This window comes from Triticum aestivum, chromosome 3A, assembly GCF_018294505.1.
Source record: "Triticum aestivum cultivar Chinese Spring chromosome 3A, IWGSC CS RefSeq v2.1, whole genome shotgun sequence".
In the NCBI taxonomy this organism is placed as follows: Eukaryota; Viridiplantae; Streptophyta; class Magnoliopsida; order Poales; family Poaceae; genus Triticum; species Triticum aestivum.
The window spans coordinates 456,722,775-456,794,863 of record NC_057800.1 but is presented as its reverse complement, the minus strand read 5'-3'; the positions used below and the strand labels follow the sequence as shown (position 1 = coordinate 456,794,863).

The 72,089-nt window shown below is 46.8% G+C and overlaps 3 protein-coding genes across 3 annotated transcripts; 1 reads left to right on the top strand and 2 right to left on the bottom strand.

The window, feature by feature from the left end:
- The first annotated feature begins 14,859 nt into the window (after window positions 1-14,859).
- On the top strand, window positions 14,860-16,562 carry LOC123058420 (pathogenesis-related genes transcriptional activator PTI6-like). The gene has a single exon (XM_044481150.1). It carries the CDS (start codon window positions 15,509-15,511, stop codon window positions 16,394-16,396), a length of 888 nt encoding a protein of 295 aa, XP_044337085.1. The 5' UTR covers window positions 14,860-15,508; the 3' UTR covers window positions 16,397-16,562.
- Window positions 16,563-27,049: 10,487 nt separating this feature from the next.
- Window positions 27,050-27,844, bottom strand: LOC123058419 (arabinogalactan protein 16). Its single transcript, XM_044481148.1, has 2 exons — window positions 27,472-27,844; window positions 27,050-27,379 (listed from the first exon to the last, which is right to left on the bottom strand). The coding sequence occupies exons 1-2, from the start codon at window positions 27,578-27,580 to the stop codon at window positions 27,273-27,275; spliced, it is 216 nt and encodes a 71-aa protein (XP_044337083.1). The 5' UTR covers window positions 27,581-27,844; the 3' UTR covers window positions 27,050-27,272.
- Window positions 27,845-29,525: 1,681 nt separating this feature from the next.
- Window positions 29,526-34,456, bottom strand: LOC123061636 (uncharacterized). The gene is made up of 2 exons (XM_044484815.1): window positions 33,029-34,456; window positions 29,526-30,071 (listed from the first exon to the last, which is right to left on the bottom strand). The coding sequence occupies exons 1-2, from the start codon at window positions 34,336-34,338 to the stop codon at window positions 29,891-29,893; spliced, it is 1,491 nt and encodes a 496-aa protein (XP_044340750.1). The 5' UTR covers window positions 34,339-34,456; the 3' UTR covers window positions 29,526-29,890.
- Window positions 34,457-72,089: the final 37,633 nt, after the last annotated feature.

The following is a 72,089-nucleotide window of genomic DNA, read 5'->3' as shown; positions in this document are numbered from 1 at the left end:
GGAAGAAGTAGGTCGGTGGATCAACGAGGGGCCCACGAGGGTGGAGGGCGCGCCCAGGAGGGTAGGCACGCCCCTGCCTCATGGCCTCCTTGATTGTTTCTTGACATCCACTCCAAGTCCTCTGGATCACGTTTGTTCCAAAAATCACGCTCCCGAAGGTTTCATTGCGTTTGGACTCCGTTTGATAGTCCTTTTCTGCGAAACACTAAAATAGGCAAAAAATAACAATTTGGGCTGGACCTCCGGTTAATAGGTTAGTCCCAAAAATAATATAAAAGTGTAAAATAAAGCCCATTAACATTCAAAACAGATAATATAATAGCATGGAGCAATCAAAAATTATAGATACGTTGGAGACGTATCACTCTTCATCGGCCGTGAAGGTCATTGCCATGTCGTTCCAAGGATTTACTGCTGCTACCCAGTTGACTTCGGCAAGGTCGTGCAGCGCCCTCTTTCGCCGGTTGTTGGAACAAAAGGTCTTGAAGACCGTAAAAAGTTGAGATCGGCGTTTTCCGAAGAGTGCCTCTCTTGAGGAATGCTGGTGAGGATGGCCTCACTGCTTGTAGCCATCTGCTGGAGTACCCAACATGCCCGAAGGCTATGTGTTGGTTCAGTATTCGGGGTTGTGTGTATCTGGCAAGGTTTATCGAGAAGGTCATCGACGACAGTTTTGTTCCCCATAAAGGGATTTGCTTTTTTGTCCATGGGATGATGATCGGGTACCCCATAGGGGTGCATCCTTTTTGTCCGTCCGGTGGGCTACTTGAAGGCCAGAGGATCCCACCGAGCTTTTTGTGCCCTCCAGGTGCTTTCCATTGCACTAAACTTCTGGACGATGTGTGCCAGATCTGAAAAGTGTGGTATGCGGTGGCGGTTGAGGGCGTTAAGGATTCCCTCGTCCGTGCAATTGCAGTGAAATATTGAAATCATGTCACCGTCAAGGCAGTCCTTGATCTTGTCTTTAACAAGGAGGAACCTGAACCAAAAGTGGTGGACTGTTTCCCCAGGTTGCTGCCGCACGTACATTAGGTCGCATACATCTGGAAGACCTGAGTTGTTTGGGGAATATTGTATGTGGTGGGTGGGCAGGCTGAAATCCTAATCCTGACCCATTGTTGCATCCAGAATTTGAAGAATATGTGAAGTCACCGGTCCAGGGTCCGGAGCGTCCTGGCGGTCTTCGGGCTCAACGCCCGGTTCTATGTTAGGAGGACATGAGGTCTCTTCCCGAAGATGGGTATCCGGCTCATGCGACTCGGAAATCCAAACATAGTTTGTTCTCAACTTTCGGGGAGAAGTATCATCGGCCTGTTCTTCCACGACCGCAACCGTATGGGTGATCGGCGGGGACCTGATTTCCCTCTGATCGGGTTTAAGCCCAATCCGATCTTAGTCTATTGCTACTCCCAGGGCGGCGATGCAAGTAGTTTGTTTAAAGACAAAATATTTGCTGGATCCATCTTTTCAGGGTGTTCGAGGCCGACAAGAAGACGGTGTTTAGCGATCTCGAGGGCTGCCCTTGGCTTAAAGACCATATGGGTGCCCATGGTGAAACCGTCGAGCTGGAGGAGCTGTACCGGAGCTAGGGTTTCTCCTGAGGTGATGTTGTCATTAATGACGAGGCGAGCCATCGATCCCATCTTCGACGGCACAATGGAACTCTCAATGAAAGCACCAATGTCGGTGTCAAAACCGGGCGATCTCGGGTAGGGGTCCCGAACTGTGCATCTGAGGATCGAAGGAGACAGGAGACAAGGGCGACACGATGTTTACCCAGGTTCAGGCCCTCTTAATGGAGGTAAAACCCTACATCATGCTTGATTATATTTGATGAGTATATGGGTTACAAGAGTTGATCTACCTCGAGATCGTGATGGCTAAACCCTAGATGTCTAGCCTATGTGATTTGCGATAGCCTTTATGGACTAAATCCTCTAGTTTATATAGACATCAAAGGGGCCTAGGGTTGTACAGAGTCGGTTTACAAAGAAAGGAAACTACACATCCGGACGTCAAGCTTGCCATCCACGCAAAGCAGAGTCCCATCCGGACACGGGGGACGGCCTTCTATCTTGTATCTTCATGCCCCATCATTACGGCCCATGCTACACAACCCGGACACCCGAGGACCCCATAATCCAGAACTGCCTCAGTCGTCCCTGGTGTAGGCCCAGGTCCCCATGAGTCGACTTTTTCTAGGTATTTTCCTAAAAATGTAAAAATAAAATAAAATAGGAACTGAGATTGGGCACTGAATTAATACATTAGTCCTAAAAATTCAAAACTATGCTCAAAGTATTTTTTTATTGATAGCAAAGTAGCATGAATCATGCGAAAATTACAAATATGTTTGAGACATATCAGTTGTGCAATTAAGAGAACCCTATCGTTCGAATGGCATCTTTATTCATCTCGAAGTAATCATCATAGGACATGGCACCTTGTAGATGTGTTGGAACAAATGTCATTGCATCCAAAATTACCAATGGAAATATGATTCAAATTGTGCATCATAGGCAAAGTAATCGTCGTACAATATCACATGCCTCGTTGCCATCTGTCGATTCAACACTCGATGTCCCTTTGTTGAACCTTTGTAGTTGTGAACATGCTCTTTTGCATGCTCAACATCTTTAAGAATAGCCCATATCATCGTCGTTTCACCCTCATCCAATGAAGACAAACACATGAACTCGTTGTAGAAGTACTCCTTTGTTGACACCAGATTTTGGCTTGGTTAAGAACTTATTTAAGATGGCCTCAAATGGAGAAGTGATCTACACCAAAGAGTACCGTATTGTTGATATGAACATCCTTAAAGTTTGGGTCATCACCGTCCGATTTGATCTCGAAGGCCGAAACTATGCTCAAAGTACTAAAATCTTATATTCAGAGTATAGTTTGTCCGATTAAGCCCCAAAACTACCTCAAATGGAAAAAGTTTCAACATGAAAGTTGGGCGCCTCGTCGAAACGGTTGATTTTGATATAAAAACCATATCAATCCGAATTCGTATGCAAAAGTTAGAACCATCGGTATACAGCCCTATCAAGAGGCAAAAAATGGTGCACCCCACCAGGCACCCTGTCTGATGGGTAGCACGAATAATAGTCTGTTTTGCACAAGCGATTTGACCCTCAAGATGACCTTGATAAAAAAACGTTCAACATGAAAGTTGTTTGTCTCGTCGAAATGGTCAAGATTGATTTTGGGCTCGTTTCCATCCGAAGTCGTTTACTGCCACAAAAAAGACCCATAAGGTGCAGCCAGTTTAATCCGAGCAGTTTTGGAAAGTTCGGACAAAACCAATCCGAATTTGACTAGGGTTTTGGACATGAATCCAAGCCTTTTCCTTGCACGGTAAGTCCAGCCGCCTCTTATATACCTAAGGGGTGACGACTGATTGAACAACACACAATCGATCAATTCATCTACCACTTTTACCTTACTTTTATGTCTCTCCCTTGTTCTTCTTCTTCCTCGTTCTTCGTTCATTCTTCTTTTGCAGGGCGGCAAACCTTGAGGCCCTAGGGGTGGCCAGGTCGACCTAGGGCAGCCCATAGCCGCCGCTTGTCCAGACGGGGTCCCTCCCGGGCGCGTGGGGTTTTGGGTCCTCAAAAGCACAAGCCGGATTGCCTGCGTACCGCGCTTCCGGGCGGATCTCCTTCGACGTGAGTTGCGGTGCATCACCCCCGGCGTAGAGGGTACATGGTGATGTGTTCGTGTGCGAACATCCTTGTCAGAATCCATCAAGTTTGCTTCAAAGTTAACAACGAAAAACATCAAAAAAGTGTCTATGACATTTGACCTAACACTAACTGTGTCGTGGTGTACGCTATGGATGGCATCGGCATGGCAGAGGGTATGTTGGCGACGGCAAGATCCATCATGAAAGGGCAGTGTAGGCAAAATTGGGCAGGCGCCTAAATGGAGTGGCGGAGGTCCGTCAAGGCCTGGGCAACATCCAGTGTGGTACACAACGGAGACGGACTCTCAGAGTGTGTATACAACCGGCAAGTGGATTGATGGTTTGTGGGAAAGGAGGTCTTCAGGTGGGGGTTTTGGATGAGCCGAGGTGGCAGAGTTCGATATAGCGGATATTCGGACTTCCCCCTACCTTCCATTAGTTTGGTGCTGGTTTGGAGGATTTCACACATGTAGACCTGTCCGGGCAAATTGGAAGACTACCGTTGGATGGCCTAAAATTTCTAGAATCTGAATATTTGGGGGAAATTCCGTGATCCACGTTGGTGATGCCCTTACGGCAAGGACAACGATAGGGGAGACACCATCCGACTAGAGCGACCAAATGCCCGGTCAATTCGAATGAATGTTTAACAAAAGTGGTATTGGACGGTGACCTCATAAGCATGGCCTCCGTCTCCGCTGACGTCCAAGCCGTCGTCGCCAACCTTCAAGTGGCACAGACACGACCAGGTGTTGCGGCAGCCCTGATCGGCCTCTGTTGCACGCTCGCGGCGCAGCCGCTAGGCCTCCTCCACTTGGCACAAAACCTCGGCCCGGCCCCGCCCCCTTTGAGTTGGGCCAAGTGTGTGTGGTCTACTAGGACCTAGGATGACATCGTGGCGAACCTCGCGGATGATGCCTTATGTTGTGCTTTGTGTCGCTCCGGGCACGCTGTCTCGAAGGCCGTCGTCATTGTTGAGGGTGAGTCGCCGTCGCCACCATCGAGGTAGTAGGCAAGGCGACATTAACGACCGTCGGGGATGGCATGCGGAGAACCAGTTGCTTCCGTCGGACTTGCCCATCGCGGCAGCCGGTTGTAAAGGTGTGCGGAGGAGAGGAGAGGAACAACGACGGTGTTGGTAGGGCATTGATCGGCACTGGTTCAATGCGGGCACATCAGCAGGGGTAGTCTTTAGGATCCCTGTGTTGATGTGAATGCCCGCGTGGTCAGCCCTCCGGGTCACTTCTGTCTAACCGGCATCAACCCAGATAGGTGCCTCTCCGGGCACATCCACTTTATAAGAGCACAGTTAATAATATAGCCAAGAGTAGGCTATGTGGAGTTGCCATGTCACTTAGAGCATCTCCAACAGATGCGCGGTTGTGCTATAATTTTTTGCAGCGCTGAAATAGCGTTTTAGTGCGCTGGGCAGGTATTTTGCTTCACGAGAAGCGCAAGAACACGGCGCCCAATCCGGCGGCCCCACCTGCAGCAGCTCAGCTTTTGCAGCACGCGCGAGCGGGCGCACCAAATAAGCAGCGCATGATGCCGTTTTTCTTCGCGCGCGTGCGATTTTAGCGCGGCTGCTAGAGCACCCGTTTTGGTCCCGGGCGCACAATAAAGCAGTTTTTTAGCGCGCGGCTAAGATAGCGCGCCTGTTGGAGATGCTCTTCTAGCCAACCTAATAGCCCACCCATACAATAGTTAGCCATACTAATATGTCATACAATTAATATATGGCCCATCTCTTTATCTCACAAAGCTTCCTGGGTCTCGTGCTACAGCATGCTGTAAGCTTGTAGCTTGCTTCTCTTCTTCCCCTCTCATCTCTTCTCCAACCAGACACAAATTTGATGTGGCATCTCTTATTTTTTGAAACGAAAAGGTAGCTTGGTTACTACCTTATATCTTTCAAAACAGGAAGAGCCTGGGGACCCTAAGGTCGATTACATGAGTTTGTGATAGCACCATGGTGCAAGGCCACAAACAACCTTGGAACAGAAGACAGAAGGTAGGGGGTGAAAGGGCAGGCAAGCGAGTAAGTTACACTAAGAAGGCATGCACATATGCATCAGCCGTCAAGCAGATTAGCCAGAAAAGAATGTCGCTCTTATCTTGCGGAAGTTTAGCACGGAAACGCCACAGGCGAAGCAGATCCGCTGCGTAGAATCTAAGGTAAGGATCAGACCAAACCTTGTTGTTGAAGACCTGGTCGTTTCGGGCATGCCAGAGCGAGACCAAGCAAGCAGCGAAGGCCACATTCTACTTACGCTTGAAACCCAATTGCACAGAGGCATGCATAGCAAAGTTTAGCAAGTTGACTGAGGAAAGTGCCAGGGGCTCCAAGTGCAAGAACTCCCAAAGAGTTTGTGCCGGTCAGCAGCGCGGGATCAGGTGCTCAATAGACTCCACCGCAGGGCATAGATCAAAGTGTGCATGCGGGGCAATGGCTGACTAGCCCTTATTTACCATGTTATTGCTGAAATTTGAGATGGGCTTTAGGCCCATATAGCAATATCTGAAAATCTCTAAGGGCCCATGTGGGTTTATTGGCACTAGGTGTAGTGGGAAGTTTAGTCCCACCCCGCTAGTGGAGAAGGAGTTGGACCTCTTTATAAGGGATTGTCTTCCACATGCTATTGGAGCTTGAGAAGAGAAGAGGCCCTCGCACACTCCTCCGCCGCTGCCCACCTCGCCACGCCACGCCACGCCACGGGTTGCGGGATTGAGCCGAGCCGAGCTCACACCTACGCGCTTATTTTTGCCAGTCACTACCAGAGAATTTCTGACAGCTGGCCCACGATCTGAGACGTCGAATCATGGGCTGTCACGCACGTGGGTCGAGCCCACGTCTCTCCACGCGGCTGCACCTATATAAGTGTGCGGTGTCTCCCAACCCTAGACACCACGATCAGATCGCATCTGCTCACGTGCATGCCCACCGTCGTTCTTCTGTTACTGCTGCCGCCGGTGACTCCATCCCGTTCCCCGCGTGCACGATCGACGGGAGAGTAGGTCTCCGAAACCCCGTCCCTCCGGTTCCTGTATGGGAGAGGGATGAATAGGTTTTTGGGAAGCGACTATGTGACTGCTCGCTGTTCGTCTACTTCCTCTACATCCGCGTCGCCCTCGTCATCACCATGTCCACCGACGCTGAACGTGCCGCCGCCAAGAAGCTCGAGGCCGACAAGAAGGCCACCAAGGACACCGCTGCTGCCGCCACCGCCGCGGCGGCTTCTTCCTGCCCTACTGGAGGGTATAACATGTTTATCGCGCTCCTATTTATTTTTGTATTAGCAGTACTAGCAGTATGTGTAGATTTGTCTACTGTTTGATTAGTACATGCATGTTTAGATCAGAGTCAGTACGTCGTCAATTCAGTCAATGCCATGCTAGTGATTTATTTATGGATTAAACTAGTCGAAAAATTGCCAATTTACTCAGCAATCCAAAAACCTATTATGTGTAGGAATTTTTCGGCAAGTGGCTTTGCCGCTGCACTGAAACCCGGATAAGTTTACCGGTACATATTTTAAGCGTTGGCAGACTAAGACCACTTTATGGCTCACTGCTATGAACGTGTTCTGGGTCACCGGTGTCTCCATAGGAACAATTGCTCCTGAACAAGAGAAGGCATTCAAGGAGGCCACTGTAGTGTTTCTCGGAGCAGTTCTTAGCGTGACCGGAGATAAATTGGTCGATGCATATTTACATGTGCATGTCGCCAAGGACTTGTGGGAGACGCTCGATTCCAAGTTCGGGGTCGCGGATGCCGGGAGCGAGATGTATATTATAGAGCAGTTCCACGATTACAAGATGGTTGAAAACCGTCTTGTACTGGAGCAAGCTCATGAGATAATATGCATTGTTAAGGAGCTTGAGCTTCTTAAGGGCGAGTTACCGGGCAAATTTGTCGCGGGCTGCATAATTGCTAAGCTCCCTAATTCCTGGAGGAACTTTGCCACCACTCTGAAACATCAGAGGCGTGAATTCTTTGTGGAGGATGTCATTGGCCATCTGATTGTTGAGCAGAATTCAAGGGCAAAGGACTCGCACGAAAAAGGGGTCGAAGGAACTTCTATTGCCAACATGGTTAACCAGAGGAACCATAACTCCCACAAGCCCAAGGGAAAGAATGGTGTCCAACACAATACCGACTTTAAGAAGAAGGGTAAGAAGACCTTCAAGAAGAAAAAGAAGGATGAGGGCTGCTTTAGTTGTAGTTCGGTTGAACACTAGGCAAACAAGTGCCCTAACAAGTACAAGAAGCCAGAACAAGACTCCAAGTCTGTCAACATGATTGTGGGCAACAATGAGAATGGTGCATGTGGGTACGGTAATTTATTTACTGTTTTTCAGTGTTTCAGCCCGCTGATTGGTGGGTGGACACAGGTGCAGGCATTCATGTGTGTGCTGATATTTCATTGTTCGCTTCTTACCAGGTCACAGGCCACTGGTCCGTATTGATGGGGAATGGCGCGAGTGCTTCTGTTCATGGTGTTGGCATGGTCGATCTGAAGTTTACTTCGGGAAGGATCGTGCAACTGAAGAACGTGCAGCATGTCCCCACCATCAAGAAGAACCTCGTTAGTAGCTCCCTCTATGTAGAGAAGGGTTTAAGTTGGTTTTCGAGTCTAATAAATTAGTTGTTACGAAATATGGACTCTTTGTTGGAAAAGGTTATGAGAGCGGAGGGATGTTCCGCCTTTCCCTCGCAGATTTTTGTAATAAAGTCGTGAACCATATTCATTCGAGTGTTAATGAATCTCGAGTTTGGCATTCACGTCTTTGTCACATTAGTTTTGGTGTTATGACGCGGCTAGCTAAGTTGCATTTAATCCCGAGTTTCACTTTAGCCAAAGGTTCTAAGTGCCTTTCATGTGTGCAAGCTAAGCAACCTCGCAAGCCTCACAAGGCCGCGGAGGAGAGACACTTGGCACCATTAGAACTCATACATTCTGATCTTTGTGAGATGAATGGTGTGTTGACTAAAGGTGGAAAGAAATACTTCATGACATTGATAGATGATTCCACTAGATATTGCTATGTGTATCTGTTAAATACTAAAGATGAGGCTCTACACTACTTTAAAATCTATAAGGCAGAAGTTGAGAATCAACTTGAAAAGAAAATTAAACGAGTCCGGTCAGATCGTGGTGGAGAGTACTTCTCGAGTGAGTTTGATTCTTTTGTGCGGAACATGGCATTATTCATGAGAGGACGCCTCCCTATTCACCCCAGTCAAACGGGGTTGCCGAGCGGAAAAACCGTACTCTAACTGATTTGGTTAACGCCATGTTAGATACATCGGGTTTATCCAAGGCATGGTGGGGGAGGCTATATTGACGGCATGTCATGTCCTGAATAAAGTTCCGACAAAGGATAATGAGATCACTCCCTATGAGAAATGGACGAAGAGAAGGACAACACTCTCGTACTTGCGTACTTGGGGCTGTTTGGCGAAAGTCAATGTGCCGATCCCCCAAAAGCGTAAGCTTGGACACAAGACCGTGGACTGCGTTAATTTGGGCTACGCTAAGAACAACATTGGCTATAGATTTCTAGTAGTGAAATCTGAGGTACCTGACCAGAAGGTCGGTACAATTATGGAGTCTAAGGATGCTACATTCTTCGAGGATATTTTTCCTATGAGAGATATGCAAAGCACTTCTAGACAGGAATCTAAGGAGACTCCTGAGCCTGCCATTCCTATGGATTATTATTAACAAACACATGATGAAAATCCTGAGGAGCATGACGAGGAAACCCTTGGTAGGGGCAAGATACAAAGGACTGCAAAGACCTTTGGTGATGATTTCTTCGTGTACCTCGTGGATGATACTCCCACTTCTATTTCAGAAGCGTATGCCTCTCCAGAAGCTGACTACTGGAAGGATGCGGTCCATAACGAGATGGATTCCATCGTGGCTAACGGGACATGGGAGATCACTGAGCGTCCCTATGGTTGCAAACCATTAGGATGTAAGTGGGTGTTCAAAAAGAAGCTTAGGCCCGATGGTACGATTGAAAAGTACAAGGCTAGGCTTGTGGCCAAGGGCTATGACCAGAAAGAAGAGGAAGATTTCTTCGATACTTATTCACCTGTGGCCAGACTGACCACCATTCGAGTATTACTCTCGTTGGTGGCCTCACATGGTCTTCTCGTCCACCAGATGGATGTTAAGACGGCTTTTCTGAATGGAGAGCTAAACAAGGAAATCTACATGCAACAGCTAGATGGCTTTGTGATAGATGGTCAGGAAAGAAAGGTGTGTAGGTTGCTGAAATCTTTATATGGCCTGAAGCAAGCACCTAAGCAATGGCATGATAAGTTTAATACAACTCTGACATCTGTTGGTTTCGTTGTTAAAGAAGCTGACAAATGTGTATACTATCGCCATGGTGGGGGCGAAGGAGTTATACTGTGCTTGTATGTTGATGACATACTGATATTCGGAACCAACCTCAAAGTCATTGAGGAGGTCAAGTCGTTTCTGTCTTAGAACTTTGAGATGAAAGACCTTGGTGTGGCTGATGTTATCTTGAACATCAGGCTACTGAGAGATAATGAGGGTGGGATTACACTTCTGCAATCCCACTATGTTGAGAATGTGTTGAGTCGTTTTGGATATTCGGACTGCACACCATCTCAAACACCATATGATCCTAGCATGTTGATTCGAAAGTCCAAAGGCACAGCTATAGATCAATTGAGATACTCTCAAATCATTGGTTCACTGATGTACCTAGCGAACGCAACGAGGCCTGACATCGCGTTTGCTGTGAGCAAACTGAGCCAGTTTGTTTCCAAACCGGGTGATGTACATTGGCATGCTATTGAAAGGGTTATGCGCTATCTGAAAGGTACTATGAACTATGGACTTCACTACACCGGAGAACCGTCGGTACTTGAAGGGTATAGTGATGCGAATTGGATCTCTGATGCTGATGAGATGAAGGCCACAACTGGGTATATGTTTACTCTTGGAGGTGGCGCTGTTTCCTGGAAGTCTTGCAAGCAAACGATCTTAACGAGATCAACAATTGAAGCTGAATTAACCGCATTAGACACATCTGGTGTTGAAGCAGGATGGCTTCGAGACCTTTTGATGGACCTGCCATTGGTTGATAAACCGGTTCCGACTATCCTTATGAACTGTGACAATCAGACTGTCATCACCAAGGTGAAGAGTTCAAAGGACAACATGAAGTCCAACAAACACATAAGAATGAGATTAAAAGCTGTCAGAAAATTAAGAAACTCCGGAGTGATAGCGTTGGAGTATGTCCATACGGCTAAGAATCTGGCAGATCCCTTTACAAAAGGGCTATCACGTGTTGTGATAGATAATGCATCGAGGGAGATGGGTATGAGACCCACATGAGTTGCCATGGTGGTAACCCAACCTATGTGATCGGAGATCCCGTGAAGTAGGACCTGGGAAAACAAGCCAGTGGTGAACTGAGGAGAGTAACTATACTAACCCACTCCGTTGGAGATGCAATACTCTCAATACTGTATGGTAGGATGACTATTGTCTTAATGTGTTCCAAAGCTTATGTAAGCAAGATGCTATCCTACAGAGCGATCTTTGGAGGAACACACCTATGTGAGCCCGACTGCTGGTCACAGTCTATGAGATTGGGGTGATCTCTAGTAAGCTCATGAATAGGCCAGGAGTGTGACTTATATGCTCCACCTGAGGGGTCAGCCTTCGGCAGCCTAGTACTAGTAAGACATGTGGTGAAGCTTCTTTACGCCAAACTGACAATTCAAGGCATAGTCCATTGTTCAGTTGTGAAGGAGTGTAGCTACTTGCTCTAGGTGAAGCTCAACCTTAACAGGTCTTCACTGAAACACTGGTATATTGAAACAGCAATTGGAACAGAGGACACAATGGGCCCTCGAAATCTGGTGGGGGGTTGCTGAAATTTGAGATGGGCTTTAGGCCCATATAGCAATTTCTGAAAATCTCTAAGGGCCCATGTGGGTTTATTGGCACTAGGTGTAGTGGAAAGTTTAGTCCCACCCCGCTAGTGGAGAAGGAGTTGGACCTCTTTATAAGGGATTGTCTTCCACATGCTATTGGAGCTTGAGAAGAGAAGAGGCCCTCGCGCGCTCCTCCTCCGTCGTCCGCCTCGCCACGCCGCGCCGCAGGTTGCGGGATTGACCCGAGCCGAGCTCACACCTACGCGCTTATATTTGCCAGTCACTAACGAGGAGTTTCTGACAGCTGGGCCATGATCTGAGACGTCGGATCGTGGGCTGTCACGGACTCGAACATGGGTCGAGCCCACGTCTCTCCACGCGGCTGCGCCTATATAAGTGTGCGGTGTCTCCCAACCCTAGACGCCACGATCAGATCGCATCTGCTCACGCGCACGCCCATCGTCGTTCTTCTGCTGCTGCTGCCGCCGGTGACTCCATCCCGTTCGCCGCGTACACGGTCGACGGGAGAGCAGGTCTCCGAAACCCCGTCCCTCTGGTTCCTGTACGGGAGAGGGACGAATAGGTTTTTGGGAAGCGACTACGCGACTGCTCGCTGTTCGTCTACTTCCTCTACGTCCGCATCGCCCTCGTCATCATCATGTCCACCGACGCTGAATGTGCTGCCGCCGAGAAGCTCGAGGCCGCCAAGGACACTGCTGCTGCCGCCACCGCCGTGGCGGCTTCTGCCTGGCCTACTGGAGGGTATAACATGTTTATCCCGCTCCAGTTTATTTTCGTATTAGCAGTACTAGCAGTATGTGTAGATTTGTCTACTGTTTGATTAGTACGTGCATGTTTAGATCAGAGCCAGTACATCGTCAATTCAGTCAATGCCATGCTAGTGATTTATTTATGGATTAAATTAGTCGAAAAATTGCCTATTTACTCAGCAGTTATCCCTAGTGTTTAGCCTTCCCCAAAAGGCAAGCCAAAGGAAGGTTATGTACTTCAAGGGAATAAGCTTGTCCCAAACCCACTGCTCGTACGGATATTGAACCCCTCGGAAAGTTAGCAGCTTGTAGAAGTACCTCATGCACACACCCTTACCAAAAGTGGTAGCAGACCGGGCATCCTCAGAATCACTGACGGGGACAACGTTTGTCAGAATCTCATGCAAAGTTTGCAGCTCAGAGCGCGCGGCCCTTGAAAGATTTGGATGGAGTTGGACCTCCTAGCCATTTTGGGAGAACTGCGAAGCAACGAAGCAGCACGGATCCCTCGCAAAGGAGTAGAGGACAGACGGCAAGAACTTCAGACGGCCGAAGTCAAGCCAACAATCATGCCAGAAGGAAACCAGGGCCCAGAGCCAAGCGAGCAGCAGGTAGAGTTGACAACCAGAGGAATGCATTGTTTGAAACCTTTCCAGAAGGCCGTATCAGCACGGTGTGCAGCTAGAGACAGATCCTCTGTGCAATACTGCATGGCAAACCAGATATAGTAGGGGACGCCTGAGGGTTGTAAAACCTTTGCCACAAATTTGCACAACATCGATTGACTGTAGGCAGCCAAGTCTCGAACATCAAGGCCACCAGAGCTGTGTGGGAGAGTAACATGATCCCAGGCTACAGGGCATTGGCCGTCCTTGATCTTGTTCTTGCCCTGCCAGAGGAAAACGCGCAAGAAACCCTCCAGCTTGCATATGGACTCCTTCTGCCATGGGAAGCAGATCATGAAATAGCTAGGTATGCCAACAAGGACAGAGTTTAGGAGGGTGAGGCGGGCCCCATAGAAAGTAATGTGGCAAGCCAACCCGACAGGCGCTTGTCCACTTTATGGATGACTGGCAGGAGCATCTCTTATAGGCCGGCTACGCCATTCTATTGTACTTGTTCTAAGCTGCATGAATGCGGTGGGATGGTTCGAAAGCGGAGAGATTCTGGTTTACGAGATCTCAACTTTCATACCATTTCGAACAATTTATATGATCGCCGTTGGATGGCAAAAGATATTTAGAGTGTCATGTTTAGACATTTTAGGGACGGTTTGGTGTTGCGCCTTGAGGCTGTCCTTGGTTGGAGTTGATAAATGGCTCTCCGTCCTCCGGGTCAGAGGCTCCCTGACGCCGGTGCTCCGCCCGACGAATTGACCGGAGTTTCCTTTCCGTCCAGGACCGACCGGCATCACGTGCCGCCCCACCTCCCGCCTCCCGCAATCCGATGCCTGCCTGCACCCTCGCCACAACGGGCCCCACCCGCCATTGGCTCCTCCCTGCCCTGCGCCATCCTCCATCCATCCCCTCTGCGTCCCGCGTGAGTGCGAGTGCGAGCGACCGGCACTGCCTGCCCGGCGGCCCCCGCCGCTCAGGGACCACGCTGGCGCGGGGTCGGCCTCCGTACGGCGGCCAAAAGAAATATGACGACGGGGACGCACGCGACCGTGTTCCGTCTCTCGCTCGCACCGGAGCCGGAGCTCGGAAGGGATGGGGTGACTGGGGCACACACTCCCAGCGCGCGGCTCATCGGTGCGGGCTTGACTGGGTGAACCAGAACCACCGCCAGTGGCAGTGAGGAGAGTGTCGACGAGGAATCGGCCGTCCACACCGCCGCTACGCCCGAGGGACCGGGAATCGTCGACCAACGCGTGCAGCGTGGGGAGCACGTCATGCCTTCGTGGCATCACTCCACCTATGTTCAGCGAGGAAAACAGTGCAGCTACCATCCGTCTTTCTCAAAGAATTCACAACGCGCGGTGGAGTGATGCTCACGGCGTCACAGTTGGAGCAGGCCAGCCCGTACTGCCTACCCAGCCCATACCCGTTACGCATCGCCCCCGTAGTTCTTCTCCCCTTGCGCTGCGGCACTGCACACATCCAGCCAGCCAGCCAACCGGCGACCACGGCACCAGTTACCCACAGTGCCAGACACGGCAGCAGTTTTGCAGGCGCCGCGCACAGTTTACAGCTACGAGTAAAATGGACGGAGGCGTCCTCGTCCTCCTCCTCGGGGTTGGGTAATTAAACTAGTGGCGCGGGATTTGAAATGGAACCTGCCCCGTAAACCAATGCCATCGCATTGCAAGTAGCAGCAGTAAACGCGGCCGGAGGAGAGGTTAAACCCGCAGGCTTTAATTACGGCCGGCGAGGCAGAGATAGTTAAAAACGCTTTCACGGCGGGATCGGGCGTGGGCTCCCGCAGGGCCTGTCGGGCCGGGGCATCCTATAAGACGGCGCTAACGAACCCCAGCCAGTCCACTCTCCCAAAAACCTCCCCAAACCCCCAAATCTCCCATCCCATCCCATCACCGCTTCCCAGCTCAGCTCAGCTCAGCTCAGCCATCTCCGAGTCCGAGGCTCTGCTCTCATTCTCTTCTCTTCTCTTCTCCACTCCCCTCCTTGTTCCTCGCGCTCTCGTTGCTGCGCTCCACGCTCCTCTGTTCCTCTCTCGTCGAGCCAAGATTTTACGGAGTTCGAAAACCGTTAGTATTATCCCGGCGCCTCGCGGCACGCAGAGCACGGCTCGCGGCTTTACTGCTCTGTTACATTTCTGCTCGCCTTTTTAAATAAAAAGAAGGTAAAGAGGAGGAGGAGGAGGAGGCCGTCTTTATTGCCTTCCCCTGCGCCCGCTTCTGCTCTCATCGTCACTCCGTCCTCCTCACTGCTGCCGTTCCTTTGGTCTTTATCCCCCTGCCGATCCGCGCGCGGAGCAGGAGCGAGCGATCCGCCCGCTCAATCGATCGTCAGCTTGCCCGGTTAAGGCTGCAGCTTCCTTTCCTGCTGGGGCCAGGGGGCTCGTTCTGAGCTTTCTACCTCGTCTGTCTTCAAAGGGGTTTTGGGCGAGAGAGACATCGGCATCCTCCTTTCTGTGTGGTTTCCGGTGGTGGCGCGTGCCATGTCGCGGTCGCGCACGGTGCGAATCTACTGGGACGATCCCGACGTGACGGACTCGTCCAGCGAGGAGGAGGACGGCTGCGCCGCTCGGAGGGTGGGAAGGATGGTGCGGGAGCTCCCGCCGGCCCCGGCGCCGCTGGTGCACGCGGCGGCGGCGGCGGCTGCTGCTTCGCCGGAGCAGTGCAGCGCGGGAGACGACGACCTGCCGAGGCGTGTTGGTGGGTGCACCGGTGCGCGGAAGAGGCTGGCCAAGGGCGGCGGCTCCGCTGCGCAGAGCACCAAGTTCCGCGGCGTCAGGCGGCGGCCGTGGGGCAAGTTCGCGGCGGAGATCCGCGACCCGTGGCGTGGCGTGCGCGTCTGGCTCGGCACCTTCGACACCGCCGAAGAGGCCGCGCGCGTGTACGACAACGCGGCCATTCAGCTCCGCGGCGCCACCGCCACGACCAACTTCTCCACGTCCACCAACTCGGAGGGCGGCCAGGAGGACCTGACGGCGGCCGGGTACGAGTCCGGCGCCGAGTCCTCGCAGGCGGTGTCGTCCCCGACGTCCGTCCTCCGCAAGGTGCCGTCCATGTCGTCCTTGGCGGAGGACAGGGGCGACTCGGAGGCCTGTCAGGGCGACGCCGCCGCCGGCAGCAGCCTCAGCGTTCCGGAGGAGCTGGGCGAGTTCGTGCCGTTCGAGGACGCGCCGGTCTACTCCAGCAGCAGCTTCTGGGACTTCGAGCCGCAGTCCGGGTTCCTCTACGCCGAGCCGTCGTCGGCCGAGGAGGCCTCGTGGGACGCGTCCGCCGGCGGCGAGCCGTGGGCCGCGCCGGTGCAGGAGAACGACTACTTCTTCCAGGATTTGCGCGACCTGTTCCCGCTCAACCAGCTTCCCGCGATTTTCTAGTTGGGAGCGGCGGAGCTTGCTTCCCTATCTTTTTTGGTGTATGTCGAGGGTATTTTGTCGTGTACGTGTGGTGTGTCCCCGTGTATTTGTAACATGTCCGTGTGCGTTGCTGCTGTGTTGGGTCGACAAGAAGAGAAATGTATGATCCGGGTAGAGTTTTCACTGCTGTGCTGGGTACTATACTACGTCAAAGTTTTGTGTAGTACTGTCCACTCCGATACGCTGCAGGGTGTACGTACATGTACGTACGTATAGGTGTTGTTCACTCTCCACTCCACTCCACAGTCCACAGCTAGCATGGTGCATGCGTGCTTTGGCTGGCACGGCTCCGCGGCGTGGTCCAAACGCTCACTGCTCCAAATGGGGAGGCCATGATTTAGTTGCGCGGAAAGCTTGCGGGTTTTGGTGGTCGGTCGGGGCCAAGCTGCGAAATTATCTGCCGGATCAACGGGGCTCGATCACGCTCACTCACACCACCCCGACTTGGGATCGAGGCAGTGCCGTGCCGGAGTTTGCATCGGTACAGTGTCCGCCTGCCGGGCCGGACATGTCCGTGCGATAGATACAGACATGGCCGCTGGCTTCCCTTGTAAGGAGCAGGTGTTTGGGTATTCATGGCGGGCATTTACGCCGGGTGCAGCAGCGGCGCGTTTTCCCTGAGATCGGGCTCGGCTCCGGCCGGCCGGCCGGGCAGGGAGTTATGGCGGCGAGCCCCGTACGCGTGCGCGTGTGAATCTTGTGACCCGACAGTGGCGAGGGCGAGGGAGTGAATGCGAATGGAGCGAGCGGGCGATGGCGCGGCGTGCAGGGGGAGTGAGAGCGGCGTGGTCCTGCAGGCTGGCTCCTGGCTGAGGCGGTCGGGTCGACCACCACCCACGTAGCGCCCCCGAGCAAGAACACGTACCCAGGTGACCACATGGGGAAGGAGACAGCGCAAAAGATAAGGGGGAGCTGAGATCGGCGGCAAGGAGCGACGTGGCGGCGAGGACGAAGATGCGTACTGTTTTTTTTTGAGACAAAGATGCGTACTGCTTTTTTTTTGAGACAAAAAAAAAACTTCTCCTTAATATGCGTACTGCTGAAGTGACGGCTCAGTGCCGTTTCGTTTGGACCCTGTGCACTCGTCTCCACGGCCTGCCCGTCAAACAAACGGTGGGCCGAGCCTGCGGTCCGACGCACCAGCTTGCGCCGGGCTCAAGACTCTTTTTATTTTTATTTTTAGATACATGTTGAACAAGCCTAAAGAAAAAGATACATGTTGAACAAATTTTGTTCATGGCTTGAACATTCTCTTGATACACATTAATATTTTTTAATACACGCTGGACATCTTTTCTAAATACACATTTAACATTCATCAAATGCAAATTGAACATTTTTTATATAAACAGTGATCAATTAAAAAATACAAGACGCTAATTATTTAAACACATGTTGAACATTTTCTGAATACTAGTCAGCATTTTTCCATATATATATATGGTGAATACTTTCTAAAATATGTAGAACATTTTTAAATACACGATTATCATTTTTCAAATAGAAAATGAACATTTTCGCATAAGATGGGTATTTTATAAAATCACAATGAACATTATTTTAGTGCAGAATAAACTTCCTTTAACTCACGGTTAACATGTTTTTTAAGATACACACTGATAGGTATTTAAATATCATAAACAATTTTTTTGAATGGTTTGATTTTTATTACAAATTACACCAATTTTTTTTATTTTCATGTTTTTATGACAAATGTTATGGACACATTTTAAAATGTGGGAACAAAATTTAATGTCTCAAGCACTTTATGAATGATAGTATTATTTTATAAAAAAAATTGCATGACTAATAGTTTGACATTTCATGAACATTTTTTAATGCACGGTGAATGTTGCTAGTGGCTTGCGCGCGTGCTCCCGCGGGCGGCAGCCCAAAATGGGTTTTACTCGTTCGCTGCTAGCTCTTTTTTTTTCTCTCACGCCTCAATTTTGTTTTTGTTTTTTTGGCTTAGTTGGTTCGTTTGTTCCTCTGCTGTTGACTTAAAAAAATTCACTGATTAAAAATATTGGAATATCTTAAAAATGTTTATGAATTTGAGAAAAGTTTTTGAATTAAAAAATCTTGAAATTAGAAATTGTTCACGAATACAAAAAATGTTCCTATATTTGAAAATATTTTAGATTTCGGAGAATTTCATCAATTTTAAATATTTCACTAATTTTAAAATGTTCAATAATTTTAAATAAATTTATTTTTTAAAATGTCCATGTTTGAAAAGTTCATGGAATTTGGAGAAGTTTTTGAATATTGAAAAGAGTCCACCGATTTAAAAAAACATCACAAATTTGAAAGAAAGTTCATGAATTCTAATACAAAAATTGACAAAATTTGAAAGAATATTCACATATTTGAAAAAAGTTCACTGGTTAACTCCAATTTAGCCTTCTTTCTTTAGAACTCTAGGATAGGATTTATTAAACTCAGGAAGTGAATTAAGCTTGACAAGGAAATTTTTGTAATATTTTGTTATCGCAAATTGTTCCAGTTTTCCGGACCGACAAATGTATGAGATGTTGTAACAATATAGAGGAAATAAGCCAGGGCTAAGGTTTTACATGCAATTGTGTACACATACTTGGGATATAAATTAGGTAGATTAAAATGAAACTTGTAAACACTATTATATCTTGTAAACACATTACACCAATAACACCCTGACCGACTGTCGACCCATCGAGGATCTGGTATTCAATTTTGGCCTTATTAGACTCACGGGGTTACCTCGGTTATTAAGTTTAATAAATTAGACCAACACATGAGCGTTTCATGACCGCATATTAGTCTCGACCAGAGACTTGATTCCGGCTAGATTACTCCTCGTACCATCATCGGCTTTTGGTATAGCTTTCCTCTCCTCTCTGCCCTTAACCTCTCCTTGTTTCAATCTTTGATATCTCGGGTATCGGCGAGCCTTAGGATTGAGATAGAGACGAGGGACAAACTATCATTCTCTTCTTAAAGTAAAACATCAATCCCTTTTACGTACACCGGGATGTGAGTCTACGCCTCGGCTCTTAGCCCAAGGGAACTACTCACACATATTAATTGAATTACAAAAGGTGTAATCATGTCGGTTTTCGACCGTCAGCCAGTCCGTCATAGAAGCGCAGTCACAAAAAATAAAACGGTTCTAGGTTTGTTATCGAAGTCCAATTTTGATGACGACCTATCATCTTTGATCGGCCGATTTGTCATCTAATTGCTCATTGCTATCCTCCTTCACCTCATTGCTCTCCGTCTTCAGATTCCTAATTGAGTTTCCTTGGGCCATAATAATGTACTTCAGATCACTCGTGATTAGTTGCTTCTTCTTCAACTCCTTCTCCCTGCCTTCACTATCCTCATATGGTATCGTATGGTTGTTCATTTGATGCACTTGTTTCTCTTATTCATTAGATAACATTTTGACACTATGAATAAGCTTGTTGTACTAAAGCTCCGCCTCCTTAATCTTTTCTGTAAGCTTCAAGACTTCCTCTGCATGATCAAGCCCATCCTGGATTATTTCATCCCTGCATTCTTCATATTTATCCCAGAGCTTGTAAAGTGCCATCGTCGGTGGTTTAGGTCACTCCTTATCAACCCAATGAACAAAGCCACCGTTTATGCCTCCCTGCATGACCAAACAATAGCATCAAATTAGAAACTTGACAACAAAAATCTAACAGTTAAATTAAACACTTGGCAAAACCTACAATTTCACTAACAATTTGAAGGAAATATGCCCTAGAGGCAATAATAAAGTTATTATTTATTTCCTTATTTCATGATAAATGTTTATTATTCGTGCTACCATTGTATTAACTGGAAACGTAATACATGTGTGAATACATAGACAAACATAGTGTCACTAGTATGCCTCTACTTGACTAGCTCATTGATCAAAGATGGTTAAGTTTCCTAACCATAGACATGCGTTGTTATTTGATCAATGAGATCACATCATTAGGAGAATGATGTGATTGACTTGACCCATTCCGTTAGCTTAGCGCTTGATCGTTTGTTTACTGCTATTGCTTTCTTCATGACTTATACATGTTCTTATGACTATGAGATTATGCAACTCCCAAATACCGAAGGAACACTTTGTGTGCTACCAAACGTCACAACGTTATAAAGGTGCTCTACAGGTGTCTATGATGGTACTTGTTGAGTTGGCATAGATCAAGATTAGGATTTGTCACTCTGATTGTCGGAGAGGTATCTGTGAGCCCTCTCGGTAATACACATCACTATAAGCCTTGCAAGCATGATAACTAATGGGTTAGTTACGGGATGATGTATTACGAAACGAGTAAAGAGACTCGCCGGTAACGAGATTGAACTAGGTATTGGGATACCGACGATCAAATCTCGGGCAAGTAACATACCGATGACAAAGAGAACAACGTATAGTGTTGTGCGGTTTGACTGATAAAGATCTTCGTAGAATATGTAGGAACCAATATGAGCATCCAGGTTCCGCTATTGGTTATTGACCGGAGACGTGTCTCGGTCATGTCTACATTGTTCTCGAACCCGTAGGGTCCGCACGCTTAAAGTTCTGTGACGATCTGTTTTATGAGTTTATATGTTTTGATGTACCGAAGGTAGTTCGGAGTTCTGGATGTGATCACGGACATGACGAGGAGTCTCAAAATGTTCGAGACATAAAGATTTATATATTGGAAGCCTATATTTGGATATCGGAAGTGTTCCGGGTGAAATTGGGATTTTACCGGAGTACCGGGGGTTACCGGACCCCCCCCCCCCCTGGGGGAGGGGGGGTTTAATGGGCCAAGATGGGCCTTAGTGGAGAAGAGGAGGGGCGGCCAGGGCAGGCCGCGCACCCCCTCTCCCTCTAGTCCGAATTGGACAAGGAGGGGGGGCGCCCCCTTTCTTTCCTCTCTTCCTCCTCCTTCCCCCTTCTCCTACTCCAACTAGGAAAGAAGGGAGTCCTACTCCCGGTGGGAGTAGGACTCCTCCTGGCGCGCCTCCTCCTGGCCGGCCGCCTCTCCCCCCCGTTGCTCCTTTATATACGGGGGCAAGGGGGCACCTCTAGACACACAAGTTGATTATAGAGATCTCTCCAGCCGTGTGCGGTGCCTCCCTCCACCATAATCCACCTTGGTCATACTGTAGCGATGTTTAGGCGAAGCCCTGCTGCGGTAGCTTCATAACCATCGTCACCACACCGTCGTGCTGCCGAAACTCTTCCCCGAGCTCTACTAGATCGTGAGTTCGCGGGACATCACCGAGCTGAACGCGGAGGTGCCGTACGTTCGGTACTGAGGATCGGTCGATCATGAAGACGTACGACTACACCAACTGCGTTGTCATAACACTTCCGCTTAACGGTCTACGAGGGTACGTGGACGACACTCTCCCCTCTTGTTGCTATGCATCACCATGAACCTGCGTGTGTGTAGGAATTTTTTTTTGAAATTACTACGTTACCCAACACAATTGATATACACATGCACAAAAAATTAACATATGTTTTAACTATGAATGATATCTTGAATGCAATAAACACACTGTAAGCACCAGGAAATCATGGACATAACGCACAAATTTAACTATGAACTACAATTTATGTGCATAAAAAACTGCACATAATTCATTACTGTCTATGTGCCCATGGACACAGAGCACTTTGTTCAGTTTACAAAAACTATGATTTAACTAACGGTACCTAAATTTCTATCTCTGCAAATAATTAACATCAAAATTAACAACGAGCATTTTCAGCACATAGACAGAGGGCAAAATGTAAGGAAATTTCCTTACAGTTTCAACACATCCATAACCTCCTACCAGTGAAGTTGCCTTCAAAGGTAACCGATTTCTTTGGGTTTTGCTTGTGGTAGCACAAGACAGGGACCTCTTCATACTCCACAATGCCTTCAAAATAGTGGCAGCAAGTCAAATCGCCTGGATTCAGTTCAAATTGAAGGTCCAGATTGAAAATGTCCCAAATCGTAGCCATACCCATAACCCTAATCCTACCCTATGCGACCAAAGATAGAGGGGATTACATTTCAATCGAAGTCCTCCATGGGCTCATCACTGCTCTCGCTGTCTTTCCAAAAAACCATGGCGGCGACGAGTGGGCGGTGGCGGTCACGAGAGCGAGAAGCAGAGCGGCATAAAAGAGTGAGAGCAGAGAGAGAGTGGTTGGATTGTGCGTCGATTCGGTCATGGTGATTTAGTCACAGTTGGGCCTAACGGGTGCGTCCAACCGAGCCGTTAACGACCGTGAGCCCCAGTGTTGGATGATATAGTGATGAGCCAAGCTAATTAGCTAACTAAATAGGCATGGATATGATGGGAGTTAGCTAGCATGAGTAGATGCATGCATGGATGGAAACGTCACACTCTATGGCGTCTTGGGTCAAGGGTTGAAACGCCATTGAACGTGGTGTTTCTCATATAGCCAAAACTGCAGGGATGTTGACATGACCAAAAAAAGTCAGATCTCAAGAAAAAAAACTCCAGACGCGGCATATCATGCTAACCTTTGCGTTTGAGGTTAGAACAGTGATTTCGGCCACACCCGATGTACCATATGAAGGCCATAGTTAGATGCGGAGCTATTGTATGTCTGGGGGGGGGGGGGGGGGGCGAACAAGTCTGGCGCCGTCATTGGCACGATGTGCCTCTTCCTCTTTTGGCTTGGCTTCGGCATCGGTGGGACTACCCGTTGTTGTCAACCATCATCATGTCTGAGTACCCCAACAAGAAGACACGTCGCGTATTCATCGCCATTGTATTCGCCATGCAGGACGTCGACATCATATTCGCAGGGCTTGTGTCCATGATCGTCTCAGGCCTTTTCCTCCACTACAACCCTGCACTCGTGGAAAGAGAGCCCTCGGCGAACTACATGTGGTGCATCGTGCTGATGCTCGGGGCGGTCCCGACGGTGGCGACCTTCTACTAGCGGATGAAGATGCCGGAGACTGCCAGGTACATAGTCGCCCTCATCAACAAGATGGGAAGGTATATGCATGGATACACTCATAAACAATCCATATATACTATTGAATTTGAATCACTAGACCGACTTGGTTGGTTACACTTACACATTTAAACATGAGTAATTTTAGCATGCTTCCTCTTACCCCATCTTTTCACTAAAGTTGGTAAGAATCACTTGACACATATTGCACACTTTATGGTTCAACCAACTCAAACTACCTTCATGCCTAGACGACACATTCTGGAGGGAGTGGTCGTTCTACATGAAACATTGCATGAAATCCATTTGAAGAAACTTGATGGAGTGGTCTTCAAAGTGGATTTTGATAGGCTTATGATAAAGTGAAGTGGCCATTCTTCCGGCAAGCTTTGCGTATGAAAGGGTTTGATCCGGCTTGGAGAAAGCAGGTCGAATCCTTTGTACAGGAAGGCAGCGCTAGAATCAAGGTTAATGACGATATCGACCATTACTTCCAGATGCAAAAAGGATTGAGAGAGGGAGATCTGATGTCTCCTATCCTTTTTAATGCTGTCGTTGATATTTTAGCCGTTCTTGTTAGCAGAGCAAAAGAGGACAACAAGGTAGGTGGTCTTATCCCACATTTAGTGGATGGTGGGGTATCCATTCTACATTATGCAGATGACACCATTATTTTCATGGAACATGACCTAGCAAAGGCAAGAAACATGAAATTAGTTTTATGCTTTTTTGAACAACTTTTCGGACTGAAGATCAATTTTAATAAGAGTGAGTTGTTCTGTTTTGGACGCGTCAAGTCAAAGAAGAATAGGATAACTATAAACAGTTGTTCGGGTGTGAGCTAGGTTCATTACCTTTTACTTACCTGGGGATCCCGATTCATCATCACAAACTCACTAATAAAGAGTGGAAATGCATCGAAGATCGGTTTGAAAAGAATTTGAGTTGCTGGAAGGCAAACTCTTATCTTATGGAGGGAGGTTGGTTCTTATTAATTCGATGCTCACGAGCATGCCGATGTTCCTCCTTTCCTTATTTGAAGTACCGTAGGCGTACGGAAAAGATTGGATTTTTATCGATCTCATTTTTTTTAGCAAATCGACGAAAACAAAACTAAATAGGTTAGCCAAATGGGACATTATCTGTAACCGAAGGATCAAGGTGGCTTGGGTATTGAAAATCTTGAAGTTAAAAAGAAGTGCTTACTTAGCAAATGGCTACACAGATTGGCGGCAGAGAGGGACAGAGTATGGATTCAACTGTTGCGTAATAAATATTTACATTCTAAAACGCTGGCTCAAGTCACGACACATCGTCCGACTCGCATTTTTGGAAGGGGCTTATGAGGACAAAGGTTGCCTTGTTTAACAGGAGCAAGTTTATTGTAGGGAATGGACATGCTACTAGGTTTTGGGAGGACACCTGGTTGGGCGAGATTCTACTAGCCTTGCATTACCCTTTCTTATATAACATTGCACAACAGAAAGAGGTTTCTGTTGCTACAGTGTTGGGATCGGTTCCTCTTAACATTCAGTTCAGACGATTGTTAGTGGGTTAAAGATGCGATAGATGGCTGCATCTCGTGTGCAGGTTAATGTAGGTTAACCTATCTGATGCAGCAGGCTCCTTACTTTAAAAGTTGTCCGTGTTAGAAGTGTTCTCGGTTAAATCTATGTATATAGACTTGATTAACACGGGGCATGTCTTGAGGTAGATCCGCATCTGGAAATTAAGGTGCCATTGAAAATCAAGGTGTTTATGTGGTTTATGTATAAAGGAGTGATTTTAAAAAAGATAACTTGACCAAGCGTAGTTGGGAAGGAATTAAAAGATGTTGCTTTCGTGATAACGACAAAACAATAGGGCATCTTTTTCTCCAATGCCCACTTGCTAAGTTATTGTGACGAACAATTCATGTTTCTTTTAGCATTGTTCTGCCCGTTGCATTCTCACATTTATTTGGGACTTGGTTAAATGGGATAGAGCCCAAGACCATGGCACATATACGAGTTGGAGTATGTGCTTTACTTTGAGCCATTTAAAATTGTCGGGGCGATGTTGTCTTTAACAGACAAACCATGATCAATTTTTTGCAGGTTATCTTCAAAGCGTCTACTTGGATCCATATGTGGCCGTCACTCAGTCATGTGGACCACAAGGATCATATGGATATTGGGTGCAACCGATGAGAGATGGTTACATGGGATACTTACAATCGGTTTGAATGGCGGTCCAATAATAAAATAGGTGTTTAGTCATCTTACTCTATTTTCGCTGGTTGTGGCAAATTTATTTTTTGAGATTCATATTATTGTTAGAGACTTCGTGTTGAACATGGATTTTTAATAAAATGATTGTGTGCATCAAGAGATGAAGAGCCCGGGGGCATTTTTTTTCGAAAACACATGAAAGGTAAGAGTTAATCAAATCAATAGCTCAGATCTGTTATGCAATTTTTACCTCTCATGTGAAAAGGAAAGGTAAGAGGGAGCACATGCTAAATTTTTCCAACATCCATGTTAATTCCTGGTACTTTGATCCAGTTCCTTGGTTTGTTCATAATGTCCCTGTTCCTGCTGGTGACGGGCATCAAATACAAATACCTCAAGAACGGACGTGGATTTTTAGAGCATATGCATCCAGGCCCTGCTATCCTAGCTCTCCAATATCGCTTTAAGATCCGTGCGGTACAACTAAGTTTCTATACAAAATTTTCTCTTTTTTGCTTCTCTCACATAGAACATATCTTGAAGTTGGAACCTATGCAGGATGGCAAAGCTTTCTAACTAGAATCTAGGATAAATCTTTCAGATTTTTTTGTCCGACGTAAATACTAAAAATATGATTTTTTTAATCAAAAAAAACGTATTTTGTATATTTATGTTTGACAAAAAAATCTGTACGATTTATCCTAGATTCTACTCAGAAAGCTTTGTCACGCCGCATAGGTTTGAACTTCTAGATATGTTTTATGTGGGAGAAACAAAAAAGAGAAATGTACTTGCACGGATCTTAAAGCAAAAAATGGATGGCTGGATAGAGAGGGCCTGGGTGCATATGCTCTAAAATATATTTTCGCCTCAAGAACCACTAGCGCATCCTCTCCGCAATCCTGGAGGCGCTCACGTTCTTCTTCGTAAACTAGGGGCCCAACAACACCACCTTCGTTCTGCCGGCCGAGCTATTCCCGACGCGTGTGTTGTCTACATACCACGCCATCAGCGCCGCATCGGGCAAGACAGGCACCATCGTCGCGGCCTACCGGCGGGGACGGTAACGCTGCCGGCGAGGGCGCTGGGCGTGTGGACAAGGATGACAAGTTCCCTCCTTGGAGCACCGAACAGCAGCCGCCGCCGCCGTCGACGAATGCATGAGAAGACGCAGCGGTCGAAAGGGGACAAAATAACCATGCCAAGCATGCATCTATGCATGCACTAGTGTGTGTGTTTTTATCTTCAGTTTTGCTAAAGCACATCTAAATATGCCATAAGTATTGCACATCTAAGTCCTATGTCATTGATCTTACATCGAGATTCGTGTGGATATTTTCTTTTTCTTTTTTTTTTCTCTTTATGCTTGATTCACTCATTTAGATGTGCAATAACTAGGGCACATCTAGACACACCCTTTTATCTTCTGCGGGGATATTTCCGGACAGAGAATAACATATTTCCGGACAGAGAATAACTGCATTACATCTCTAGAACTAGAAGTAAAGGAATCGGCATCATTTTCCTCACTCGCAAATCTCCAACTGAGAAGCTAGAAAGAAGAAACTACATGGACTACAATCCTGGTTTCCGGAACGAACGATTAAGCTGGATGAACTGATTACACACACGGCGGCGTCGAGTTACAGAAGAGGGGGAGCTCGGTTCAGAGGAGCCTGTAGGCGGAGGCGGCGTCCAGCGGGTGGATGAGGTAGGTGAGGGCGAGCGCCACGAACATGAGCACGTACGCGATCCCTTGGTCCACGCTCGTTCCTGCCAACATTGATCCACAAAACCAAGCAAATCACTAATAAGCATCACACGCACGCACGAGGGGAGGACAAGGAGAGGAAGAAAACACTAACCATCGCTGGCGGTGGGTGCCGGGGCGGGGCCCTGGGCGCTGGCCACGGAGGCGAGCACGACGACGATGGCCATGGCGACAAGGGACGACGCTCTGGGGATTGACGCCATGTCCTCTGGTCTCTCTGGATAACCGAAACGGCCGGGTTTGGAGCTTCTATCTAGAATCTAGATCCCCCTCCCTCTCGCTCTGGAGATCAGGAGAGGAAGGGGAGGCAGGCACAAGAGAAGAGGCTGGCGTTTCTGTTGTGCTCGCATGAATTTCGGCGAGACCCGGATTTATATAGCCTTGATCAGAAATAGGGGAGCTCGTGCATAAATGGGAGTGGCCAGCCTTGCTCCTCGTTGGCTTGGATAGATTCAGGCATAGTAACGTTTTGACCTGTAATCAGTACTATCAGATCCTCTACCCTAAAAAGTGGGACTCACAGATCCTCCCATCTCTACCTGGATTGGATAGACGGTCGCTATACTTTATATTATTTTCCTTTGATGAAACGAGGCAAAAGTTTTTCCATTTCATTGATCAAGGAGAAGAGGGGTCCAGTTGAAAAAAAAGGGGAAGAGGGTCCAGACAACAGCGACAAAGTAGCAAAAATAAAACCATTACCCGCAAGGTAAAACAACACCGTACCCAAGCCCCCTAGCGCCTGTAAATCACCCACAACCTCGCCGCCTCAAGGATTTTGTCAACAATGGTCGTAGTTGGGGTAGATGTGTTCAGGAAGACCCTAGCGTTAAGCTCTTTCCAAACATCCTAGGCTATAAGCATCATGAGGGAGGTCATTGCTTTCCGATTTGAAGATTTTTTGAGGGCAATATTGGTCCACCAATCTTCCAACGCGACCATAGTCGACCATTCATTAGTCATGATTTCACCAAGCCCAATCTGCACCTTGACCGCGTTTCAAACAAAATCGTGTTGCAACATTGGAAAAGAAGGTGGGGCGATGTTTCTTGAACTTGGTTGCGAAGGGGGCACAAACTGTAATTTGCCACCCCCTATGGTGGAGCCTATCAGCCGTCCAAAATCTATTGTGGATGATCAACCAAGCGAAGGACTTACATTTTGGAGTGCTCATACCTCCCAAACGGTCTTTAGCAAAGGTGTGACAGTGATCCCCTCGAATTGCATCTTGTAGGCCGAGGACGTCAAGGGAAGGTCATTATCCATAAACTTTCACGTGATCGTATCATCTATTTCATGGTCAAGAATACACCATCCAACATCTCTCAAAGGGTGGTGAACTCCTGAATGTTGTCAATAGTAATGTCATCTGTCATGTCAATTTGGAAAACCTAAAAGTTATCATGTAGAGCCTTTTACACCGTGCTACTCTTCTTTTTAGAAATATCAAATATTCTTTTGCATGATATCCCTTGGCCTCAAACCGTCAAGCCAAGGTAACTCCCAAAATTTTGCCTTCGCGTCATTCCCAGCTAGACTTTATTAGCCGTCGCGAAGAGGTCTCTATCTCTATCATCACATGCTGTAGGGATACCCTAACCGCGCCAAGGCTTGGATGGCTCAGACCAATCAAACCAAAGCCATCGGAGGTGGAGAGCAGTGGCGAACTTGTGTTCAAGTCAAAAACTCCGAGACCTCTTATAATCTTTGGCTCACTCGTTTCCAGTTAACCTTGCATTTTCCTTGGTGACCTTATCGCAACCCGCCCAAATAAACACATGTCTTAGGGCATCGATCCTCTTCGACACCTCAGCCAAAAGGACTGGCAAGGTGATGTGGTAGATGGCAATGACAGAGAGCACCGCCTTGACCAGATGGCTGTATTAGTAGTATCATCAGGCAGAGGAAGACTGTGTATGTGACCGCGAATTTGTTGACCAGAAATCGAGGGGCGTTGTGGACGGAAAGGTTCAACTACGGGCTCGTGATCCTTCCTTCCTGTCGAGGTGCCATGGCATGGCACACTAGACTGAAACCTGAAAGTCTCGAACTGCAAAAAGGACCCATACGGCTCCCAAGCCAACTGAAAAGATTAGAGTAAAACATGCGAGCTGGGACGAATTTGAGCAAGCAGAGAGACGACCATCAAGAAGAAATGCACAGGGTCCACATCAACGCATCTTATGATGGTAATGATTCGCAGCTCAGAGGATTCATAGAACACCCCTGCAAGGGAGTCACATGACTACATCATACTGTACAAAAGAGATGCACCCCGGCATCAGCAATTCAAATCCTAGCAGAAAACAAAGTTCGACATGAGAGCCGCCATGTCGATGCTTCTTCATCAACGGGTTCAAACCATGGTTCAACGAGGAACTACTCCTAATTAGGATCACTCTAATCCATACTGTTTGGTTTCGGTACCACCTGCATCACAACAAAATATGCCCCTCTTCCATGACAAGTTATGGAGTCTGCATCTTATCCACGTACTTACTGCTTCGTTGTCGTCAACAGAAGTATGGATCTTCTTTCTTCCTGAAAATATCATACAACTGCCCAGAGCAACTGATTGTTACTTGGATAAGAAAAAGTGGATTTGTCGCATCATGATTCTCTAGTTCCGCAACAGTTCTTCTCATTGGTCCCTGCAGATCACCATCCAAAAGAAATTCCGCCAAGGTACGTGCCCTGAAGTGAACAGCAGAAACAAGTATAGTTTCAGATATCGGTGTCATCAAACAGCACTTAAGCATCACATGCATATAGTGTTACTAAGAAAAATGCACTGCATATATCAAGGTGGTATACAGCAATCACCTACTCATGTTATATTAAAAATGGCAGTCAATGGTTTTATAGAAGTGAATGGTTGCACAGACAAATAACACGGAAATTCTACCTGAAATGCCTTATTCTAGTGATGCTTTGCAGCATTTAAAATTGCATTCATAGACATATACCACGATATGTACTTGTTTAACTGGGATGCTTTCACACGTATGGGTGGGATAACAACAATATTGCACGAGTAAATTCAGGGCCATCGACTTGCCAAATTTCAACCTAAAATCACATACTAAAAGACATTTGTGGGGAAAAAACACTACAAAATTCAAAATTTAAGATTGCAACTTGGCTTCAGAACCTAGTTGCAAAATTTAAAATCAAATCTTAAGATTGCGCTGAGTGATGTGACCAAATTAAAAGCCAATTTATTATTATTATTTTTTTGCTCAAGTGACTTCCCTACTGGGTAAGTGATGTTGAACTTAACCTTTAGGGGCCTCTTTGGATTGAAGGATTTTCATAGGAATATTGGAGGATTCCAATCCATTGGATTTTTTCCTAAAGAAGCCCTTTGGATCAAAGGAACCACACCTCCAAAATTCCTATGGATGCATTCCTACACCTCAATCCTATAGGAATTTCAACATCCACTATAACCTCTTTTTTACACTGATTCGCGTAGGATCGAGGCATTTTTCCTGTGTTTTTCCTGTGTTCCATCCAAATGACCATTCTTATAGTTTTCCTCTATTTTGTAATCCTCTGTTATGCACCTACAATCCCGTCAAATTCCTGTGTTTTTTGAATTCCTTTATTTTCTAATCCTGTGATCCAAAGAAGCCCAAAGTTTTTACTGAGTTAACATATTTTCAAACCAACCTGCTGAAGCTGAATACATCACATAGAAGACAGAGTACAAAGTTCAAAGATGTAAGATGTTGCCCTCTAATATCTTATGTGCTGATGTGAATTGCACAAAGGCAATACAAGATTGACTACCAAGCATTATTTTTATTTTCATTTTCAAAAGAAACATTGGACAATAGTGGACCTTGTAATATACTACTAGTACAAAGTAAAATAAATATTGGTATCAATATCAGCTTTTATTCTGTGGCCTCTTATTTAATTGATTATGTCTCCTTGATTCTGCAGAAAACAAAACCCATCTCTTGCTTACCAAAAAACAAAACAAAAAACTAATGAAATTCACCATATAGAAGAATGGTTAAATTCCTTCAACAACTATCTACTTTTAGGATATTTATAAACTGTGCATTGAGAAAAAAGCCTAAAAAACGTCTTATATTAATGCACAGAGGGAGTACTAAACAATTTATTGGTCAAGAATACTTGACAAGATGATTACAAAGCATCGATATATATCAACAACTGGTGTGTATTATTACTTAAACTAGCACAGTGCTTGCGAGGAAATGTTTTAAATCATCTTCATTTTTTTTTAATTTCATTGAACTTACATTGGCATGCATAACTTACGAAATATGCAAAAACAGCGTATTTAGACCAGATATGTCATTTCTGCTTGTATATGAAAATAAAAGGAAGTTTGGACCAGGACCAAGCGGTTGATTGCTTAAAAGAAAATAAAGATCAGAACCTTACCCGGCTGGTTATTTGTACGTGTTATTAGATCAGTACACAGAATTAATCGAGTTGACTATATCTAGAAGTACAGAAATATATCAAGCTGATTGCTCAGCCATTTGTAATGGGCCGGTTGTGCAGAAGTTGATGTTTATACTGATATTGGATTAGTACAGTGCATCACCATTTGGATCAGTGAAACAATTGGTGGTCCGCATATTAGATGTGGCTGCTCTACCAGTCGTTGGCTGAGCCAATAAATTGTTTGTAGATGATATTGTATCACACAGGATTATTAAGGCTCTGATCGCTATCTAGCAGATTGCCGCTGTATCTCTTGTATATGTTCAGGACCCCGATCGTTGATATAAGATCAGTAAGCACGCATAATTAAACTTGAGCAGTTTTTCACAGAGGAAACAAAATAGGAATAACATCGATTGTAGGGCACGGCTATTGTTAACTACAATGAGTTTGCTATCGCCGCCTTATTGCAGGGGACGTCCAGTGATCCAGACCTAATTCCTTTCTCTTTCTTTCTTGCACGAACTTGTTACAAGCATGCGCTATGCCCATCCTCGGAACAACCATCATACTTAAATTTACGCACAAGCATGCAGATCACAATTAAGTTAGTTTCTGCATGGTTCAAGGTATATCTTGATAACTCTTGTCATTTTATAGCATCCACACGGGTACGTACCTTCAGTATTCATGTATGGTGGTCTTGATTCGGAATTTGTGAATGTGATCAAATATGTATCGGTTCAGGAACCAATTTGCTAGGGGTGTATGTCTGTATGAACCAATTCATTAGCCTCGGATGTTTAAGTGGACTTACAGTGTCTCAAGGGCTCGTCAGAGGTTGTGATCCAAAGAATCGATTAATACCGGAAGAGATAAAATGAATTATTTTTCCGTGTAAGGAAATGGGAATTACAGGTATACACTATCGGATGTGATCTATTTAGGTAAAGTCATGATTCATGAAGAACCACCAAATGCTATCTATTTAGATACAATAATGACGATCTACCAGGCTAAACCAAACTCAACGTCAGTTCTGATTCTACAATACAATTGATTACCAAATGTTTATGATTTCTACAACTTAACACAATTTGAAATGATTTAAGGTTTATTACTAGCATGGGCTAAACAAAAACAGTGATGATTGATATACACAAGATATGCAACAATATATAATTTTGTTTTGTTTAAACTTTCAGCAAATTCAACTTTTAACGCACCTGGATTCCTCTCTTGCATCCCCCATTGCTAACTTCCTTTGGCGATAAAGAGCACAGAGAGCTTGCATAGCTATCTCCACATGATTGCAAACTGAACTACACAGATGTCCTTCAGAGTCCCACTCACTGGTAATTGTTGAAGGCAACGAGCCCGCCTCCCTCTTTACCTGGACATACTTGTTGTTGCCATTGCAAGGTTCAAATGGAACTCCAACCCTCGACATCATCCGTTCCTCACTCGGTCTTAATAGAGGTGAACATTTTTCAGCACCAATGACCTTGTTGCCACATTTGTCCGATGATTCAACCATTGGTGTCTTGTTCATTTTTGCATCCCCCTTCAATAGCTGACTGACTCCAGTAGCTGGAACACCATCAAATGAGCCTTCTTTTTCGCCAGTTCCGGCTTTACAATAGTCACTCTTGGAAGGACCCTTCTGTAGAGGGCTCTTGCTAAGAAGCCCCGGAGAAGGAAGCAGCACTGTCCTGGGCATCTCATCATCAAACTTTTCTGATTTCACAACTACACTCTCCTGCACGGAAGCTGCCACCTTTGAAGCCTCGGGCATACATGCCATCTTCCCGGTTCTTGTCATCTGCTCCTCCATCTTTACAAACGAAGATTTCTGCTGATCATTCCCCAGAGTACTGACAGAATCGATTTGCCCCTGTCCATCTCCCTTCCCCGATTCCAACTCACCGGGCTCGGCTCGCCGTAGTCGCTTGAAGCGCTGGCTCAGCGGCACTTTGTCATCCCCATCTTCGTCCCCTTCCATTTCCATCTCGCCGGCCACCGCCGTCCTATCCCCTTCCTCCCCGTCGCTGCACAGGTCAATAATGTCGTCGTCGTCGTTCCCCTCCCCTTCCTTGGCCTCCTTGACGCGCCCCTCGTCCCGATGCACCGCTTCTGGGGCGGCGTCACCGGGCACGAACGCCATCTCGTCGGTCTCGTCCCGCGGCCGGTGGTACGCGCCGGCTAGCGCCTTTTTCTTCTCCTCCTGTGCTTTGAGCTCCCTGAGCGCGGCCTTTAGGTTGGAGTGCACCTCGTCGACCCCCACCAAGCGCGCCCTCGCTGCCTCGAGTTCGGCCTCCGCAGCCGCCAGATTCGCCTCGAGACTGGCCCTCTCGCGGTCCCGCGCGGCGAGGATGCGCGAAACCGCATCGAAGTCGGCTCTGCGGTGGGTCTTGGTGAGGTGGATCACGAGCTGCGGGCCGGTGAGGAGGGCGAGTTCGTCCTCGGAGGCGGAGGCGGAGACCATCGAGGCCGGCGGCCCGGAGGCGGTGCACCGCTGCGAGCTGCCTCGGGGCATAGGGCCTTCGTGGTGTGGTGGTGGACTGGTGGTGGTGGTGGGCGGAGGAAGGGGCGAATGGGGTTTCTGGGAATCAGGGAGCGACTGCCGGTTACGGTGTACGCATTGGCGGAGCCTCGTGGAGGCCAAAGGGGGTTGCGACCCCCACTTCCAAAAGTGATTTTTTTCTTTATTGGTATACTGAGCATCGGCCCAGCCTAAGACTAGCCACATTGAAGAGTAACATACATTAATAATATACACATATCACTAGACTATATTACTATCTTCATAATGGGTAGTGATATAGGTGTGGTGTCATGCAAAGCTCCATTTATTAGGTTATAGACTCATACTGCATTGGGACATGTGATGTTACAGTAATTAGCTAAGTTACTAAAACCACCTCTCTTTTCATTAACTTATTGCCACATAGACAAATTTGTTAAGTTGGATTTGAAGTTACTGCTGAAATTACTCTTATTGTGGCCAGTCTAAATGGAATGACGCGATGTCAGCCTTGCACACTCGTCTCTCCTTCTCCAAACTGCGTTTCTTGCCTTTATGGTAATTGAAATTATGGTTCTTCATCCCAAGTCTCACTTTTCCAAACTTGTTCTTCCGTTTATGCCCGTTCCATCGAGGCTCCGATTTCCAACCACGCCTACGCCACGTGCTGCTGCTAAATCCAGGAATGGCCGCTTTTGTACGCCACCTATGTTGATGCCCTTCGTGCTGCTCCTGTGCTGCGCGCGCGGCGTGCCACGGATCAGTGTTTTTGTCTGCGGCTTGCTGCTGCATCTGCACGACTCAATGGGATGGCAGTCAATGAGCTGAACAGTGAAGTGCTACCCAAGGACTAAAGGAGCAAAGAACAATATGTTTCAAATTCAACTCAATAAAGTTGATTAAGAGATGTTTAGACTGGTGGTGTGCAAATTGTAATTGTTGTAATTTAGTCTATTTTAGGACAGTTCAATAACTATTTCAGAAATTCCTAAATAAATCCTAGAGACCCACTTAGCCCATTTGTGCAAGACAAGGGATACTAGTAAAGTTTAGTCCCACACTGCTAGTTTAGTGGGAGTTGAACCTCCTTATAAGGGAGGTTCTTTCCCCACTTGTATGAGCATGAGAACAAGAGGGACATCCATGCGCGCTCCTCCTCCGTCGCCCGCCTCGCCACGCCTCGTCACGACGCGCCGCGGGTTGCGGGAATGAGCCAAGCCTCGCTTCGTCTCCCTCTGTTGCTTCACCTCCCGTCGCATCCTGTTCTCCTCCGAAACCGCACCTTTTGAGTCATGTACGGGAGAAGGGTGATAAGGTTTTTGGGGAGCCTCAGCGTGACTACTGACTTCTTCGTCACAGACGCCCCGAACTCCGATGACTACTTCCCCGGCGTTGACAACCTCCTCGACGACATGGCCGGCGAGGACAACCCCAAGACCGGTGCATCTGCTCCCGTTCCGTATGTTCTCATACTCTTCCTGTTAGAGGTTCTGTCACAACTTCTTGCTCTAGTGTCATTTCTAGATGTGTTCGGTTCTAGTTCATATATGCAGATGCTATTTACCTTCTCTTTGCCAAATTACATGACTTGTTTTATCTCTGCTATATTAGTCATGCTTTATCTAATATTTATATTAATAAAATCATTCGGTAAATTGCTCATATTTCCAACAATCCAAAAACCTTATTATAAGCAATTTACCCCGAGTGGTTTTGCTGCTTCCATGAAACCTCCTATGTTTGAGGGTATCCACTATAAGAGCTGGCGTGTGAGAGCAGTCCTATGGTTTCAAACCATGAGTTGCTATGAGGCCACTCTTGGCAAACCTGAAGGAGAGCTTGATGCTCAACAGGCACAAGCTTTTTAGAAAACGGATACTCTGTTTAAGGCTGCTCTCTTGATTGTTTTTGGTGAGAACATAGTTGATGCTTATGCGTTAATTGATAATGGAAAAGATATGTGGGATGCACTCGAGGCCAAGTTTGGGGTATCGGATGCTGGCACTGAGTTGTACATCATGGAGCAATTCTATGATTACAGGATGACTGAAGAGCGCTCCGTGGTTGAACAAGCTCATGAGATACAGTCATTCGCTAGAGAACTTGAGCACTTCAATTGTATACTACCGGACAAGTTTGTTGTCGGAGGCATCATCACTAAGCTTCCTCCTTCGCGGAGGAACTTTGCTATCTTACTGAAGCATAAGAGGAAGGAGTTTTCCGTTCCGGATCTCATTGGTACTCTTGATGTGGAAGAAAAGGCGAGAGCAAAGGACACACGTGCTCGAGGTATTGAGGGAGGGTCTAGTGCCAATCTGGTACAGAAGAAGAACTTCGAGCCCCACAAGTTCAAGAACAAGGGCAAGTTTTGATGGTAAAGCAAAGTTTGATGGGAAGAACAAGGCTGTGCAACACACGAACTTCAAGAAGAAGAATGACAAGAAGAAAGGTGTTTGTCATGTGTGTGGGGATCCTGATCATTGGGCTCCTAGTTGCCCTAATCGCTATGACAAGCGTCATCCTGGGAAAGGCGGCAAGACCGCTAATGTTGTCATTGGAGTCACTGACATGAAGGATGTTGGGTATGGTATATTTCCCACTATTCTTTCAGTATGTCACTCTCCTGATTGGTTGATTGACACGGGTGCTAATTGAAGGAAATATGCCCTAGAGGCAATAATAAAGTTATTATTTATTTCCTTATATCATGATAAATGTTTATTATTCATGCTAGAATTATATTAACCGGAAACATAATACTTGTGTGAATACATAGACAAACAAAGTGTCACTAGTATGCCTCTACTTGACTAGCTCGTTAATCGAAGATGGTTATGTTTCCTAACCATAAACAAAAGAGTTGTTATTTGATTAACGGGATCACATCATTAGGAGAATGATGTGATTGACATGACCCATTCCATTAGCTTAGCACCCGATCGTTTAGTATGTTGCTATTGCTTTCTTCATGACTTATACATGTTCCTATGACTATGAGATTATGCAACTCCCATTTGCCGGAGGAACACTTTGTGTGCTACCAAACGTCACAACGTAATTGGGTGATTATAAAGGTGCTCTACAGGTGTCTCCAAAGGTACATGTTGGGTTGGCGTATTTCGAGATTAGGATTTGTCACTCCGATTATCGGAGAGGTATCTCTGGGCCCTCTCGGTAATGCACATCACTTAAGCCTTGCAAGCATTGCAACTAATGAGTTAGTTGCGGGATGATGTATTACAGAACGAGTAAAGAGACTTGCCGGTAACGAGATTGAACTAGGTATTGGATACCGACTATCGAATCTCGGGCAAGTAACATACCGATGACAAAGGGAACAACGTATGTTGTTATGCGGTCTGACCGATAAAGATCTTCGTAGAATATGTAGAAGCCAATATGGGCATCCAGGTCCCGCTATTGGTTATTGACCGGAGACGTGTCTCGGTCATGTCTACAGTGTTCTCGAACCCGTAGGGTCCGCACGCTTAAGGTTTCGATGACAGTTATATTATGAGTTTATGAGTTTTGATGTACCGAAGGAGTTCGGAGTCCCGGATGAGATCGGGGACATGACGAGGAGTCTCGAAATGGTCGAGACATAAAGATTGATATATTGGACGACTATATTCGGACATCGGAAAGGTTCTGAGTGATTCGGGTATTTTTCGGAGTACCGGGTAGTTACGGGAGAAGCAATGGGCCTTGATGGGCTTTAGTGGGAAGAGGAGAAAGGGCCAAGGGGCTGCTGCGCCCCCCTCCCCTCTAGTCCGAATTGGACTAGGGAAAAGGGGGCCAGCCACCTCTCCTTCTCCTCCACTTCCTTCTCCCTTCCTCCCCTCTTGGTGGACTCCTACTAGGACTTGGAGTCCTAGTAGGACTCCACATCCTGGCCGCACCTAGCCTTGGCCGGCCTCCTCCCCCTCTAGTCCTTTATATACTGAGGCAGAGGCACCCTAGAGACACACAAGTTGATCCACGTGATCTATTCCTTAGCCGTGTGCGGCGCCCCCTGCCACCATAGTCCTCGATAATATTGTAGCGGTGCTTAGGCGAAGCCCTACAGCAGTAGTGCATCAAGATCGTCACCACGTCGCCGTGCTGACGGAACTCTTCCCCGACACTTTGCTGGATCGGAGTCCGGGGATCGTCATCGAGCTGAACGTGTGCTAAAACTCGGAGGTGCCGTAGTTTCGGTGCTTGATCGGTCGGGCCGTGAAGACGTACGACTACATCAACCAAACGCTTCCGTTGTCGATCTACGAGGTACGTAGATCATATCCCCCCCCCTCATTGCTATGCATCACCATGATCTTGCGTGTGCGTAGGATTTTTTTTGAAATTACTACGTTCCCCAACAGTGGCATCCGAGCCTAGGTTTTATGTGTTGATGTTATATGCACGAGTAGAACACAAGTGAGTTGTGGGCGATATAAGTCATACTGCTTACCAGCATGTCATACTTTGGTTCGGCGGTATTGTTGGATGAAGCGGCCCGGACCGACATTACGCGTACGCTTACGCGAGACCGGTTCTCCCGACGTGCTTTGCACATAGGTGGCTTGCGGGTGACAGTTTCTCCAACTTTAGTTGAACCGAATGTGGCTACGCCCGGTCCTTGCGAAGGTTAAAACAACACCAACTTGACAAACTATCGTTGTGGTTTTGATGCGTATGTAAGATTGGTTCTTGCTTAAGCCCGTAGTAGCCACGTAAAACTTGCAACAACAAAGTAGAGGACGTCTAACTTGTTTTTGCAGGGCATGTTGTGATGTGATATGGTCAAGACGTGATGAGATATAAGTTGTTGTATGAGATGATCATGTTTTGTTGAAGTTATCAGCAACTGGCAAAATCCTTATGGTTGTCTCTCTATTGCATAAGATGCAAGCGTCCAATAATTGCTTTACTTTATCGCTATGCGATAGCAATAGTTGCAAGAGCAATTGTTGGCGAGACGACCACGTGACGACACATTGATATAGATCAAGATGATGGAGATTATGGTGTCATGCCGGTGACGATATAGATCATGACAGTACTTTGGAGATGGAGATCAAAGAAGCAAGATGATGATGGCCATATCATGTCACATATTTTGATTGCATATGATGTTTATCTTTTATACATCTTATTTTTGCTTAGTTTGACGGTAGCATTTTAAGATGATCCCTCACTAATTATCAAGAAGTGTTCTCCCTGAGTATGCACCGTTGCGAAAGTTCTTCGTGCTGAGACACCACGTGATGATCGGGTGTGATAGGCTCTACGTTCAAATACAACGGGTGCAAAACAGTTGCACACGCGGAATACTCAGGTTATACTTGACGAGCCAAGCATATACAGATATGGCCTCGGAACACAGAGACCGAAAGGTCGAGCGTGAATCATATAGTAGATATGATCAACATATTGATGTTCACCAACGAAACTGCTCCATCTCACGTGATGATCGGACATGGTTTAGTTGATTTGTATCACGTGATCACTTAGAGGATTAGAGGGATGTCTATCTAAGTGGGAGTTCTTAAGTAATATGATTAATTGAACTTAAATTTATCATGGACTTAGTCCTGGTAGTATTTTGCAAATTATGTTGTAGATCAATAGCTAGCGTTATTGCTTTCATATGTTTATTTTGATATGTTCCTAGAGAAAAACTGTGTTGAAAGATGTTAGTAGCAATGATGCAGATTGGATCCGTGATCTGAGGTTTATCCTCATTGCTGCACAGAGGAATTATGTCCTTGATGCACTGCTAAGTGATAGACCTATTGCAGGAGCAGATGCTGACGTTATGAACGTTTGGCTAGCTAAATATGATGACTACTTGATAGTTTAGTGCACCATGCTTAACGGCTTAGAATCGGGACTTCAAAGAAGTTTTGAACGTCATGGACCATATGAGATGTTTCAGGAGTTGAAGTTAATATTTCAAGCAAATACCCGAGTTGAGAGATATGAAGTCTCCAACAAGTTCTATAGCTAAAAGATGGAGGAGAATCGCTCAACTAGTGAGCATGTGCTCAGATTGTCTGGGTACTACAATCGCTTGAATCAAGTGGGAGTTAATCTTCCAGATAAGATAGTGATTGACAGAATTATCTAGTCACCATCACCAAGTTAGTAGAACTTCGTGATGAACTATAGTATGCAAGGGATGACGAAAACGAATCCCGAGCTTTTCATGATGATGAAATCGATGAAGGTAGAAATCAAGAAAGAGCATCAAGTGTTGATGGTTGACAAGATCACTAGTTTCAAGAAAAGGGCAAAGGGAAGAAGGGGAACTTCAAGAAGAACGGCAAGCAAGTTGCTGCTCAAGTGAAGAAGCCCAAGTCTGGTCCTAAGCCTAAGACTAAGTGTTTCTACTACAAAGAGACTGGTCACTGGAAGCGGAACTACCCTAAGTGATTGGCAGATAAGAAGGATGGCAAAGTGAACATAAGTATATTTGATATACATGTTATTGATGTGTACTTTACTAGTGTTTATAGCAACCCCTCAGTATTTGATACTAGTTCAGTTGCTAAGATTAGTAACTCGAAACGGGAGTTGCAGAATAAACAGAAACTAGTTAAGGGTGAAGTGATGATGTGTGTTGGAAGTGGTTCCAAGATTGATATGATCATTGTCGCATACTCCCTATACTTTCGGGATTAGTGTTGAACCTGAATAAGTGTTATTTGGTGTTTGCGTTGAGCATGAATATGATTTGATCATGTTTATTGTAATACGGTTATTCATCTAAGTAAGAGAATAAATTGTTGTTCTGTTTACATGAATAAAACATTATATGGTTACACACCCAATGAAAATAGTTCGTTGGATCTCGATCGTAGTGATACACATAATCATAATATTGAAACCAAAAGATGCAAAGTTAATAATGATAGTGCAACTTATTTGTGGCACTGCCGTTTAGGTCATATTGGTGTAAAGCGCATGAAGAAACTCCATGCTGATGGGATTTTGGAATCACTTGATTATGAATCACTTGGTGCTTGCGAACCATGCCTTATGGGCAAGATGACTAAAGACTCCGTTCTCCGGAACAATGGAGCGAGCAACTGACTTATTGGAAATAATACATACTGATGTATGCGATCCGATGAGTGTTGAAGCTCGCGGCGGGTATCGTTATTTTCTGACCTTCACATATGATTTGAGCAGATATGGGTATATCTGCTTGATGAAACATAAGTCTGAAACATTTGAAAAGTTCAAAGAATTTCAGAGTGAAGTGGAAAATCATCGTGACAAGAAAATAAAAGTTTCTACGATATGATCGCAGAGGTAAAATATTTGAGTTACGAGTTTGGTCTTCAATTAAAACAATGTGAAATAGTTTCACTACTCACACCACCTGGAACAGCATAGTGTAATGGTGTGTCCGAATGTCATAATTGTACTTTATTAGATATAGTGCGATCTATGATGTCTCTTTTCGATCTACCACTATCATTTTGGGGTTATGCATTAGAGACAGCTGCATTCACGTTAAATAGGGCACCATCTAAGTCCGTTGAGACGACACAATCTGAACTGTGGTTTGGCAAGAAACCAAAGTTGTCGTTTCTTAAAGTTTGGGGCTGCGATGCTTATGTGAAAAAACTTCAACCTGATAAGCTCGAACCCAAATCGTAGAAATGTATCTTCATAGGATACCCAAAGGAGACTGTTGGGTACACCTTCTATCACAAATCCGAAGGCAAGACTTTTGTTGCTAAATTCGGAGTTTTTCTAGAGAAGGAGTTTCTCTCGAAAGAAGTGAGTGGGAGGAAAGTAGAACTTGATGAGGTAACTGTACCTGCTCCCTTATTGGAAAGTAGTTCATCACAGAAATATGTTCCTGTGACTACTACACCAATTAGTGAGGAAGCTAATGATGATGATCATGTAACTTCAGATCAAGTTGCTACCGAACCTCGTAGGTAAACCAGAGTGAGATCTGCACCAGAGTGGTACGGTAATCCTTTTCTGGAGGTCATGTTACTTGACCATGACGAGCCTACGAACTATGAGGAAGCGACGATGAGCCCAGATTCCGCGAAATGTCTTCAGGCCATGAAATCTGAGATGAGATCCATGTATGAGAACAAAGTATGGACTTTGATTGACTTGCCCATTGATCGGCGAGCCATTGAGATTAAATGGATCTTCAAGAGGAAGACGGACGCTGATAGTAGTGTTACTATCTACAAAGCTAGAATTGTCACAAAAGGTTTTCGACAAGTTCAAGGTGTTGACTACGATGAGATTTTCTCACTCGTATCTATGCTTAAGTCTGTCCGAATCATGTTAGCAATTGCCGCATTTTATGAAATCTGGCAAATGGATAAACAAAACTTCATTCCTTAATGGATTTACTAAAGAAGAGTTGTATACGATGCAACTAGAAGGTTTTATCGATCCTAAAGGTGTTAACTAAATATGCAAGCTCCAACGATCCATCTATGGACTGGTGCAAGCATCTCGGAGTTGGAATATATGCTTTGATAAGTTGATCAAAGCATATAGTTTTATACAGACTTACGGTGAAGCCTGTATTTACAAGAAAGTGAGTGGGAGCACTACAACATTTCTGATAAGTATATGTGAACAACATATTGTTGATCAGAAATAATGTATAATTTTCTGGAAAGCATAAAGGAATATTTGAAAGGAGTTATTCAAAGAAAGACCTCGGTAAAGCTGCTTACATATTGAACATCAAGATCTATAGAGATAGATCAAGATGCTTGATAAGTTTTTCAATGAGTACATACCTTGACAAGATTTTGAAGTAGTTCAAAATGAAACAGTCAAAGAAAGAGTTCTTGCCTGTGTTGCAAGGTGTGAAATTGAGTAAGACTCAAAGCTCGACCATGGCAGAAGATAGAAATAGAATGAAAGTCATTCCCTATGCCTCAGCCATAGGTTCTATAAAGTATGCCATGCTATGTACCAGATCTATTGTATACCCTACACTGTGTTAAGCAAGGGAGTACAATAGTGATCTAAGAGTAGATCACTAGACAACGGTCAAAATTATCCTTAGTAGAATAAGGAAATATTTCTCAATTATGGAAGTGACAAAAAGGTTCGTCGTAAAAGTTACGTTGATGCAAGTTTTGACACAGATCTGGATGACTCTAAGTCTCGATCTAGATACATATTGAAAGTGGGAGCAATAAGCTAGAGTAGCTCCATGCAGAGCATTGTTGACATAGAAATTCGCAAAATACTTACGGATCTGAATGTGACAGACCCGTTGACTAAAATTATCTCACAAGCAAAACATGATCACACCTTAGTACTCTTTGGGTGTTAATCACATAGCGATGTGAACTAGATTACTGACTCTAGTAAACCCTTTGGGTGTTGATCACATATTGATGTGAACTATGGGTGTTAATCACATGGTGATGTGAACTATTGCTGTTAAATCACATGGCGATGTGAACTAGATTATTGACTCTAGTGCAAGTGGGAGACTGAAGGAAATATGCCCTAGAGGCAATAATAAAGTTATTATTTATTTCCTTATATCATGATAAATGTTTATTATTCATGCTAGAATTGTATTAACCGGAAACATAATACTTGTGTGAATACATAGACAAACAAAGTGTCACTAGTATGCCTCTACTTGACTAGCTCGTTAATCGAAGATGGTTATGTTTCCTAACCATAGACAAAGAGTTGTTATTTGATTAACGGGATCACATCATTAGGAGAATGATGTGATTGACATGACCCATTCCATTAGCTTAGCACCCGATCGTTTAGTATGTTGCTATTGCTTTCTTCATGACTTATACATGTTCCTATGACTATGAGATTATGCAACTCCCGTTTGCCGGAGGAACACTTTGTGTGCTACCAAACGTCACAACGTAACTGGGTGATTATAAAGGTGCTCTACAGGTGTCTCCAAAGGTACATGTTGGGTTGGCGTATTTCGAGATTAGGATTTGTCACTCCGATTGTCGGAGAGGTATCTCTGGGCCCTCTCGGTAATGCACATCACTTAAGCCTTGCAAGCATTGCAACTAATGAGTTAGTTGCGGGATGATGTATTACAGAACGAGTAAAGAGACTTGCCGGTAACGAGATTGAACTAGGTATTGGATACCGACGATCGAATCTCGGGCAAGTAACATACCGATGATAAAGGGAACAACGTATGTTGTTATGCGGTCTGACCGATAAAGATCTTCGTAGAATATGTAGGAGCCAATATGGGCATCCAGGTCCCGCTATTGGTTATTGACCGGAGACGTGTCTCGGTCATGTCTACATTGTTCTCGAACCCGTAGGGTCTGCACGCTTAAGGTTTCGGTGATAGTTATATTATGAGGTTATGAGTTTTGATGTACCGAAGGAGTTCGGAGTCCCGGATGAGATCGGGGACATGACGAGGAGTCTCGAAATGGTCAAGACGTAAATATTGATATATTGGACGACTATATTCGGACATCGGAAAGGTTCTGAGTGATTCGGGTATTTTTCGGAGTAGCGGGTAGTTACGGGAGAAGCAATGGGCCTTGATGGGCTTTAGTGGGAAGAGGAGAAAGGGCCAAGGGGCTGCTGCGCCCCCCTCCCCTCTAGTCCGAATTGAACTAGGGAAAAGGGGGCCGGCCACCTCTCCTTCTCCTCCACTTCCTTCTCCCTTCCTTCCCTCTTGGTGGACTCCTACTAGGACTTGGAGTCCTAGTAGGACTCCACATCCTGGCCGCACCTAGCCTTGGCCGGCCTCCTCCCCCTCTAGTCCTTTATATACTGAGGCAGAGGCACCCTAGAGACACACAAGTTGATCCACGTGATCTATTCCTTAGCCGTGTGCGGCGCCCCCTGCCACCATAGTCCTCGATAATATTGTAGCGGTGCTTAGGCGAAGCCCTGCAGCAGTAGTGCATCAAGATCGTCACCACGCCTTCGTGCTGACGGAACTCTTCCCCGACACTTTGCTGGATCAGAGTCCGGGATCGTCATCGAGCTGAACGTGTGCTAAAACTTGGAGGTGCCGTAGTTTTGGTGCTTGATCGGTCGGGCCGTGAAGACGTACGACTACATCAACCAAACGCTTTCGTTGTCGATCTACGAGGTACGTAGATCATATCCCCCCCCTCGTTGCTATGCATCACCATGATCTTGCGTGTGCGTAGGAATTTTTTTGAAATTACTACGTTCCCCAACACTAATGTGCATGTATGCAGTGATATTTCCATGTTTTCGCCTTATCAGACCGCAGGGACTTCAACCGTGCTGATGGGCAATGGTTCAAGTGCTTCTATTCGTGGTGTTGGCACAATCGATCTGAAGTTTACTTCGGGGAAGATCGTGCGGCTGAAGAACGTGCATTATGTCCCCTCCGTCAATAAAAATCTTGTTAGCGAATCTCTTCTGTGTAGAGATGGCTACAAGCTTATCTTTGAGTCAAATAAATTTGTAATATCCAAGTATGGAACCGTTATTGATAAAGGCTATGAGTCAGGAGGCATGTTTCGTTTATCCTTATCAGACGTTTGCGATAAAGTTGTTAATCATATTTGCAACAATAGTGAATCCAATGTGTGGCATTCACGTCTTTGTCATGTTAACTTTGGTTGCATGTCGCGACTAGCGAAGTTGAGCTTAATCCCTAGTTTCACCACTGTCAAGGGATCCAAGTGTCAAGTGTGTGTGCAAGCTAAGGAACCTCGTAAGTCTCATGTGACTGCGGAAACGAGAAATCTTGCACCACTAGAACTCATACATTCAGATCTATGTAAAATGAATGGTGCTCTGACAAGGGTTTTTATCATTTATGCCATCGGTTGTGTCCCACTACTCAGTTTTGCCACTAGGAATTTCAACTGCTCAAAAATGCCATCGCTTTGTTAGACACATGTTAAAAAATGCCACTGGGCACCATTATTGTGATCTCAAATCTCTTTTGCCATGTTATAATGACATAAATACCTATGAACCAGCATGCCAGCTCTCCTTCTATCTTACTACAATAAAGTGTGGGGCCCACTTGATCCCATTTTATAAAATTATTCGCTTGGTTACTCCTGACAAGTGGGGCCACACTTATCATTGTGAGATAGAGAGAACTGACATGTGGGTCTAGGCTTATTTTTGTCATATAACATGGCCAATGAGTTTGATGTGAAAATAACAATGTCTAATGGCATTTTGAAGAAACATCTAACGGAACGATGGCATTTTTGAGCAAACATCTCACGGATCGATGGCATTTTTGAGTAGTTGTAACTTCTAATGGCAAAACTGAGTAGTGGGACACAACTAGTGGCAAAAATGATAAAAACCCTTTGAGAAAAGGTGGAAAGAAATATTTCATGACGTTAATTGACGACTCCACTAGATACTGTCGTGTGTATCTTCTGAAATCTAAGGATAAGGCTTTGAACTTTTTCAAGATCTATAAAGCTGAAGTGGAAAACCAACTTGATCGGAAAATCAAGAGGCTTAGGTCCGACCATGGTGGAGAGTATTTTTCCAATGAATTTGATGCTTTTTGTGTAGAACATGGTATAATCCATGAGAGGACGCCTCCCCACTACTAGGAAAAGGCCTACTAGTGGCGCACCAGTTTTGCCTACTAATGGCGCACTACTGGTGCGCCACTAGTACCACGCCACTAGTATTATATACTAATGGCGCACCACGCCGTGCGCCATTAGTATAGACCAACATGTGCCATTAGTATGCCTCCCAGGGGGGCATATTTACCCATGTGCTTTGGCATACTAATGGCGCACTGTGGGGTGATGCGCCATTAGTATCCTTTGGCATACTAATGGCGCACTGTGTAGTGATGCGCCATTAGTATCCTTTGGCATACTAATGGTGCACTTTGAGATGATGCGCCATTAGTATGAATATTAGTTTTTTTTTACTTTTCTGATTTTTGCACAGGTTACAAAATATATTATTGGACAGAATATAGACAGCACCATACAACAACAGCAGATTCATCGAATACAATAGAAGATTAGTCTCCGAATACAATTCATCATATTAGTCTCCGAATTCAAAAGACCGAACAAAGATAGAACATTACAAGTCTCGAAACCGCGAGTAGCGAGTTTGTCTTCACATTACAAGTCGATATCGATCATCTAAACTGCCATCATATAGAAGAGAGCTGCGGTCATCACGATGAGCATCATCGTGATGAAACTGGTCTTCATCTGGTTCCTCCAACGCTCCCTCCTCTCTCCCGCTAGATAGCGGGCGTATCTAGATTCCGCCTCCGCCCTAGTGGTGTACCCTTTGTAACTGTTACCGCTAAAACGGTGAACCTGTCTCCGACACTCCTCCCAGTCGTCGTAGACTCCGGGAACCTTACCCTTGTACACGACATACGACGACATCTCTATGCACAAGCCAAACAATAGACAATACATGAGCAACATATAAGTATGCAACAAAAGGATCGGAAGAGAAAAGCAAGACATTAATAGCATGATTCATGGTCCTACTAATAAATAGCATCGATTACATCTAAGTTGAACGACTGTCCAAACCAAAGAGACATACAATTCATTAAAGTTTAATTACAACATGAGCCAATCAATGTTTCAGAACTACACATAGCATCACTACTTTCGACTCGACTCATGGGACCGGGGCGTGGATGAAGCCGCCGTCTGTCGTGATGGTCATGAAATCGCGGGCGTTGTTAGCCTGCATTTGTAGCGTTGTGTCTATCTCACTGTTGGACGGTTGATATCTAAGGTAGAACTGCCCCGAGGTATGAAGGACATCTTGATGGATGATTTCCGCAAACTCCGACTGGATGCGAAAGAATTCTTGTCTGCTGTCCGTGTCCTGGATTGCCGACAAGCTCACGGCCCAATCTTTGAGATTATCTGGTAGCAGAAGGTGATGATGGTCCCGTACAATCGCCCGCGTGTGATGGAGGGCGTAGTAGGCATCCTTCTGACCGCCAGGCGGCTGCTTGACGCAGCAGAACTTAGTATTGTGGGCGAACACGTGCCTGCCGTACCTACGAACTGGCCTGGTGAAGGTGCCTCCAGATTTGGCTTAGCCGGGGAGAACATCATCAAGAACTTTCTTGATATTTGTGTAGTCTATCTTGGAGTCACGGTTCGGGTCGAAATACGTGGCCATGGAATATTTCGGGCTTAAGAGGATGAGTGTGCAATGTGTGTCACTGCATAGAACACGGAATGTTAGAAAAAAACGATCGAAATCTAAGAAATCATATGTTACGGGGCGGTTAAGGGATGACTTACTCAGGAAAGTAAGACACGAGGAAGTTATCCTTATCTGGGTTTGCCAGAATGACACCTTCGAGGTTGTGTGAACTCGCGACTTGGCGGTCCCCAGCGCTGCCCAAGAGCTTCGCACGCATGTAGAAGGGGTCGACTATCACGATGTCTGGGGTCTTGTCTCTAATGATCCGCATCTCCATACTCAGCGAAAACAGCCGAACGAAGATGTAGTGCAGTGGATGAAGGTTAAACATAGCAAAGATGTCATCAAACCGCAGGACGATCGTACCCCCGATGGCGCCATCCACAAAGCCCTTGCCCTCTGGCACCTTGGCCATGAAAACTGGGTATGCCACATCATTCTCTCTGAGACGCCGCTTCTCCAAAGAAAGAACACTGTCATGCAGACTCCGCATAGCACCGGTTGCAGCATTGAGCATATTTGTCGGTAGCATCACCCTACCCGCCACATGCACCCTCCTCGAGATATCCTTAGGTGAAGGTGTCCCGTCCTAAGCATGGATCGTACTCGGTGCCGTCTGGCTCGCACCGGCGCCCTTTTAGCCTTTCGTTTCTGTCCCTTCTTCTTGATCTGCTGTAATGGGACCGAGTTCTGCTCACAGACCGCCTTCTTGAGCATGTTGGGACTGATAATATTTTGCACCTCAGCTATCTGAGGCTCGGTGAAGGCGGCAACTGGAGGCGTCTCATGAGAACTGAACGCTAGACGACACCTATTGCAATTGGGTTTCTCCGCCATACCAGCTAGATCGCAGTTGTCTTGGTTGGGTTCTTGAGAAGGAGGCCCACAGAACTCGTCACCCTACCCATGTTCGGCAAAGTACTTATAGAAGTTGGTAAATGTACCGTCGTCGTTGTCGTCATCGTCCGGATCCTGTGCCATATGCATGTCCAGATCCTGTGCCATAGGGATGTCCGGCATGTCCGGTAGCGTTGCGGCGTTCTTGCCATGGCTTGGCGCCGGCATGACTGGCGTTCTTATCTGTGGGGTGGTATCCTCCACCCCCAAACGAATCTGGCTCTTCGGCCAAAGCAGGGGCCAGCTTACGCAGGCGCTAAGGGTCATCTCATCTTCTTCGTCGGCCCCAGTGGGTCGAATCGGAGGTAACAGCTCGTCGCAGCCTGGCAGCACCCGAACCACTTCAACCCTATACACTGTGGGTGGCATCGGATTACCGTGGAACACGGGGTTGCCCGGTTGAACGATTTTTCCCTTGGCAACATCGACCAACTCGCCGCCCACGAAGTGCAGGAGAGTGCAAGGAACGTCGGCGGCGCCCTGCGAAAACATGTAGGGCGTCAGGGATGCCTAGTCAAAGGCAAGGAGATGAAGTCATCGGCCGAGAGGCTTAGTTACCGTGATGCCGTCGAGCTCGGCTAATGTCGAGGCACCGCCAACGGCGGGCGTGCAACTGATGGAGGGGCCGCTTGCTGGCGAGGTGCCGGCCGGCGTACACCCGGGTGCATTAAGCTCCAATGCCCGTGTCGGCGCCGGGGATACGAATACCGCCTCCGCCGGAGACACCAATGGCGCTGCCTGCATGTTATGCGAGTTGCTGGCCGTGAAGCTGGGAACCGGGGGAGGCCCCTGTTGGCCGCCCGCAATCCACGTCGTCAGCCCATGAATCAACGTAGGCACCATGGCGCTGAGCGTCGTTCCCAGTTGTTGTTGCACTTGCTCTTGGACAATCTCCGGAATCCGCGCCACTTGTGCCTTGAGTGCTTCAACCTCGCGCGACTGGCTTTCCGAGCTGGTCTTTTTCTCCTTTCACCCACCAGCGGTATAGTGTTAGAACCCCGATTCCAAGTCACATCGATCTAGCCGGTAACACCTCATATCACTTTGCGGCCTCACGCACGGTATCCCACGGGTGTCGCTTTACCATGGCCCGGGACCGTTAGCGCCTTTTGGCTCACGTATATGATAGTGTCGCTAGCATCCATATGACAAAGAACCCGGGACGACATGGCTAGTCGTGAACCCAAAGCGGCACCGACCTATGGAGACAGGCATACATGAATCACATCGAGCATGTCGGTCATCAGCGAGTGATTCCGGGCTGTAGCACTGGGCTAACAGGACTCCGGGGGACCCGGGCCGTAGCAGGCTAGGCAGGACTCCGGAAATCACCGCGTGACATTTCCTCGAAGGGACAAACATAGGAACAAGTGAAACACATGCCGGCCAGTCAAGTGTCCTGAATAGTAGTGCTGGGCTAGCAGGACTTCGGTGAACCGGGCTGTAGCGGACTACTATGGCTCGAGGAACACTAGACTACATTTCCCCATAAGAAAGCCTGCCAAGGATAAACAACTAGATTGTCGGATCCCACTCATACCAAGCATTTCAATCATACACACAATATGCCCGATATGAGTACATACAACATGGCATCACAACAAAACTCTACAACTCAAGTACTTTATTTAAAAGGCTCCAGGGAGCCATACATAACATGTTCATACAGATAGGGGTCACATGACCCGACACTCAAGTCATACAATCATACAAGCACATGCGGAAGCAACCAGTCTGAGTACAGACACTAGAAACAAAAGAAGGCTTCTCGAAGCCTGTCTATCTACATAGGGCCCTCCATAGCCAGGATCACCACCTGGGTGGCTAGTCAGTTGTCGACGTCAAGGTCTACATAAAACCCATCGGAGGGGGCAGTGTTGTCGTCTGAAAACAAGAATTAAGCAAACATGAGTACAAAGGTACTCAGCAAGTCTTACATCAGAACCTAATATACATGCTCATTCTCAAGAAGGTGGTGGGGTTATTGCAGCAAGCCAGCTTTGACTCTTGGCTAAGCTATCCTACGGAACTTCACCAGTAAAATAGTTTTCGCACACGAGTCCACTACTCACCAACACAATACTCCACCGTGGATCCTCCCTCGTCATCCTATGAGAGGGCCATCCTCGGTACTCACACTTATCTTGAGTCTTTTAGTAGTATCCATTAACTTGTCTATGAACTGTATAGGCAACCAAGTAGTCCTTTACCGCGGATGCGGCTATTCGAATAGTTTTATACCCTGCAGGGGTGTACTTCTTCATACACACTTTCACCACTTATCGCCGTCTACATGACATGTACTCGGCAACCTTCAAGCGGAAGCCCAGCGAGGGTGTCGGCCACGGCCTACCTAAACACTTAAGTCTCTAGTCCAGGTTTATCGCCTATCCAGGTTCCATCCGCAGGGAGTCCGGCCGAGGTTTCCACATACGGCCCCGAACGATGTGAACAAGGTTCCCGAGACACCAAACGGGTGACTCGGTACACCGTGCCACGGTGTATCTACCGCAACATAGCCCACCCCTAGGGTCAGCGCTACGCACGGCCGCCAACACATAACCTACAAACACCAGAAACTATTTGCAACTCCTGGATAGAGTACTAGGGTGATTAAGAAGCCGAGAGGGTCAATTAAGGATCCCAATGCATGGTAGTAGTTGAATCTTAAATCACACATACAGATCTCAGTTCTTAGGGACGATCTCAATGAAACAACCCACCATGTACTCCTACATGGCCTCTCATCGACACCTTTACCAAAACATGTTCAACACATCCCTCATATTACCGACATAAGCATTTCACTCTAGCCCATCACCCAGATGAACCAGACCTGACACAACTCTAAGCATAGTAGGCATAGCAAGGTAGGAATCACATACATGGCTCAATCAACTCCTACACATGCTAGTGGGTTTCATCTAGTTACTGTGGCAATGACAGGTCATGCAGAGGATAAGGGTTCAACTACCGTAGCACACAGCAGTTTGAATCGCGTTGTCTTAATGCAGTAAACAAGAGCAGAAGCGAGAACATGGGTTTGTATCGGAATGATCAATGGGTTGCTTGCCTGATGGAGTGGTAGTGGGATACTGCCCTTCAGTTGGATACTCGTGAATATCCTCGGAGGCAGAACCTACCACGAAGAACACATCGGAACACAATCAACACATGACGATATGCAACAATATGATGCATGCTATGACATGGCAATATGAATGTGTCTTGGCCTAATGCAAGCTATAACGGAAAGGAATGTGCTTATTTGAATCAAAGATTCAATTATTAGCTTATTAAACATGGCTTTAATAGTGCATTTCCTTATTCTGCTTAAACAGCAAGGTAAACTTGTTTTTTCATGCATGAAACCATTACAGATGGATAGATTGAATTTTTCTGATCATTTTTCATATATAAATCTTTGCATTTGGAGCTATGGTTGATTTTCTATGATTTTTAGAAGTTTTGACTATTTTCTGGAATTTCGTAAATAAAAACAAATCCAGAAAATGCATTACTGCGTCAACATTGTGTCATGCTGACCTCAGCAGGTCAAAGGCGCCAGCCCAGGTCAAACCTGACTGGTGGGCCCCTTCTGTCAGCCTCTCAGCTAATTAACAGGATTAGATTAACACTAATTAGCTGTCAGTGGGGCCTGGGCCCACATGTCAGTGACTGATTTAATTAAAATTAGTTAAAACTAATCCTAGATTAGTTAGCAGACCGGCCCCACCTGTCATAGACTCAGGAGGGGTCTACCTGGGCCCACCCAGGAGTCAAACTGGGTCAAACTCGCCGGCGACTCGACGCCGGCGAGGCCCGAGACGGTGGTGCGGCTCGGAAAATGCCCACAGGGCACGGGCGAGGCCGTTCTTGGGCTCGTTGGAGAGCTCTTGCAGTCGCGCATCTAGTGGTGGTGGAGGCCGGGCCTACGGTGGCCGGAGACGACGACGGCGAGCTCCAAGGCGGCGGCCGGAGTTCGGCCATGTGCGGGGTGTGGGCTGCGGCATGCAAACGCGAAAACTAAGGCGCTAGCGAGGCACTACGCGATGCGGCAAGCATGTTGCGTAGCACGGGAGGACCAAATGGTCGCCGGAGCGACGCCGGCGACAAGCTCGAGCGGAGATGAGCTTCGGCCATGGTGGAACTATGGCCTAAAGGGTGCAAATGCGTGGGAAAGAAGAGGGGAAAGGCGGCGGAGCTCACAGGGAGGTCGATGAGCAGCTCAGTGGGCTCGGGGGCGACTGGAGCGAGGCAAATTGATGAACAGCGTCCGGCGGGTACCGAGGTTGAAGACGGCCCGATGGCGGTGATGCAGGGCGTCTGGTGAAGCATGGCTCGGTGGGGAGGGCGAGGGCATCGTGGCGGAGCTTCTGGACATGTCAGAGAGGCGAGGGGGTGACAGAGGGCGCGACTACGGCGGTGAGATGGTGACAGGTGCGTCGGCCATGGTGCGGGAGAGGGTGAGGGAGACGAGGGGAGAGTGAGGGAGGATGAGAGGGGGACGTGGGGGTCGCGTGGCATCCCTGGACGTCTCCAGGTGTCGGCGGAAGCAGGAGGTGGCCGGCGTGTGGCCGCGGGCGTCGGCCACGCGCTCCGCGTCCTCCTGGCGGGAGGTGGACGACGATTGGCAAGCCAGTCGGCTGGGCCGAGCTAGGTGGCTGGGCCAGCACAGGTAAGGCCCAGGTGGGCTCCCTCTCTCTTTTTTTTGATTTGATTCTGTTTTTTTCTATTTAACTGCAACTGTTGGGCTTTAATTAAAATACTAAAACGTTTCCAAAAACCCTGAAAATAATTGTGGGCTCTGTTTAGAATATTTCCAACAGCAAACATTTATTTCCAGAATTATTTGAGCATTTAAATTATTTTATAGCATTTAAATGCCCAAATTCAAATACTTATGATTTAATTCAATGACCTTCTATTGACCTAGAAAATTGTGCACCAATTCTGCCAGAGGTTCTAACCCAAGACAAAGAGGGTGAACTTTTTAGAAGGGCATTTCAGGTTCATTGAAAATAATTTTAGTAAACCCTAGTTGTTTCCAGGGGGTGTTGGGGGTTTCTGCCTTCCCCACTTCAAATTTAAGAGAAATTTAAACATGATGCACACTCTAATGCTTGAACTAGCTAGGGTGCGACATATAGCATGATGACCATTTTGTGGACAAGCCTTTGCCGGCCACACGACCAGCTGACGTCGGCTTACTGAGCTTATCCTTGTTTTTCATTACATTCAACGTCCTATTTAAAGGGGTGTCGAAAGGGGAGCTCTAAGACGACCCCGCGCTACTGCTTTCATTGTCCTGCGGAAGGAACATGAACCATTTAGAAATATTGGGGATTAATTAGAATGCAACCATATGGAGCTAATTACGCGGGGGTGTATTCCTTACCAGAACAAGCTCAAGCGCCCTGGTCTTCGGATCCGTGGTAAGCTCCTTTGTTACCGGGTCCTCCTTGTACCGAGCCCTGAGAAAGTTCCTGGTCTGCTTGTCACGGTATTTCTCGAAGCGGGGCGGTAGGCCTTGCTCGGCACGCTCTGCATCCTCCTTGTCCCATATAGGCTCTGCCACTCTGTAACCGCCGGGACCGAGTTGGTGGACCCCTAATTTTAACTTCCGCATTTCTTCCCCCCACTAACTTGATTCAGAGGTTGTGCTGCTCTCGCACTTGATCTTGAACTCCTTGTAGTCATCTTCGCTCATCAAAGGATATTTCGCCTTGATCTTCTCATAACTAGCACCTTTTTCAATCATTGCCTTCACTGTGCTTCTCCAAGTAGACATGGTCGTGCTCATCCTCGTGAGGGCGGCATTGTTCACTTTATTCCCTGAGAGGCGTGTGTTTGCAAAGTCAGCGGGGAACTTGTATCGTTCATGCAACTTCATGAAGAGGAGGCTGCGCAAATTCCCTTGGTCCTTATGCCTTAGGTTCTCGGTGTTGATCGAGACGGTGCTCCGGAGAATGCACCTGAGCTGAACCAAGTACCCCTTAACTACTTCTTTGGGCACCGTCGGATGCCCGTCGGAGTTCACTTCAGTAAATTCCTCCCTGACGGTGCCAAGCACGCTCGGGCGCCGGTTCTTCTGTTGCCTCTCCGGTTGGCTGTCATCTGTGCGTGCGCCGCCATCATTAGTGGTGGCATCCGTGGCGCCATCATCAGTGGTGTCATCCCCGACGCGACTAGGGGTTGTGTAGTCAGGATCGGTGTCTTTCGCGGCGTCCTCATAGCGGTGAGGTTCTTCCTCCAACTCCTGGGACAGCTCCCAGAATTGCTTGCCTCCCGAACCGCCGGCCTCATTGTTGTGGGCCATGTTTCGCTCTAAATAGGAAAAAAGTTTGGTCAAAAAGTTGGTTATTGTCAAGGAACAAGATCATGGTCTCATCATTTAGGGTTTGTCGACACTGAGGCATCCTAAAAGCTAAGCTTTTATCATTTAGGGTTTGTCGATGCCGAGGCACCCTAAAAGCCTAAGCGTACGTCATTTAGGTTCTCATCGACACCGAGGCACCCTAAAAGCCAAGGTTTCATCATTTAGGGTTTGCCGACTCTAAGTTGGGCCTAATCACTTGGCTCTATTGCCATCTATGGTTTAATGCAGCAAGAATAAAGGGGCAGTTGATCCTACTTAATTAAGTACTAAGATACCCCGGCCCATGCATTAGTAGCAAGTACCCCATATGTCCGATTTCAGCATGACCTTTGCTGAAAATAGGACATATGGAGTACCCGAATTTGCCGGAACGGAAGTTAATCAACATTCCGGCAAACTCAAGGGCCTCTCGAGGTACCTGCAAAATCATCACGACACGAAGGTCGGAGACAAAACCCAGCAAACTAGCACCACAATGTGCCTCTACTTTCATATGGATGAAAAGGCCACATACCATATGGTCCTCTGCTTTCATATGGACAAAAATCAGCTCAACTTATGTGAGCTTCCATTCCATATCTAATAGGTCACCCAACAAAAAATCATCAATAGTTTAGCAAGTCTGTACAAACACAGAAAGAATAGAAAGTTTGCTGCCTATTCAAACACAGAAACAAAACACTACTTGAAACTTCTGTTACATTTGGACCATGGCAATTTACTTTCATGGAGCATGTGCATTGAGTCCAGAAGCAAAGACTCTACAGTGTAATGAAAAAAAACCTTGGAAATATATTTATGATAACTTTGAATGGATCAGAAGGTGCAGATGCACTTGTAAAAAAAGGTATGCATTTGCAACAGCTTTGTTCTGATGATGACACCATTCTGTTAAGAAGGCAAGATACACATACATACAGGTAGGAGCTGCAACTATCAATTGCAATCTGACCACCATTATAACATGTGCCTCCAAAACCTAGTACTGAAAGGTGGAAGCAGGGCAGGAAAAAAGTGCTGCTGATGATGCAGAGATGGCTGGCTGGTTGGCTCCATTGACACACACAATCAATGGGCCTCCCAAATTAAACTGGCCACCCAGCCAGCTAGCTAATGATACTAGCCCATGATTATGCCCTGTTTTTAGCCATGAATTTCTCTAGAGATGATTCATGACACTGCACCAACGGTCAGAGCACATCTCTCTTTTCTTTTTTGTAGCCCAAGGTATCCACCAAATAAGATCCAATTAAAAAGAAAAAATGGAGTTGTCTGCTTCAAAAAAATATGCTGTCCCAGTGTTGTAAGATGGACCAACTGTATCAAATACCACCAGAGATTATAGTTGGTAGCGATAATCAGTATCAAGTTATTCAGAGAAAAGAACATTTTGGGGAGTTTTTTTAGCATATTTGTTATGATTCCTGTGGCAACTCTCAGCTTTCATATTCTAATGATACATGGCCATTGTCATTGAAGATGTCATGAATCATCTCTAGAGAAATTCAATCACCTAGTACTAACAAAACATCCATACATTACTAATGAATTTTGTTTCCAGGTGACAATTAAAACCTAGTACTGAATTTACTAGTGAACTGATGATGCAGAGAAGCGTAGGAACAAAACCTAGTACTGAATCAGACTAGGCAGATCAAATGTGCTCTTGAGATTGAATGAGATCGATCTAGGGTTTGAGCGAGGTGCACCAGGAGACGGCGAAGACGGCGAAGCAGAGGCAGCGGGTGATGCCGGAGACTAGCAGCTGCGCGAGGAGGATCACGAAGAAGGCGCAGACGCCATAGACGATGGAGGCGTCAGTGTCGTAGAGGCAGTAGGAGCGCTCGTCGTACTCGTCCGGCACCACCTTGCCCTACGAGACAGAGAAGGGGCCGTCAACCCCGGCGCAGGCGGGAGGCAAGGGGAGGAGGAGGGGTGGGAGGGTCGGAGGGGGCGTAAGGTGTTGCGTCGCTGCTCAGCGCCGACGGTGAGGAGGAAGGCGAAGACGTTGAGGAAGATGAGGAAGCCGCAGAGCGCGAGGGAGGCCGGACGCGAGGTGGCGAACCCGGCCGCGGGCGGAGGGGGGACGGCGAGGGGGGCAACGAAGCCGCGTGGGCTAGCATTAGTCAGCCGTGGGGGCGCGGGGGCGGCAGGGGTGGAGTCCGGCGGGGGTCGGGGCGGCGGGGTGGGGGCGCAGGGGCGTGGGGGTCGGGGCGGCGGGGGTGGGGGCGCGGGGGCGGCGGGGGTCGGGGCGGCGGCGTTGTGGGTCAGGGTAGCGCGCGGGTGGATCTGGCGAGGGAGAGAGGGACGAAGGGGATCTGGCGAGGGAGAGGGAGGAATTAGCTAGGTGGGAAGCTTACTAATGGCGCACCCCCCGTCGGTGTGTCATTAGTAATCTTTTTTTATATAGCAATGGCGCACCAGCAGGAGGTGCGTCATTAGTAATCTTTTTTTATATAGCAATGGCGCACCAGCCAGAGGTGCGCCATAAGTAATTATTATTATTATTATTTTTATTGCATCTAATAATTTTTAAGAAAATGAATATGAATATGAAACAGTAACAATTTTTTATAAAAACAGTAATAATTTTTTAAAAAATATCATCAAATTTGTTATTTGAAAATATTTATGAATATGAAAAAAATATCATCAAATTTATTATTTGAAAATATCATCAAATTTGTTATTTGAAAATATAATCAAATTTGTTTTTTTGGATTTTTAGTTGCTTTCATTTGTGACGGTGGAGCGAGGAGGGTGCGGGGGGTCGGCGGCGGCGGTGGAGCGGGGGAGGGTGTGGGGGGTCGTCGGCAGCGGTGGAGCAGGGGAGAGTGCGGTGGGTCTTCGGCGGCGGTGGAGCGGGGGAGGGTGCGGGGGGTGCTCGGCGGCGGTGGAGCTAGCGGGGGAGGGTGCGGGGGGGGGGGGGGGGGTCGAGATCGAGATGGAGGGGGATAGCGATCGAGATGGAGGGGGATAGCGATCGAGATGGAGGGGGATCGAGATCGAGTGTCCTCATGAATATTCAATATTTTTTCATATTGAATATGAAAAAATATCATCAAATTTGAAAAAATATTCATGAATTCAAAAAGTGCCCATGAAATTTAAAAATATTCATGAATTCAAAAAGTGTCCATGTAATACAATCGAGAAGTGAAGACTACAATTTAAATACAATCGATCTTAGCTAGCTATCTGTTCACAATCTTCTTGCCCTTATTTTTCATAAATGGAGTTCTTCTCTTGAACGAACGTCCTTTAGGTAGGGTGGTCCTGCTTCTTCTTGTGGTGTATGCTGCTACTTCATCGTCATCGTCATGTTCGATATTCGGGTCGCCGTACTTGTCGAAGTCTTGCTCATCTGCTACTCCATCCATTCCGATGATCTTCCTTTTGCCTCTCCTCATGACAACACGACTGGGCTTTGACGGGTCGGTAATGAAGAAGCATTGGTCCACTTGGGAAGCCAGTACCCATGGCTCATTTTTCGCGGGGACGTTTGAGCCCGCGGTCTTGGATTTGGCTTCGGGTATAACCATGGTGGTGAAATACCGGTCTTCTTTTAGGATGCTCTTGGCCCATCTGACACAGAACATCGGGACCTTCTCTCCAGCGTAGCTCAGCTCCCAGATCTCCTCGATCCTTCCGTAGTATCTGTCCTTGTCGTTACCGGTGTAGGATTCCATCGTTACCCCGGAGTTTTGATAACCATCGCTCTTCATGTTCTTGTCCTCGGTGTAGAATGTGTAGCCGTTGATATCGTACGCCTCATAGGTCATCAGGTTCTGCTCGGCGCCCTGTGACAAGGCGAATATGAGTTGTTCTTCCGTGGAAGAATCCTCATGTAAAGGGTACGACAGAAGCTTCTTCTTGAACCAACGCGTGAAACATGAGTTGTGCTCTTTGATTATATCTCCGTCCGTCCTCTGTTGGCCTCGGTCATTATACGTCTTCTCAATAAAGGTTTTGTGCTCTACCACCCAAGGATCGACCACGTCTATGTGTTGTAGCGCGACTAGGTTTGCTCTTTCAAAGTCGGCGAGTCGACCCTCGATGTCGACATGCATTTCGCGGCGACCCTCACGGTGACCCCATCCAGCGAGCCTGCCGAGGTGCCTGTTGACGGGCAGACCAACGGGGTTGTCGATGCCTATATAATTCGTGCAGTAGGAGATGCACTCTTCGGTCAGAAAGCCCCTGGCTATGCTTCCCTCTGGACGTGACATGTTGCAAACATATCCTTTGATGACACCATTCATCCTTTCGAACGGCATCATGCTGTGCAGGAACGTCGGCCCGAGTTGGATGATATCCTCCACGATATGGACCAGCAGATGCACCATAACGTCGAAGAATGCGGGCGGGAAGTACATCTCAAGCTCGCATAGTATCACCACGATCTCTTCCTGTAGCCTTCTGAGTTGCCTCACGCCAACCGACTTCCAAGAGATGACGTCGAAAAAGTTGCATAGGCCAAATAGCGTTTCATGGACGTGCGCGTCCATGATCCCACGGATTGCAACTGGAAGTATCTGCGTTATCGGCACGTGGCAGTCGTGAGACTTCATCCCGCTGAACTTCTGCTTCACTGGGTCTAGGTATCTGCTTATGTTCCCCGCGTAACCGTAAGGAAGTTTTACTCCGAGGCAGGTGAAAAACTGCTCGGTCTCCTCCTGACTTAGAGTGAAGCACGCGGGAGGGTAGTCATTTCCAGTCTTCTTGGCCTTTTTGCCTTTGCGACGACTTTCTGTGTCCTGCTTCGCCTCATCATCATCCTCATCATCATCATCATTAGCGTGAAGCTCCTACCTGATGCCCATTGATTTCAAGTATGCCCTTGCTTTCGGCCCATCTTTGGTCCTCTCTGGCATGTTGAGCAGGGTACCAAGCAGACTCTCGCACACGTTCTTCGTGATATGCATGACATCAAGGCTGTGAGGCACATGGTGGATCTTCCAGTACGGCAAGTCCCAGAAAACAGACCTTGTTTTCCATACCTTCAGCAACGGCTCTGGCGCCTTTCGCTTCTTTCCTGGCTCTGGCGCCTTTTGCTTCTTTCCCAACAGTGGGCAATCTTTCCAATTTTTCAACAACTCGTCTATTTCCTCGCCGCTCCTCGTACGCGGGCGTCTTCGGGGTTCGGTTTCACCATCGAACAGATCCTTGCGTTTTCTCCACGGGTCATCATCGCGAAGCCACCTTCAATGTCCCATGAACACGGTTTTCGAAGACCGGGATCTCTATCTAGCTGGCGATACGTTGTGTCATCCATGCACCTAACGCATCCAGAAAATCCGCGGACCACCTGCCCTGCGAGATATCCGTAACCGAGATAGTCGTGCACCGTCGTGAGCAGTGCGGCTCTCATAGGGAAATATTCTTTCTCTGCAGCGTCCCACGTATTGGCTGGCGTTTTCCACAGCGTGTCTAGCTCCTCTTTCAGCAGCCCCAAATACAGATTTATGTCGTTCCCTGGTTGTTTCGACCCTTCAATTAGCATACTCATGTGAATGTACTTCCTCTTCATGCACAACCAGGGGGAGGTTGTACATCCACACAAACACAGGCCAGGTGCTATGTGTGCTTCTCTGGCTGCCAAACGGATTGACTCCATCGGTGCTCGCGCCCAGCACGATGTTCCTTGGATCGTTCCCAAATTCTGGGTCTTCGAAGTTCAACGCTTGCCACTGGCTCGCATCCTTAGGGCGACTCAGCATCTTGTCTTTTTTTATTTATCTCCGAATCATTTCCGTCATCTTCCCGCTTCTTCTCCTCCCTATCCGCGTGCCAACGTAGGAGCTTTGCTACCTTAGGGTCCGCGAAATACCGCTGCAGACGAGGAGTGATCGGAAAGTACCACACCACTTTTCGAGGAGCTTTCTTCCTCTTCTTGTATGGAGTGACGCCGCACACTGGACATATGGTAGACTCCGCATGCTCGTCCCGATAAATGATGCAATTGTTCATGCACACATGGTATTTCACATGCGGTAAATCTAGAGGACACACGATTTTCTTCGCCTCCTCGAAACTAGTCGGGCACTTGTTCTCCTTGGGAAGACGTTCGTGCCAGAATGACATGTTCTCGTCGAAGCATGCGTCGGTCATTTTGTGTTTTACCTTCATCTCTAGAGCCATGAGCGTTACTTTCAGGCGGTTATCCTCGGGCCTGCATCCTTCATACAATGGAGTAACCGCGTCTATCTCCAGTTGATCCAGCTTGGCTTTCACTCGGGCGGCAGCTCTTGCGTTATCCATCTGCTTGAGAAGCAGCTCTTGAATATGAGGGTCCTGCACCCTGCCTCCATTGTCGTCTGCTCCGGCATCTTCATCTTCATGATCATGCCCTTCGTCTTCATCTTCCTCATCATCATGTCCGTCATCTTCTACATGATGACTATGTACAACATCACCGTCGTGATCATGTCCTGGAGATTCTTCGTCTTCTCGCCCGCCCGAGCCGCGGTGGTTGTCTTGCTACCCTTCCTCATTTCTTGCCCGGCCACCATGGACGACTTCATAGTCATCTTCATCACCTTGCCACCGATAGCCATCCATGAAACCACGCAAGAGCAGGTGGTCCCGCACCTGCCCGGAATCCGGGTCCGCAATAAGGCTCTTTAGCTTGCATCTTCGACACGGACATCTTATCTCCATCTCGTTCTTTTGAAGCATCTCGGCCTTCACGGAGCTCAAAAACCTATTCACGATGCCTTCGGTCATTGTGCGGACAATGGTCGCCTGCGGGGTAGAGAAAAATGATATTTTAGAACCAAGAAAAAATATGGCATGACTTTCCCTAAAAATAGGACCAAAAAGAATGCATAGTGCCAAAATTCTCGCTGAAACGGAAATGAATCAACATTCCGGCAAAATATTGGCAACTATCGCATTTCAAATACCGGTACCTGCAAACACAAACATATATGCAACACCACAAACATATGCAACACCATAAACATACATAGATCTAGCTAGGCCACAAAAAGTGCATGTGCACGTTGTTGGAGCGAGCTAGGCAGAAAAAAGTAGATGTACAACATAAAGATAGCTTTCCCCTTACTTACCTATCAAAAAAAGGTATTTAACCACTTAATTTTGATGAATCTATGGTGCAAATGAGGTGAGGAGGAGGAGGCAGCCGACACAAGCTTGGAGAAGGAGGTGGAGGGAATGAAGTGGGGAAAGTGAGTGTGTAGGTGTGGCTATCCAAAATATCTAGTTGGTCCCAGGTTACTAATGGCGCACCACCCACTCATGCGCTATTAGTAACCCTACATACTAATGGCGCACCTGCTGGTGGTGCGCCATTAGTAGTTTTGCAAAAAATAAAAAAAATACTAATGGCGCACCGTGGCAGAGTGCGCCATTACTAGTTTAAACTTGTAATGGCGCACTATGCCACGGTGCGCCATTAGTAGTTTTGCAAAAAAAAGAATAAAAAAATATAGTAGTGGCGCACTTGGTGGTTGGTGCGCCATTACTAGTTAGAACTAGTAATGGCGCACTGTGCCTGGATGCGCCATTAGTATGTTTGGAAAAATGAAAAAAAACTTTTTGTTACTAGTGGCGCACCAGCACATGGTGCGCCATTAGTATATAGTAGTGGCGCACCACATGTCTGGTGCGCCATTAGTGTCAATTTCATCTATAGCCCTTTTCCTAGTAGTTCCCTATTCACCTCAGTCAAATGGGGTGGCCGAAAGAAAGAACCGTACTCTAACAGATTTGGTTAACGCCATGTTAGACACATCGGGTCTCTCCAAGGCATGGTGGGGGAGGCGATATTGACTGCATGTCATGTTCTAAACCGAGTTCCCACAAAGAATAAAGAGATTAACTCCATTTGAGGAATGGAAGAAAGAAAGATTAAAACTCTCTTATCTACGAACCTGGGGTTGTTTGGCGAAAGTCAATGTGCCAATTCCAAAGAAGCGCAAGCTTGGACCAAAGACCGTGGATTGTGTTTTCCTGGGGTATGCTTTTCATAGCATTGGTTATAGATTCTTGGTTGTAAAATCTGAGGTACCTGACATGCATGTCGGTACAATCATGTAGTCGAATTATGCGACTTTCTTTGAAGATATCTTTCCAATGAAGGATATGGCTACCTCGTCTAATTAGGAGATGCCTAGTTCATCGAATCAGGAACCAGTTACAATTACCGAACCTGCCATTTCGATGGAACAATTTGAAAATCCTGTGGAGGAGAACAATAAAGTTCCTACTAGGAGCAAGAGACAGAGGACTGCAAAGTCCTTTGGTGATGATTTTCTTGTGTATCTCATAGATGATACTCCCAGTTCTATTTCACAGGCCTATGCATCTGAAGATGCTGACTACTGGAAGGAAGCGGTTCGTAGCGAGATGGACTCCATCTTGGCAAATGAAACTTGGGAGATAACTGATCGTCCTTATGGGTGCAAACCTATAGGATGCAAATGGGTATTCCAGGAGAAGCTTAGGCCTGATGGTACTATTGAAAAGTACAAGGCTCGGCTCGTGGCTAAGGGTTATACCCAAAAGGAAGGTGAAGACTTCTTTGATACTTACTCACCCGTGGCTCGACTGACCACTATTCGAGTTCTACTTTCACTAGCTGCCTCACATGGTCTTCTCGTTCATCAAATGGATGTTAAGACTGCTTTCCTAAATGGAGAGTTGGACGAGGAAATTTATATGGAACAACCAGATGGGTTTGTACTAGATGGTCAGGAAGGAAAAGTGTGCAAGTTGCTGAAGTCTTTGTATGGACTCAAGCAAGCACCCAAACAGTGGCATGAGAAGTTTGAAAGAACTTTAACAACTGCAGGCTTTGTTGTAAACGAAGCTGACAAATGTGTGTACTATCGCCATGGTGGGGGCGAGGGAGTTATTCTTTGCTTGTATGTTGATGACATACTGATTTTTGGAACAAATCTGAATGTTATTAAGGAGGTCAAGGATTTCCTATCTCGCTGTTTTGAGATGAAGGATTTAGGAGTGGCTGATGTCATTCTGAACATCAAGTTGTTGAGAGACTATGATGGTGGGATTACATTGCTTCAATCTCACTACGTGGAAAAGATCTTGAGTCGCTTTGGCTATAGTGACTGCAAGCCCTCTCCAACACCATATGATGCTAGCGTGTTGCTTCGAAAGAACCAAGAATTGCTAGAGATCAATTGAAGTATTCTCAGATTATTGGCTTGCTTATGTACGTAGCCAGTGCTACAAGACCTGACATCTCTTTTGCTGTTAGCAAACTGAGTCGGTTTGTCTCAAAACCAGGAGTTGTACATTGGAAAGCTCTAGAGAGAGTTTTGCGTTATTTGAAAGGCACTGCGAATTATGGAATTCACTACACTGGGCACCCAAAGGTGCTTGAAGGGTATAGTGACTCAAACTGGATCTCAGATGCTGATGAGATAAAGGCCACGAGCGAATATGTATTCACTCATGGAGGTGGCGCTGTTTCTTGGAAGTCTTGCAAGCAGACCATCTTAATGAGGTCAACAATGGAAGCGGAACTCACAACACTAGATACAACTACGGTCGAAGCAGATTGGCTTCATCGACTCTTGAATGACTTGCCGGTTGTTGAGAAACCTTTACCGGGTATCCTTATGAACTACGGCAATCAAACTGTGATCACGAAAGTGAGAAGCTCAAAGGATAACATGAAGTCATCAAGACAAGCTTAGAGAAGGTTAAAGTCTATTAGGAAAATGAGAAACTCTGGAGTTATTGCATTGGATTATATCCAAACGTCTAAAAATCTGGCAGGTCCTTTTACTAAGGGTCTATCACGTAATGTGATAGATAATGCATCAAGAGAGATTGGTATGAGACCCACAATATGAGTTGTTCACAGTGGTAACCTATTCTTTGTGATCGGAGATCCCGTGAATTAGATGTGGAAGACAAGTTGTTGATCAACTGAGAGGAGAGTATCCTTACTATTAACAATACCACTCCATGAAGATGCAATACTCTCCTAAAACTGCATGGCAGGTTGATGTATATCTTAATGTGTTCTGAGTGGCTCATTTAAGCAGAGATGTTGTCCTGCAAAACATCTTTTGAAGAACACACCTATATGAGTCTGATTGTCAAACGTCGCAATCTATGAGAGTAGGGTTCTCTCTAGTAAACTCATGAAAGGTCTCGGAGTATGACGCATAAGCTCCACCCGCGGGGAAGACCCACGGTAGCCACGTATCCGTCAAGGCTTTATGTGAAGCTAGATTCACAGAAAACTTGCAATTCAAGGCCTAGTCCATTGTTCAAGTTGCTTACTAGTGTAGCATAGAGTTCTAGGTGGAAGTTCAACTTAACAGTGTCCACTGCACTACCGGTATATAAAACCGTATTTTGGAACTAAAGGCAAACTTCTGTGTGCCTCTGGGATCTGGTGGGGGATTGCTGGAATTTAGTCTATTTTGGGACAGCCCAATAACTATTTCAGAAATTCCTAAATAAATCCTAGAGGCCCACTTAGCCCATTTGTGCAAGACAAGGGATACTACTAAAGTTTAGTCCCACACTGCTAGTTTAGTGGGAGTTGGACCTCCTTATAAGGGAGGTTCTTTTCCCACTTGTATGAGCATGAGAATAAGAGGGACATCCACGCGCGCTCCTCCTCCGCCGCCCGCCTCGCCACACCAAGCCTCGTCGCGACGCGCCACGGGTTGCGAGAATGAGCCGAGCCGATGTCTAAATTTTTGCCACGCACAATGGGTATACGAGAGGTCACACGGAAGCTGAAACGTTTTTCTGTAGTGGACACTGAATCCGAATGGCTCGCCTCTTTGGCTGAAGTTTGTTCGCTTCGTCTCCCTCTGTTGCTTCACCTCCCGTCACAGCCTGTTCGCCTCCTTCTCATGTGCCTATATAAGAGAGGTCGCTCCTCTCCAGAGAGACACATCAGAAGATCCTCTTCCTCTTGCCACAAAGTTCTTGAGCACTGCGTTGCTGCTACGATCTTCCCCATCCCGACTTGCGGCGTGCACCACAGGTCAGGACAGTAGGCCTCTGAAACCACACCTTTTGAGTCTTGTACGGGAGAAGGGTGATAAGGTTTTTGGGGAGCGCTCAACACGACTACTGACTTCTTCATCATGGATGCCTCGGACTTCGACGACTACTTCCCCGACGACGACTTCTTCCCCGACGTCGACAACCTCCTCGACGACATGCCTGGCAAGGACACCGACCCCAAGACCAGTGCATCTGCTCCCATTCCGTATGTTCTCATACTCTTCCTGTTAGAGGTTCTGTCACAACTTCTTGCTCTAGTGTCAGTTCTAGATGTGTTCGATTCTAGTTCATATATTCAGATGCTATTTACCTTCTCTTTGTCAAACTACATGACTTGTTTTATCTCTGCTATATTAGTCATGCTTTATCTAATATTTCTATTAATAAAATCATTCGGTAAATTGCTCATATTTCCAACAGTAATTGCCTTCTAAACTTGATGCACCATGTTCTGATTGCCATGTTCATGTAAACTTGATTTAGATGTTAACTAAGTCAGTCATGTTTTGATTGTGTCAATGAAAGAGCCTTGATGTGGAACATAACAACGACATTTGAATTTTAGTTTTAGTAGTTAATAGAAACAGCAGACCATTCGGTCCTCTGTCAAAAGAAAAAGAGATGAAGAGACTGTTGATTGTATGTTCATACTTATTTTGCGTTTAGCTTTGAATTGGCCCCCCTTGGTTGTTTGTCACCCTCCGCCACTGGGTGTACGAGTACCAAAAATCAAGCCGAGCTTGGCCGAAAATATTCAATTGTTTCGTGGAAAACATTTGCCGCCCCGTCCCACTACAACAAATTGGACCAAATAATCCATATCTCTACCCCTCCTAAAAGGGAGTCTGCGGTCATGATGATAGGTTCGTATCTTATTTGGTTTGGTTTGATTTGGTTTTGTTTCGCACGCAACATTGATGCCCAAAAATCGTCTCAGCTATCTCTTGTTAAATTCCTGCCCTGGCTACATTTGCATGCAATTAATTAGCCAGAACAGTTAATTATGTGTGTTAACTAGCTAGACAATTAATATGTACTACATTTAATTTGAAAAGTATAATCGAGAGTTGGACAGAAGGATCACATTAATTATGAAGAGTATCACTCTTTGAAAGAAAGATCTCTACCCCTAAAGAGGGAGTCTGTGATCATAATGATAGGTCTATATGTCAGTTGATTTGGATTGATTTTGCACACAACCACTAATGCTCAAAAATCGTCTCAGTTATCTCTTATCCATTTCCTGTCTTGTCCACGGCTGCATACAATTAATTAGCTAGACCAGTTAATTGTGTGTGTTAATTTGCTAGAAAGTTAATAGGTACGTATAATTTGAAAAGTATAATCGAGTGTTGGACAGAAGGATCATATTAATTATGAAGAGTATATTCTTTGAACGGAAGAATCACATTAATTATAGAAAGTATTATTATTAGGACAACAGGATCATGTTAATTATGAAAATTATTATCAAGTGGTTGACGGATGGCAATTTTACCCATGGGTACGGGTACCCGCGGATACCGTACCCGTATGGGCAGGGTATGGGCACAATTTTATACCACAGGTAGTACCCATATGATACGTCTCCAACATATCTATATTTTTTGATTATTCCATGCTATTATATTATCTATTTGGATGTTTAATGGTATTTAATATGCTCTTTTATATTATTTTTGGGACTAACCTATTAACCGGAGGCCGAGTGCCAGTTTCTGCTTTTTTTTGCCTATTTTAGAGTCTTGCAGAAAAGGAATACCAAACGGAGTCCAAACGGAATGAAACCTTCGCGATGATCTTTCTTGGACTGAAAGCAATCCAGAAGACTTGGAGTTGAAGTCTGGAACTCCACGAGGAAGCCACGAGGCAGGAGGGCACGCCCAGGGGGTAGGCGCGCCCCCACCCTCGTGGGCCCCTCGTAGCTCCACTGACGTACTTCTTTCGCCTATATATACTCTTATACCCTAGAAACATCAGAGAGAGCCACAAAACCACTTTTCCCCTGCCGCAACCTTCTGTACCCGTGAGATCCCATCTTGGGGCATTTTCCAGCGATCTGCCGAAGGGGGAATCAATCACAGAGGGCTTCTACATCAACACCATTGCCTCTCCAATGAAGTGTGAGTAGTTTACCACAGACCTTCGGGTCCATGGTTATTAGCTAGATGGCTTCTTCTCTCTCTTTGAATCTCAATACAAAGTTCTCCTCAATGTTCTTGGAGATCTATTCGATGTAATACTCTTTTGCGGTGTGTTTGCCGAGATCCGATGAATTGTGGATTTATGAACAAGATTATCTATGAATATTATTTGGTTCTTTTCTGAATTCTTATATGCATGATTTGATATCTTTGAAAGTCTCTTCAAATTATCGGTTTAGTTTGGCCTACTAGATTGATCTTTCTTGCAATGGGAGGAGTGCTTAGCTTTGGATTCAATCTTGCTGTGTCCTTTTCTAGTGAGAGTAGGGACAGCAAGGCACGTATTGTATGGTTGCCATTGAGAATAAAAAAGATGGGGTTTATATTATATTGCTTGAGTTTATCCCTCTACATCATGTCATCTTGCTTAATGCATTACTAGAGAGGCTAGCAATGGTGGAAGGGTGAGAGGCATTGGGCTCTAACTGAACCCGAGCGAGGCGTTGGGCTCCCACTGAACCCGAGCGAGGCGTTGGGCTCTCACTGAACCCGAGCGATTGCACTGCAGGCTACACGTTACACTGAACCCGAGCGATCGATCGATCCCTTACTGTTAACTGAACCCGAGTAATTCCTTAGCTACTGCTGCTAACTGAAGCCGATCGATGCTGCCTCTGAATAAACATTGAGCGTTGTTGGGGGGTTTGGATGAACTATTCCCGGTGGGGGTTGAATGAACAGGACCCCGTGGTAGTAGAGGCCGTTGCCGCTGGATGAACAGTACCCCGATCGATTGAGCCAGTGGATGAACAGGACCCCGTGGTAGTAGAGGCTGTTGCCGCTGGATGAATAGTACCCCGATCGATCGAGCCGGTGGATGAACAGGACCCCGTGGTAGTAGAGGCTGTTGTCGCTGGATGAATAGTACCCCGATCGATCGAGCCGGTGGATGAACAGGACCCCGTGGAGGGCTGGTTGAATAGTAGCAGGTGGAGGGCTAGTTGAACAGTAGCCGATGGAGGGCTGGATGAACAGTAGCCCATGGAGGGGTGGTTGAATAGGACCCCCATGGAGAGGGTTGGTTGAATAGTAGCTGGTGGAGGAGCGCACGATGGAGGCTAGATGAACAGGAGCCCATGGATGAACAGTCGCAGGTGGAGGCTGGAGGAGGTCGACAGTGGATGAACAGTAGCCCGTGGAGGCTGGAGGAGGTCAACGATGGAGATGAACAGTATCCCGTGGAGTCCTGTTTCGTGATACGCCACACCCCTCCCGATGAACAGGACCCCCGTTTCGACCGTAGCGCTCCAACACAAGTCCGTTTCCTCCGTTTTGCGGTACGCCACACACCTCCCGATCAACAGGACTCCGTTTCGACCGTAGGAGGTCCATTTCCTCCGTTTTGCGGTACGCCAGACCCCTCCTGATGAACAGGATCTCGTTTCCACCGTGGCCGGCCGAATACAAGGTTGTTTCCTCCGTTCTGCGGTACGGCAGGCCTCGTTTCCATCGTCTGTTCTGTCGGTTGGCTCCCGATGAACAGCACGTGTCCCGTTGCCTCCCGATGAACATGACGCATTCCGTTGCCTCCCCATGAACACGATGATGACCCAGCCACGACCATGTATGCACGAGTAGGCGTTCGAGACCCCGCCCGTATGTACGTACGTGGCCATATTTACTTTCTTGCACCCTGACCGCTGTACGTACGTGTACATGCTACGTGCGCGCCTCTACTACCACACGTGCGCGCCTCTACATCGATTAGTATGTACGTACACGTTTGCGACCAGAATGACAATGCTACGTACGCTTCGACCGGGTGGGTCCCGACTATTAGGCACTTCCTTGTGTGCGAAGATGTAGCTGGTGGGTCCCAGCAGTCAGGGGGAGAAAACATTATTTTCAGGGTAAAAAGGATGCAGTTGCATGCATGCATCCATGGGCGTGGTGCGTCCCCACTGTCAGCCTCTCACGTACAGTCATCTTCCGATGACTCTCGGTTGTTGACCATGTTGACCACACCGTGCTGAGCGCACCAAGGCTGGTGGACGACGGCAAGGCCCCAGACTAGAATGGCACAGAGATGGGGAAGACACGTCAGTGGAGTCGCAAATGGAGAGGAGTGGGAAACTTGACTGGTTCGGGTGCGCGGCAGCACTGCCGCGGTGCCGCCCATGGGAGACAGGAGCAAGAACAGAGGTTGAAGAAGGAGCACGACTGTTGGATTAACATCAAACGGTCCAGCTGCTAGAATCATTTGTTGATTAAGTTGACAAAGCCCTGTGTACACGTCCGCTTTGTAGGCCCACAAGTCAGCCACCAAATCTGACGGGTCCCAGCTGTCAACGAGACGAATAATTTTTTCGCATAATAAGGAGGCACTTCCTTCCGTGCGAAGATACAACTGATGGGTCCTAGCTGTCAGGAGGAGGAAACACTTTCTTCAGCTTAATAAGGAGGAACTTTCCTTGCGTGCGACCATGGACCTCGTGGGTTCTAGCCATCAGACTCTCCACATACAGTCCTCTCCCGGTGACTCTCGTTTGTTGACCACGCCGCACCGAGTGCATGGATGACGGCGAGGCCCCGGACGGGAACGACCCATAGATGGGAAGACGCGGCAGTGGAGTCGCAGATTGAGATGAGGAGAAGGGTTATAACTGGTTCTGGTGCGGCGTGGGGCTGCAGTCGATGGAGAATAACAGGAGGTGTGGAGGGGTGGAGGGATAGCCTGACCGGCGGTGGGGGAGCGCTTCACAGCGATGCGTGCTAAGCAGAGCCGCTAGCCGCCAGAGGCCGGACTAGGAGGTCCCGACGATGATGGAGGAAGAAGACAAGAGATTGAAGGTGCACACCAGCCGTTGGATATAAATCCAATGGCTGCGGATGTCATAATCATTTGTTGACCAAGTCGACAACGCCCTGCGTAGGCTTCGACCTATTGGCCCACATGTCAGCTTGCAAAAATGTGGCATATATTTAATCCATGTTTTGTCCATTTGCTGGGCTGGGTGAACAAATAATTTCGCGTCAATGCGGCCCATTTATATTTTCTAAGAAATCCCAGCCCATTTGCACTTTCTTGAAATACACGAATTAGTTGGGCTCGTTCTATATATAATGTTAGGTTAGAAGGAGCAATTAATATCAAAAAATAAACCGGA

Excerpts from the sequence above, each read along its gene's own strand:
- LOC123058420 (XM_044481150.1), top strand. The coding sequence starts at position 15,509 with ATGTCGCGGTCGCGCACGGTGCGAATCTACTGGGACGATCCCGACGTG.
- LOC123058419 (XM_044481148.1), bottom strand. The coding sequence starts at position 27,580 with ATGGCGTCAATCCCCAGAGCGTCGTCCCTTGTCGCCATGGCCATCGTC. Across the intron at positions 27,380-27,471 it reads GGCACCCACCGCCAGCGATG|GAACGAGCGTGGACCAAGGG; the intron begins GTTAGTGTTTTC and ends CAATGTTGGCAG.
- LOC123061636 (XM_044484815.1), bottom strand. The coding sequence starts at position 34,338 with ATGCCCCGAGGCAGCTCGCAGCGGTGCACCGCCTCCGGGCCGCCGGCC. Across the intron at positions 30,072-33,028 it reads GATGCAAGAGAGGAATCCAG|GGCACGTACCTTGGCGGAAT; the intron begins GTGCGTTAAAAG and ends TGTTCACTTCAG.